This window comes from Fringilla coelebs (genome assembly GCF_963513975.1).
Source record: "Fringilla coelebs genome assembly, chromosome: 2".
In the NCBI taxonomy this organism is placed as follows: Eukaryota; Metazoa; Chordata; class Aves; order Passeriformes; family Fringillidae; genus Fringilla; species Fringilla coelebs.
The window spans coordinates 1557261-1627472 of record NC_140029.1 but is presented as its reverse complement, the minus strand read 5'-3'; the positions used below and the strand labels follow the sequence as shown (position 1 = coordinate 1627472).

At 46.6% G+C, this 70212-nt stretch overlaps 3 protein-coding genes across 6 annotated transcripts; 1 reads left to right on the top strand and 2 right to left on the bottom strand.

Moving 5' to 3' along the window:
* Positions 1-42223: 42223 nt before the first annotated feature.
* SETD4 (SET domain containing 4) lies at positions 42224-50718 on the bottom strand. 4 transcript variants are annotated; one of them, XM_084227230.1, is made up of 11 exons: positions 50646-50718; positions 49673-49775; positions 49137-49232; positions 48327-48364; positions 48017-48105; positions 45935-46364; positions 44948-45122; positions 44396-44477; positions 44058-44138; positions 42827-42950; positions 42224-42565 (listed from the first exon to the last, which is right to left on the bottom strand). In XM_084227230.1, exons 2-11 carry the CDS (start codon positions 49740-49742, stop codon positions 42431-42433), a joined length of 1320 nt encoding a protein of 439 aa, XP_084083356.1. In that variant the 5' UTR covers positions 49743-49775; positions 50646-50718; the 3' UTR covers positions 42224-42430. The 4 variants fall into 4 exon arrangements, 3 of the variants coding, with proteins under 3 accessions (XP_084083356.1, XP_084083357.1, XP_084083358.1); XM_084227231.1 differs by having other exon boundaries at positions 49622-49775; positions 50646-50686; XM_084227232.1 differs by lacking the exon at positions 42224-42565 and having other exon boundaries at positions 42837-42950; positions 44028-44138.
* Positions 50719-50734: 16 nt separating this feature from the next.
* On the top strand, positions 50735-57599 carry LOC311166947 (carbonyl reductase [NADPH] 1-like). The gene is made up of 4 exons (XM_084227229.1): positions 50735-50861; positions 52515-52834; positions 55379-55486; positions 56661-57599. The coding sequence occupies exons 2-4, from the start codon at positions 52549-52551 to the stop codon at positions 57095-57097; spliced, it is 831 nt and encodes a 276-aa protein (XP_084083355.1). The 5' UTR covers positions 50735-50861; positions 52515-52548; the 3' UTR covers positions 57098-57599.
* A 7178-nt stretch (positions 57600-64777) lies between these two features.
* On the bottom strand, positions 64778-68199 carry ATP5PO (ATP synthase peripheral stalk subunit OSCP). Its single transcript, XM_084226088.1, has 7 exons — positions 68121-68199; positions 67915-67965; positions 67384-67494; positions 66747-66876; positions 66530-66642; positions 65277-65363; positions 64778-64959 (listed from the first exon to the last, which is right to left on the bottom strand). The coding sequence occupies exons 1-7, from the start codon at positions 68148-68150 to the stop codon at positions 64846-64848; spliced, it is 636 nt and encodes a 211-aa protein (XP_084082214.1). The 5' UTR covers positions 68151-68199; the 3' UTR covers positions 64778-64845.
* Positions 68200-70212: the final 2013 nt, after the last annotated feature.

Sequence of the window (70212 nt, the reverse complement as noted above, 5' to 3'; positions counted from 1 at the left end):
TAATAAATAATAACATAAATAAATATAATATTAGTGGTAATATTTAATATAATAATAGCATAATAACAAAACAATCACAATCACAAACATGTTAAACGCTAGTATAAATATCACAGTAATTTCCCATGTCTTTTAAACCAAAAAATAAGGCTTTTTTACACCTTTAAAATATCTCACAAAAATTTAAGAAAACACGTTATACATAAAAATAGAAACTCAAGCATCGTTACAACAAAAAGCCAATTAAAAATCAATTTAATTTTTAAAGAAAAATCAATTAAATCAAACCAATTTTAAAAATCACCAATAATAAACTAACACCACTCTTCAACTCATTAAAAAAAAAAAAAACAACAAGAATAAATCTCCCCAAACCTTCACACCTAAAGCTTAAAAAACCCTTAAAAAATTACTCAACAAAACCAAAGAGGAGGAGGGAGCCCTGGGGAGCCCAGGGAGGCTGGAGGAGGAGCCCACACCTCGTGCTGCTCACAACTCCTCTCCCATGGAGCCCTTGCACATCTCCAGCAGATTTTCCAAAGAGAGGAAATGTTCTCCAGAAAACATTTCCCACAGTTGTCTGTAATTGCTGCTGCCCTCTGCATAGGAGGAGGTTTTATTTTTACTGTCGCCTGATTGAAGCTGTGCCGAAAATCTCGGCCCCAAATTGCCCAATCAAGCAAAAGCCAGCAAATGGAATCCATGCACAGGAGGCTATTCCTGTTCTGTTATTGTTTGGGTTGTTCCCACATCCCAGAACACACTTTCCCATTAGCAGGGTTGGGAAAACAGCTTTTAGCAGCTACTTGTGGGCCTGCTGCTTTTTTGCTTTGATTTATACAAGTATTATTATTATTATTATTATTATTATTATTATTATTATTATTATCATCATCATCATCATCATCATCAACATCAACATCAACATCAACATCAACATTATCATCATTATCATTATTATCATTATTATCATCATTATCATTATCATCATCATTATTATTATGCTATGTTGTAGTATAGTACATTACATTTTCCAATATAATATAATATAATATAATATAATATAATATAATATAATATAATATAATATAATATAATATAATATAATATAATATAATATAATATAATACAATATGATGTAATATAATTTATATTTTCCTATATAATATAATATTTAATATAATATATTGTTTATTATATATTATATGTAATACATTATATATTATATAACATTATATAGCTATAATGCATTACATTGCATTAACATAGCATAATATTATATTATATTATATTATATTATATTATATTATATTATATTATATTATATTATATTATATTATACTATGTGATTATAATATAATAATAGAATAGAATAGAATAGAATAGAATAGAATAGAATAGAATAGAATAGAATGTAACATAATATGATATTATATAATATGATATAATATGATAGAATAGAATAGAATAGAATAGAATAGAATATGGTAATATATTATATTATATTATATTATATTATATTATATTATATTATATTATATTATATTACACTATTATACAATATAATAAAATGTTATGTTATATTATTAATATATATTTCTCTATGTTCTATCTAGTATAATATAGATATACATTTTTTTTAAGCAGAAAGGTGTTAGAATGGAAAGCAGGTAAATTGACAAGCAAATCTCTGTTTCTATCCCTGCACAACTCAATAAATTTTACAAGCTTTAGATACAAAAGCAAAACATCTGCTCTCATTAAAGATTAATTAATGAAACAGGAAAGAAGAGACAGAGAGAGAAGAACATCCTGATTTTTTGGGGATGTTTCCCTCAAACCTCCTGATGTTGTCCTGGCAAACTCCTGGTGTTTAAAATCCAGCACAGGGATCTGCTGTGCACATCTACTCCTGCTTTCCCTGCTCTTTTTTCCCAAAATAAAACTGGAAGTTGCTCTGATTTTCCAAATGTTCTGCTCTGCTGGGGTACATGAATGAAAATGAAAAACAGAGAATAAATCTGGATTTTATAACTTTATTTTCTTATGCATCTTCCTACATTTTACAGTGGCAAAGAGCTTTCATTCCCAGCACTGCTGCTTCTTCCTTCTCATCCTGATCTCAGTCTCAAATGGAAGCAGGATGGAACTCCTGATTCCCCAGGATCCCAGGGGGAGAAGCATTCTCCTGCCCTCCAGGAAATATCATAATATCAAAATATAAAATCAAATATTAAATATTAAATAAAATATCAAAATTTTGGCCATTTTTTCATAGGGAGGTAGAAATCCCTTCCCTTGCTGAAATAAAAAATTGTGTTGCCACCAAAGTACTTTTTTCATATCCACAAGGAGAGAATTTCCCTGGATTTCGAGGGCCCGGGGAGAGGAGATTTTCCAAGCAACAAAACCGATTTCAGGTTTAAAAACCTGAAATTCATCTACATTTCCTTTATACAGCTGAACTTCCATTCTCATTTAAGGATCATGATCATCACTAAGATCAGGAGGAAAGAAAATGAAGAAGTTAAAAATTAGGCAAAAAGATGATTTGAGGCAGATTTATTCATAGTTTAAAAAAAAAATCTTAGCCTTGCAGCCAGTTCAGATGTTGTTCAGAGAGAATAAATCTCCTGATAACGCCGCAATTTCACTTTTTAAAAGCAGAACTTCTAAATCATAGCACTGTTTTATGAAAACTCTGTGTGTACACAGCAAATTTTCCCCTTTTTTGATACAAAGTGACTGTTTATTCCCTCAATGCCTTATTTATAAAGGCCTCACAAAACAGCCATTCACCCACCAGTGACTCAGATTTTTGGGACTTTCCTGCTCGTCTGGGAATAATGTTTATAATACAAATGTCTGGTTAATGAAAGGGCATTTTCTGTGTGTCACTGACCTTTGTGTGCTGGAAGGAGCAGGGAAACAGCCCCTGGAGCTCCTCCTTTTCTCTTGGAAACTCAGGGTGACAACGGCAGCGTTTCATTAGCAGGTGACACTGACGCGGCCTCTTTTGATCAAGCTTTTTTTTTATTTTTTTATTTTTTTCAACCAACATTTTCCAGCTTAACGCTTTGCTTTCCCTAGAGTTGATATTTTAATTAAATAGAATTGGAAGTTGTGTTTTTGGGAGGATTTCCCTGTTTTTACACTGCCCAGTCCATTGGGGGGGGGTGACAAATGCATGAGAGCGATGTCGTGGTGTGAGCAATGGCACAATGTGAATACTTAAATTAATTACCAAAAAGTGGAATAATTATGTGAATTACTTAGTTTGCCTCAAGCTGAGATGGACAAAGAAGAATTTGCATTCTTCTTGCCTTAGTTAAGGAAAAAACCCTTTTTTTCCCCTCAAGGAATGGTGTTTCCAGTGGGTGGGTGTCTTGGTTTGAAAAGCCAGGTGTCTGTTAAGCAAGGCAGGAACCTCCCTTGAAATGGAAAATGTAAACCCTCTCTCTCCAAATTGTTATAATTTTTTAATTAAGGGGCTCTCAGGCAAAAATATGGGAGTAGGAATAACAGTTCTTTACTGGGGAAAAAATAAAAATAAAATAAAAATGCAGTGATACAAAAATAAAATAAAAATGCAGTGATACTGCAGTGAGTCAGAGCAGTCGCTGTCCCCTGTGTGTCAGGGTGGGGGCACAGCCCCATCCCAGGGGGGCTCAGCCCTCCTGCAGTGCCAGCTGTGGTTCTGCTGCAGCAGGATCCTGCACAAGGGGGGAGTTTTCCTCTGCAGCTGCAGGGCTGCTGGAGATGGGCCTGCTCTCCCTCTGGGAATGCAGGGCAGGAGAAAGCTGCTCCTCTGGGAATGCAGGGCAGGAGAAAGCTGCTCCTCTGGGAATGCAGGGGGCAAAGGCTGCTGTGCTGTTCCAGGGCAGATTGTATCCAGGTAGGAATGTGTGAAATCTCAGATTGTATCCATGTAGGAATGTGTGAAATCTCAGATTGTATCCAGGTAGGAATGCTCGGCTCCTGCCCTGGGCAGAGCATCTCCCCATGGGATGATGTGTAAGAGCTGAAATGAGGGATGTGGGACCCAGGTTGCTCTCCAAAATGCAGTTTATTGTGTCCAAAATGCAGTTTATTGTGTCCAAAATGGAGTTTATTGTGTACAAAATGCAGTTTATTGTGTACAAAATGCAGTTTATTGTGTACAAAATGCAGTTTATTCCATCCACGAGGTCACAGCAGCCCAGGGTGGTGGGTGACAGAGCTGTGCCCACAGCTGTCAGCTCCAGCTGCAGGCAGCCCTGCAGACCCTTTGGTTTGGTTACAGTGCATTCTAGACTTTTCTTTGCTGAGCATCTTCATGCAGCAGAACCAATCTATGCCTTGACTATTGTCCACAGCCCATCATAACTCCTGTCAGTGTCACATTCATGGGGCTGCTCTCCAGTCACTCACAGTCAGTACAGCACAGTTTAAGCCAGAAGTTGTTTTTCAGTTTTCTTGCAGTGGAACATTCTGAGACCTTTTTTCTCCTTGCCACATTTGCTGCCTTGTTTGCCTGTGCTCTCTTCCTGCTTGGTAAAAACATCTTCTTGTTTGGGGTGGGTTTATCCTTTGCTCTAAGCCATAAAACCCCTTCTAACTCACACACCCTTTGCCTCCTTGGTTACCCAGTCAGACTGGCCCAGCAATTCTTTTCTTCTGGATCAAAACTTGCTTCCATCTCTATTCCTTCATCAGACTCCACATTCAAAAATCTTTCTGCTAAGCACACATATCTGTGAGACTTCCTTGTCAAACTTTCATCCTTCCCAACAGTAACAGTGATGGAATTTGATCAGCCCTGCAGGGACACTCACTGGCCATGGACAGCAGAGATCTCCTGCAGGGAGGATGGGTTGTGGAAGGGATAAAGAAAAAACTGCCCAGTGAACAGCAGAGAACTGCCCACCTCTGAGAGGTGGGAATGGAACACACAGCCCCATTTCCAACCCAAGACAGTGAGAAAGGTCTGATCCATGGATTCCCCATCCTTGAGGTGTCCAAGGAGCACTGGACGTGGCTCTGGGCTGGGTGGGGATCAGTCACAAGTTGGACTCGATGACCTTGGAGGGCTTTTCCAACCTCTGGGTGGATTCTGGGTTCCCATGATCTGGAGGTGGTTCCTGCACATCCCATTTGTCTCTCTGAGCCCCAGGAATTCCTGTGTCCCCACTGCTGGGACAGGGACCCTTCGAGCTCCCTCCACGCTGCGCTGGGATGTTTGTGGTGACTGCAAATCCTCCTTTCTTTTGTGTCCCATTCTTCTCTCCCTGCTTCTTGTGCCAGAAGAGAAAACAGCCTCAGTAATTCCCTTTCCAGGACTTCATTGGCTTTTCCACTCAGTGATGCAAATTTTCCTCTTCTCTTCAATATCTTGGCATTTACCCCCTCTTAAAACCTTATCTCCTCTGACCCCTTGTTGCTGCTGGAATAAGAGCCTAGAAAAAAAGGTGACAAAAACACTGAAACCAACATCAGATATTTCTGAAAGGCAAAATTTTGCAAATCATTTTCCCCACTTGAAGCTTCTCTTAGCATTTCAATTCCCAGAAGGACAAAAGAGTGTTGAGGATGTTTCCTGGTGTCAACAACCACAGTTGGACCAATCTGAACCTCCCCTGGTACAGTTTGAGGCCATTTCCTCTCATCCTTTCCCTTGGGAAATGGGACCTGACCTCCCCTCACTGCTCCCTCCTGGGAGGTTAAAAAGAATCCAATTTTTAACTTCTTTTGCCTCTCACACCTGGCTACGAGTCCTCCTGTCAATGCCCTACATTTCTCAGGTTTGCTTTTTTTCATTTTTCACACATCCTCTGTTGGTGTTACTCAAAGTTGGGCACAGAAGAAGAGAAACCAAGTGGCTAAAGGGTGCAAAGAGTAAAACAGAGCCCTGAAAAACATCTGCCAAACACAGATATCAAATAAACTGAAAAAGGGAAAGGACTTCTGCTCTCTGTTTCACTTCTCATGTACACTACATTTAAAATTCAACACAGGCTAAAAAGGCTTTTTTAGGTAGAACCACAGAGTGGTTTGGGTTGGGAGGGACCTTAAAACCATCTCATTCTCACCCCTGCCAGGGCAGGGACACCTTCCCCTGTGCCAGGCTGCTCCAAGCCCGTGTCCATCCTGGCCTGGGACACTGCCAGGGTTCCCAAGCTTCTCTAGGAATTCTATTCCAGGGCTCCCCACCCTCCTAGGGAACAATTCCTTCCCAATATCCCACCTATACCTGCCCTCTGGCAGTTTAAAACCATTCCCCATCTCTCACACTCTCTGACCCTATAAAAAGTTCCTCTCCCTCCTTTTTATGACCCCATTTAGGCCCTGAAGGGGCTCTGAGGTCTCCCCAGAGCCTCCTCTTCTCCAGGTGAGCACCCCCAGCTCTCCCAGCCTGGCTCCAAGGAGAATAAACACCCACCAACCCCACTGGAGTGCTCTGGGAGCAGGAACCCCATGGGAAAAGTTTTTTAAAAAAACATTTATTTTTTTTCCTGGCTGATCTGCTGCTGGTGGCTGAACAATGTGCACTTAAATCTGCCAGGGCTCGCTGTGTTTCCATCAGTTTGTGTCCCATTGTCCATTCTCCAGTGTCATTCAGCCTTATAACATCTGAACAAAACCAGGGCAGCAGGAGTGACACGCTGGGGCTGCTGGTGATTAACTGCCCCAGGCCTTGTCACCCCAGGGAAAGCAGAGATTGAGCTCAGGGAATTTCTTTAATTAATTTTAACCTCCCTGGCTTCAGATCTGCATCTCCAAGTGCCGTGGTTTGGAAGGGCAGAGCTGGGAGCCAAGGGTTGGTGTGGAGATATAAATTTATATATTTGTATGTGAGCACAGCATTGACTGGAAACTTCTTGGAGCCTTTTCTTATTTCTCAAGGGAGTTTCTGCCACAGGCATTGACCTTCTTCATGCCTCCAGCTCTCTGGGGATGAGATTCCAGCCAGGAAATAGCCAGAGAAGCACCTCAGCACTACATGGCAGCCTCAAAATAATGCTTGGATGGCTCTGACTGGGATGGCAAAAGAGAATTTCAGAATTCCTGAGGCTGGCAAAGCCCTCCCAGCCCATGGAATCCCAGATGTGCCTAATGGCCACCTTGTCCCCAGCACATTTACCTCACTCCTGGCGCTCAGTCACCTCCTCAAATCCTCTGTACAGCTCAAGGAAGCACACCAGGCTTCAAAAAGGGGTCACATTCTGTTTACTGGACACCTCTGGGCATCCTCATGGGACTTGGGAATGAGGGGTCTTATTTCCAAACAGGATGGTCCAAGGAAGGAGAAGCAGCTCACAGAATTCTGGAATTATTGAGGTGGCAAAGCCCTTCCAGCCCAGGCAGTGCCAGCTGTGCCCCATGGGCACCTTGTCCCCAGCCCAGAGCACTCAGTGCCACCTCCAGGGGACACCTGCAGGGATGGGGACTCCAAATCTCCCTGGGCAGCTCCTTCCAATGTTAAACAACCTTTTCCATGGGGAAATTCCTTCTGAATTCCTCCCTTTTCCCTGCCATACTCATTAATGACAATCCAGCCTTTAGGCATCTACACCAAGAACAGAATTTGCCCCGTGACATTTTGGAGGCCAATAATGTTCAGCAACCTCCCTGAAGATGAAAACCAAATGAAGTGATCATGCCCCAGTGAACCTTGCAGCTTCTTCAAAAATAAACTTTCACACCTGCAATTTTTGCCCTAAAACCATGAGCTGGAACATCAGAAGGGGCTGCCCAGGGAGATTTGGAGTCCCCATCCCTGCAGGTGTGCCCTGGAGGTGGCACTGAGTGCTCTGGGCTGGGGACAAGGTGGGCATGGGGCACAGCTGGCACTGCCTGGGCTGGGAGGGCTTTGCCAGCCTCAATAATTCCAGAATTTTATGAGCTGCTTCTCCTTCCTTGGACCATCCTGTTTGGAAACAAGAGCCCCTCATTCCCAGGTCCCAGAGGTGTCCAGCAAACAGAATTTGACCCCTTTTTAAAGCCTGGTGCACTTCCTTGAGCTGTACAGAGGATTTGAGGAGGTGACTGAGCACCAGGAGTGAGGTAAATGTACAACACCCCCCCCCAGCAGCTGGGTAACGAAGGGTAATGTTCACTAATTTGTTAATTATGGAAGTTTTGCAGCTCAATGCTTCATATTGACCAAATTGCCAGTTTGGCTCTGCACAATTACTGTCTGCCTTGATAAATATCCCTTTAATTGGCCAAGCTTGCGTGAGATGAACTTTTAAATCACAGCATTTCCACACAATGCAGTGTGAAATTTCTTTCCTCCCTTTTTTATTTTATTTCCCCTAGAAATGAGTCACAAAGAACTGTGTTTAAGATATATTGCTATCTCCTTTTTTAAGTGGAGTCAGAATGGCTGCACCAAAGCCCAAATGTTGCCAGCATTTGGTGCCAACACTTTGATCCATCCACATGAACTGGATATAGACATAAGAGCTTACTAAACAAACTGGACAGAGTCCCAGTGGGAACACTCAAAAATGTATTAATCAAAGTCAAGCGGCAGAGCAAATTGAACCAGTTCATTAATTATGAAAATTCTCTCACCAAGTGACATGTTGTTAACTGTGTGAGGACTTAACACGTTTCAATCCATGGGCTTCCCTCCCTAGGTGCAAAATTTAGTTAGAAATTGGAGTTTTCTTTTTTTTTTTTTTTGTTTCCTTCCCCTTCTGTGTGTTTCTAAGCAGGAAAAAGGGGAGAGCCAGCAGCATGGACATAGCACTCACTGCAGGAAGAGGCTTTGCAAAGGTCAGTGCTGAAAGGAGTCGAGGAAAAATGGGATGGTCAAGAATTTTGAGAAGAAAACTCTTGAAGGAAAGGTTGGAAAAGACATTTGGGGTCATCCAGTGCTGCCAGCACCACCCCAAACCCTGTCCCCAAGGGCCACATCCAGATTCCTCCTGAACACTCCCAGACTCCAAAGCTCCCTGGGCAGCTCATCCCAAGGTGGGACCACCCTTGCAGGGAAAAATAACTTTTAATCTCTAATCTGAACCTAATTAGAGGATTTATCTGGTCACCTGTCACCTCTTAAATAAAGACCAGAAACCCACAGGTGCCCACAATGCCCATCCACATTGATTTTCCTTGCTCCCAGCAATGGAACATTTGCTTCCAGATTAAAACCTGAGGAAAAAAGGTATTTTTAAGGTGTCTTTTGCTGAATAGGGTCCCAGACCAAATGACAAGAGACAGCCTGAGATTCCCAGCAGGGATGCAAAGCTGATTTATTTACAGTCCCTTTAGAAAAGGGGAGCAAGGTGAGTGGGAATTATCAAGTGTTGGGAAGAAATATTTGGTTTGGGATGCTGGGCTCACCTATGGATGCTGTAAACATCACCTCTATAATATTAAAATTTTCTCATCTCCTGCTTTTTAGCACTTCTGTAAATCACAGACTCTAGGAAAAAAAAATGTGGTTTCAGAACATTATGCTTTTCAGAGTGATTTAAATAAACACATTTCTAGTGCAGAAAAGAAGAGAAAACCTCAATTCCAGCCCTCCAGAAGTTGGACATGAGGCAGCCATTTGGGATTCCTCTGGAATCAATAAGGACAGACAGATTCCAGGGGATTCATCCTCCCAGTCTCACTCACCTCTCCTGGAATGGGATCAATCCTGAACTGCTGCCCTAGGTTAAGGCCTGAACTGTTGGAGCCCTGGCTGCTGAGAATTCCAGCCTGTCTGTGCTGCCAGGCACTGACCCCCAGAGAACACTGCAGTGACCTGAGGGCCTGGAGAAGCTTCCAGAATGGAATGACAGAACTGGGATTGTGGGGGTGCAGTTTGGATAGAAGTGTGTGATATCACAGGGTGGGAAACTCAGAGTTGGAGGGTTTAGAATGCAGGAATAGACAGAAAGCAAGGTGGAGGCTTTAGGGTGGAGGCTGCTCCTTCTCCTTCTCCTTCTCCTTCTCCTTCTCCTTCTCCTTCTCCTTCTCCTTCTCCTTCTCCTTCTCCTTCTCCTTCTCCTTCTCCTCCTTCTTCTCCTTCTTCTCCTTCTCCTCCTTCTTCTCCTTCTCCTTCTCCTTCTCCTTCTCCTTCTCCTCCTTCTCCCTTCTCCTTCTCCTTCTTCTCCTTCTTCTCCTTCTTCTCCTTCTTCTCCTTCTTCTCCTTCTTCTCCTTCTTCTCCTTCTCCTTCTCCTTCTTGTCCTTCTTCTCCTTCTTGTCCTTCTTGTCCTTCTTGTCCTTCTTCTCCTTCTTCTCCTTCTTCTTCTCCTTCTCCTTCTCCTTCTCCTTCTCCTTCTCCTTCTCCTTCTCCTTCTCCTTCTCCTTCTCCTTCTCCTTCTCCTTCTCCTTCTCCTTCTCCTCCTTCTCCATGGGTTTGGGTGGTTTTGTGTCACTGGATAAAAAAGTCCCCATTGTGGGCACGGGTGGTTGGGTATTGGGTTAGAAGTGAAAATAATTGAGGTGTCATTTCTTAATTGGACAGTTTGTCCTTCAAAGGCCTTGTGGAGAGAAATACATCACCATTTTTTACCTTGTTGCAGTGAAGTGCTGCAGATCTCAGGGTTTGTGAGACTGTAACAGAGACAAGGATTAATAAACATCTGGGTCCAAACAAAAAATTCCATCTCAAGATTTAATCCCAACCTTAGCAGAAAAGAAGCAAAGAATCCATTACTGAAGCTCAAGGCAACCAGAGATTTTCAGGAGGATTTTCACCCCCAGTGAATATTCACATGATGTAAAATATCCCTGAGTTTGACCCAAAGCATTTAACAAAATTTAAGCAAAGTGAGCATTCAAACTCTGCTCCTATAATTTAAAACTACTTCCATAAATTCTTTACTCCACACTGATAAATTTTTAAAAATTATTCTGAAATTTTCCTGAATTTTTTTTTTCTCCTTCTCCATATTGAAATTAAATTTAAGGCTGAGAGTTCAACATTTGGGGTGATATTAAATTCCCTTTTGCACAGTGCTGTTGATTAATTATTATCCACTAAAACCCTCCACGGATTCCGAGGTGTGCCACTCATCTACAAAGTGAGGATATGGGAAATGTTCCAAGGAAAAGGCACATCCTGGAGTTTAATCCAAGCTGTTTGTCACCTGAAAATTCAATGTTAGGGGAGTTACCAAACAGGAGGCTGAGCTTTGCTCAAACATTCACTGAGATCCTGAGCTTTGACTGAGACTTAGGGATTTTTTTCTAGGAATAACTGAATTTTATCCCTACAGGTGTCTGGTCAGGGAAAGGTGATCATCTTTTTGCTTTTTCTAAGGAATAATCAGATGAAAGATGATTTTTTTTAATCACTCATTATCCCTAAATCCTCCCAAAACCCACAGCATTCCTGTAAAATCCCCCTTTTTCTTAATAGCAGCAATCAGGACTTTAAGAGACTGCTCAGTAAATCTAATTAATATTTATATTATGTTATGTTATGTTATGTTATGTTATGTTATGTTATGTTATGTTATGTTATGTTATGTTATGTTATGTTATATTATATTATATTATATTATATTATATTATATTATATTATATTATATTATATTATATTATATTATATTATATTATATTAGTTAAACTATGCATTAAAATCTATTATATAATATTTATTGTGTATTATCATCTATAATATAGACTATATTAAAATATATCTCATCATAATAATAGTATATTGCTTTATACAAGGATATTATATACTATTTAATGTATATTATTCTATTTTAATATGAATATATATTTAATATTGATTAATTAATAAAATTAATTATTTTCATGTTCTTTTATCCAGCAGTTCCCATCCTGGGAATATTAAACATGGGGGTTTTGGGAAGCCACTGAGGAGGAATCCCAGGAGAAAAATTGACTCTCCAAGAGCCTGAGGGGAAGAGGAAAATTCCCTTGGTCCCACTGCAGAACCAGGGCAAGGTTGTGCCTAAATCCTTGTTTTTTACAGGGAAAATGGGATTTTCCTAAATATCTGAAGTGCTAAAAAAAAAATAAAAATCCAGTCTGGGGCAAGAGAAAAACCTGCTTTGCTCTGTAGAGTCCATGAGTAGGGGAGGGTTTATCCTGAAATGAAGGAAGTGGGGGCTGGTTTATTCATGGAATTAATAAATTGGGTGAAATCTCTCTTTGTGTGGTTATGGAGAGAAATGTTCTTATCTTACACCCATGAAATCCTCCAAGGCACTGCTAACACAGACATGCAGCATCATCTAGTGACCACAGCAGGATAAGGCAGGAAAAATTTGGGAATGAGCTCCTATGAGCACATTTAAGGCTGAGGATGAGATAAAAAACTGGATTTTATTCCCTTGTTTCATCAAGGTTTTGTTCCTGCTTAAAATTAACCCATTCCTACAAAACAATCCACTAGATGGAAAATCTCTCTCCCTAAAAATGTTAAAAAAAAAAAGTTTCTCAGATCCCACACAACAAAAATGGCCAAAAAAGGAATGTGAAATTCTTGAAAAATTAATAAAAAAACCTGAATTTCACAATTTCACACCCTGGTTTTAAGCAGGTGGAAAATCATTGAGATCTCCATGGTACAGATTGAGAACCATTTGTGTCTTTATTTAAGGGTTCAGGCATTAGTCTAAGACCTATTAAAACCCAGGAAATGAGATTATTTTAATTAATAATTATATTTAACAATTGGTGTCTACCCTGTCTGAGTGCACGAAGTTCTACTGCAGCAGAATTAATTTTTCCTCTTTTTTTTTCACTTTAAAATCTTGCTTTTATTTCATGGCAAAAGCCAACAGAGGCAGAACATTTCCATCTGCTTTTTTTAACCACTCCCATGCCCCAGCTGCTCCCCAGATGATTTTTATCATTGACCCACAGGGCAAAATTCACAATTCCGTGGGTAAACAAATTACAGGCAAAGAGACCAAAGTGGCAAATCTGTGTGTATGTGGACATCAGCAATTTCAGATCTAAACCCCTGGGGGTTCATTTGGAATGTGATCCACAAATCTTGGAAAAATTCACCCCAGCCATGATTTGATGGGAGTTGGAAGCAGAGTTGTCATTTTTGGGTCCCACCCCGCGTGCAGAGCTCGCAGCTCAGGGAGGAATTCTGCAGGAATTGGAGGGTTTGGGGCTTAGGGGGAGGGTTTGGTGCTGAGACTGGCAGTTTTCTTCATGCTCAGTGATTTTTAGGGGTCTTTCCCAACTTTAGTGGTTCTGTGATTCTCTGAATCAGCCGGGTTTGGACAGGGATCACCTTCCAGGGATGGCTCTGGAAGGAACCTGGACACCGGGAGTGAGTCCTGAGGGGATGGAATTAAAACCACAAGGGGAGGGCAGAGGGAATCAGAGCAGGAATAATAAAACCTGGATTTGGGTTGGGAGGGATCTTTAAGCTCATCCCATCCCATGGCAGGGACACCTCCCACTGCTCCAGCCCCAGTGTCCAGCCTGGCGCACTGCCAGGGATTCCCACAGCTGCTCTGGGAATTCCATCCCAGCCTCTCCCCACCTTCCCAGGGAACAATTTCTTCCTAATATCTGATCTGAACCTGCAAAATGTTCAGTGTGAAGCCATTCCCTGTGTGCTGTCCCTGCATCCCCTGGAAATTGTCTCTCTCCAGCTTTCCTGGGGCTCCTCCAGGCCCTGCAAGGCCACCCTGAGCTCAGCCCAAAGCTTCTCCTGTGCAGGTGAGCAATGCCAGCTGTGCCAGCCTTTCCTGCCAGCAGAGCTGCTCCAGCCCTCTGCTCATCCTGGTTCCAAAGCCCCTCCATCCCCCAAGGGTTCCATGCCAATCATCCTCCCTGATTTCCCCCAATGATGCTCCAGGAGTCTCAACAGGTGAATGTTTAATCCCATCATTTCCTATTTCATGGGGAATTTTCCCTCCCAGCCCCATGGAACAACTCACTGAATCATTACTGATCTCTTTGATTCTGGGGGACTGAAAGCTCCCATGAAAATTCATCTGATTATGTAAAAAAATTAATTTAAATGAATGATGTTTTGGGGATCCAGATTCCCCCAATCTCCAGAAATTCCTAAACATGGGAAAGGAGCTGTTTTGAGGCATTTCTGATATGATTTTATTTTGCCTGAAGATCACTCAAACCCAAAGGCTGATCTCTCTTCCAGAAGAGAAAAACTCCAATTTTGGGAGAGTGGAAAGATTCCCCTGAGTAGCTGAACTATAAAAAAGTAGACTCAGGGGGGAAAAAATAAATTAATAATTCAGGTAAAAGGAATATCTGTTACCTGTGAATCTATTATTATAACCTCTCTGTTAATCCATCTCTTTAAATAACATATCTGTCATATAAAAGTCATAATCCTCCACCCCAAAAAGCAGAAAAATGAGTTAATTATTGTGATTTTCGAGGGCAGGAAGGTGAAACATCTCAAATTTTCCCAGCCAGATGCTCTCCTGACAACATGAGGACGCTCCCCACCCTTGCAAGCGCCGTTTTGTGTCCACATGTGCCAATTTGGGTTCTTTGAAAGCCTTCAGAAGTCAGCTTTGGCACACATGAGCGCGGCTGATGCCTTTGATTGAGGATATTGCTATTGCTGCACACGCTTGGGGAGGATTTTCCTGCAGCACAGCCCTCCCCTGCTGGATTTTACACGTGTTTGTTCTCCTGAAAGGCTTTTAGCCCTCAGGTAAGGATTAGGCAACGATTTGGCTGCTTTAAAAGACAGGAAAAAATAGATTCTGCTGTCATCCTCAGCAGCCAGAGCCCTCCTTGGTGTTTTGCCACTCCGGGGTGCTGCTTCTTCCAGAGGATGAAAAATGGAGTAATTTTGGTAAACTGAGGCAAGGAATCTCAGATTATGAGGAGCTGGAAGGGATCTGTTGGAATCTGAAGTGCAGGGAACTCTCAGAACTCTGGGCCTGGGAGGCAAAGCTTAGAGTTAAACCCAGGATTTGATCTGGGACCTTGGGAAAGGCTCCCAAACTGAGGGGCTGGAAGGGAGAGTGTGGATTTGTGGTTTAAAGCAGGCACTAAGGAAAGGGAAGTTTAGAGTTTCAGAGTTTAAGATACAGAAAAAACAGAGGTAAATGGAGGAGAACATAAAAATGAAGGTTTACAGAGGTAAACAAGGAGTTTAGAATGCAGCACTGAGGGCTTGTGTGTCAGAACATGAGAGGCTAAGAAAGCTCACACTGTAACATGGCTCCAGAAGACAAAATATTTAATGATTGGGTCAAAAACATAAATATCCTTGTTGACAGTGTTTTATTGGTTAATAAATCCTTAAAATGTCTTGTACCTAAGAGTCTTGTGACCTGAACCATGCAGTGAAGATGTGAGCTGAACCCACCCTTCCTGCCTGTGTAGGTGATAAGAAAATAAACTGTATCATCAAAAACACTTCAGAGGTCCCGTCTCAAATTCCTTCCAAAATTCCCCAGAAGTGAATTCTCCCAGGATCCATGAGGATCATCGAGTCCAGCCCTCAGAGAGGGCCCCAAGCCGGGATCAGCCCCACAGCCGGGGCGCTCCTCACCGCAGGCCCGAGCGGGGATTTCCCCCACAGAGCTGAGGGGAAACCTGACAGACAAAATTCAGGTCTGGGGTCCTCAACACGTGGAAATTGTTCCAGAGGAGGCCATCAATGGATCCCGGGGCTGGAGCCAGGCTGGGAGAGCTGGGGGTGCTCAGCTGGAGAGGAGAAGGCTCCAGGCAGAGCTCAGAGCCCCTGGCAGGGCCTGAAGGGGCTCCAGGAGAGCTGCAGAGGGACTGGGGACAAGGATGGAGGGACAGGACACAGGGAATGGCTGCCACTGAAATGGGAGAAACTGAGGTGAGATCTGGGGAGGAAATTCTCTGTTTTGAGGGTGGGCAGGCCCTGGCACAGGGTGCTCAGAGCAGCTGGGGCTGCCCCTGGATCCCTGGCAGTGCCCAAGGCCAGGCTGGACACCGGGGCTGGAGCAGTGGGAGGTGTCCCTGCCATGGGATGGGATGAGCTTAAAGATCCCTCCCAACCCAAATCCAGGTTTTATTATTCCTGCTCTGATTCCCTCTGCCCTCCCCTTGTGGTTTTAATTCCATCCCCTCAGGACTCACTCCCGGTGTCCAGGTTCCTTCCAGAGCCATCCCTGGAAGGTGATCCCTGTCCAAACCCGGCTGGGAACGGCTCCAGTGCCAGAGGGCAGGGCTGGGGGGGATCTTGGCAATGAGGAATTGTTCCCTGGCAGGGTGGGCAGGGCTGGGATGGAATTCCATCCCTGCATCCCTGGCAGTGCCCAAGGCCAGGCTGGACACTGGGGCTGGAGCACCTGGGGCAGTGGGAGGTGTCCCTGTCATGGCACTGGATGATCTTTATTGTCCTTTCCAACTTAAACTTTTCCATGATTTTATGATTCTGGCTTTGACAGCAGCACAAACCCCAGGCCTGGGATCTCTGCCTGAACAGAATCAGGATTTCTGTGGAGGAAACCTTGGCTGGGAAATGGCTCCCAGACAATTTGTACCTCAGGGACAGCAACAAGTGCAGGAGGAAATGTTCTCTGGTTGAAATCCCTGGCATGCCAGCAATTGCTGTTAGAGATTAATCCAGTGATAAGTGGAGTTAATGCCCAGGTTTCACCAGAGGTGTGTAAAGAAGAAATTAAACCTTTTTAGGGAACCAGGTGACTAAAAAAATGAAGCCCCCACTGTTGATCAAAGCATCAGCACAGAGCTAATCGTGAGGAGAAGCCATCTGGTTTAAAAGCATTTGGTTTCAATATGGGGGGAAAAAAAGAGAACTTGGGCTACTGATCAACAGATCTGGCTTTCCTTCTGCTGTTTTATTAGGAATTATAGCAGAGAAAATCAGAAAAGCCAACAAAGAAAGCAGCAAGGAAGCACCAAACAGAAGCTGTGGCAGGGTGATGCAGAGAAAAAGCTGAGAGAGTGAATTTTTAATGCCAGCACTGTCAGAAAAGCCTGGGATCTGTTGCAAAGATGCTTCTCCTGCCTTATCCAAAGACATCAGCCATTGATCCAAGCCTCTGGTTCACACTGGAAACACCTGGGGGGGCTCAAACTTCTGCCCAAATGCTTGAGGCTGAAAAGGAGACAACAGGGGGTTCTCACCCACTTTTGGGAGATGCTCCAGAGCATTATTTTCTTTCAATTATTTCATAATTTAAAGCAATTTTCTATTGCTTTAGGTGTTGTAATAAATAGGTAGAGCTGAGTTAGGTGACAAAGGTGGTCAGGGAGTCACCCCTGGTGCTGTCCCTGGGGCCTGCCAGGCTCTAAATCAGCTCAGCAGAGCCTCAGTCCATGATGTCCCATTTTTCCACCACAGTGGTCACAGTTCAACGTGTCATGAACAAAATCTGCAATGTAAAAAATATTTAATTTCATTTTTTCCTCACCATAAAGCAGGAGGAACCCACTGTGCCCAAGTCACTGGTTCTTCCACGAAGTTCAGCCACTTCTGGATGACACAGCCTTGGCTGGGCTGAGTCCTTTTAGCCTGGAATGGGATAAGGATTTGTCTGGTGATGTTGCCACATTTTATAGCTAATTATGCTGCTAATGATGATCTGCTGGATTGCTGCTGATGAGGAGGGAAAGAAATGTCAAATAATTCACCTTGGAAGGACCAAGGACCTGGGGAAGAAAAGGAAGTTTCAGGGAGTCCTCACTGCAGCCTTGCAGAACCTCAAAGGGGCTGTAAAAATGAGGGAAAGGGGTTTTTATAGAGGCAGAGAGAGACAGAGCAAAGGGTAAAAGTTTTTTAATGTCCTTGTGTTGATTCTTTTGCTTCTTTTCTGCCAGAATCAGGATTAAATGTATGAGAGGGTATTTCTTGTTGGACTCAGATGTTTATTAGTACTTATCTGTTACAGTCTCACAAACCCTGAGCTCTGCAGCACTTCACTGCCACAAACTAAAAATGGAGCCCTGCCTCTCTCTCCAAGGCCTTTGAAGGACAAACTGTCCAATTAAGAAATGACACCTCAATTATTTTCACTTCTAACCCAATACCCAACCACCCGTGCCCACAATGGGGACTTTTTTATCCAATGACACAAAACCACCCAAACCCAGGGAGAAGAAGGAGAAGGAGAAGAAGAAGGAGAAGAAGAAGAAGAAGAAGAAGGAGAAGGAGAAGGAGAAGAAGAAGAAGGAGAAGAAGAAGAAGAAGAAGAAGAAAGAGAAGAAGAGGAAGGAGAAGAGGAAGGAGAAGGAGAAAAAGGAGGAGAAGGAGGAGAAAAAGGAGGAGAAAAAGGAGGAGAAAAATGAGAAAAAGAATGTGAAGAATGTGAAGAAGAAGAAGAAGGTGAAGAAGAAGGAGCAGCCTCCACCCTAAAGCCTCCACCTTGCTTTCTGTCTATTCCTGCATTCTAAACCCTCCAACTCTGAGTTTCCCACCCTGTGATATCACACACTTCTATCCAAACTGCACCCCCACAATCCCAGTTCTGTCATTCCATTCTGGAAGCTTCTCCAGGCCCTCAGGTCACTGCAGTGTTCTCTGGGGGTCAGTGCCTGGCAGCACAGACAGGCTGGAATTCTCAGTGCCCAGGGTTCCAGCAATCTTGGGCGCTGCCAGGGATCCAGGGATGGAATTCCATCCCAGCCCTGCCCACCCTGCCAGGGAACAATTCCTCATTGCCAAGATCCCACCCAGCCCTGCCCTCTGGCACTGGCAGCCATTCCCTGTGTGCTGTCCCTGCATCCCCTGGAAATTGTCTCTCTCCAGCTTTCCTGGGGCTCCTCCAGGCCCTGCAAGGCCACCCTGAGCTCAGCCCAAAGCTTCTCCTGTGCAGGTGAGCAATGCCAGCTGTGCCAGCCTTTCCTGCCAGCAGAGCTGCTCCAGCCCTCTGCTCATCCTGGAGCCTCCTCTGGGCTCTGCAGCAGCTCCAGCTCCTCCAGGGCTGGGATCCAGGTTTGGATGCAGTAGGAAGTGGGAATGCTCTTGTTCACCTCAGTGGAGCTTTGGAAGTGTCTGCAGCTGACAGGAATTCACAGTGGATTAATATCATGCATTGGCACAGCTGAAAATTCCTGTATTTCCACAATTAGCAGCCAACACAACTCCCCTGAAATGTTTTTCTCCAATCAAACCTCTTCTGGGGCATCTCTACTTTTGTAGTTTTTGTGATTTATTTTCCTTCTGGGGCTTTTTTCTGCTCCATGACTCAAACCAATAAACTGCCTCCATGCTGGTGATAAAAGCTTTGGGCTGGAGGAATCCCACTGTCCTGATGGATCAGGGCAGCTCTGCCTCCCAGACAGAACTTATGGGAAAAGATGAAAGAAGCACATTCCCATCCTTTCCTCTTCCCTGAGGAGAAAATATCCCTGGAGCCTTGCAAGAAGTGGGTGTCAACCCTTATGAAAATCTGATTACAATGAGCTGGCAAAGCTACTGTTATTGGTTGCATGAACAGCACAAGACTGACATGTAAACAGAACTGAACATTTTGATTTTTAAACCAGGATTAAAGTCGGTTTTCAGCGATCAGGACTCTTGGCACAGAATGCTCCAAACACCACCTCAGACATTTTTCCTTTCCTTTTATTTCTTAAGGCATCAAAAATGAGATTTCATCATGTGAGCACGGGGTAAACAAAACCTTGAGAGAGCTCTAAGGACCCAGCCTTTGTTCAGTGCTAATCTCCTGAGCTTCTCTCTCTGTCCTGGCTGCCCCTAGGGAGACTGAGGCATTCCTTTTCTGTGCCCTGTTTGTTCCCAACGTTCAGCTCCAAACCCATCTCAAAGGTGAGATTTACTGTACCAAACACCAGCTCAGGGCTGTTTGAGGGACACAATGCAGGCAGCCTTTGTGCACTCTGCCAGTGACACATTGACTCTCATTTGGAGTTCTTCCAGGTGTTTATTTCAGCCATCTGAATCCTAAATGTGCAGATTTCCAAGAGCTGTCACAGTTCAGTTGTTGTTCATTTTTTGTCTTTCTTTTTTTTGGGGGTGCAGGGTCAGAGTTTTAGCTGCTCGTTCAGACACAACGTCATAAAAATCAGACAAGCACAGAATGGATTTGGTTTATACCATGAAGTAAAAGAAGTTATTAAAAAGTCTTTTGTGGAGAACAAATTCATCCATTTTTCATCTTGTATCCAAGAAATAAAAAACCAAAAACATCTCAAAGCTGCAATGGGGGGTGAGGCCCAGCTCAGTGTCTCAGTTGGCAAACACCTGAAAACTGATGCCTCAAAAACTTCCTTTAAAACTAAAACCTGCCCTTTTTTTCATACCAAAAGCCTTGGGAGAGGGGTTACACAAATTCAGATATTGCAGGAGTAGCAGATGACATCTGGCAGAATAAATTAGTTCCTGCTTTTCTTCTGAGTCTCAGTTTTAAGCAGCTGGTCCTGGCCTGGAGGACAAGATCCTAAAATCCAGCGAGTCCATGTATGCAAAAATAAAGTTGTCAGCCTCTAAAGTGATGTGAAGAGGATGTGGGGCGAGAGGAATCTCGGAGGGAGGTTTGATTTTTATTTTTCTATTAAAAGCACAAAGCATTTTTGCCATAACTCTGTTGTTTCTCACCGTGCTCGTGCGTCCGCGCTCCGAGTTTTTCCTCCCGGAATGATAAATTGCAAATAATTTTTTACTCCCGAGATATTTCCAAAGGGAAAAAAAAAAAACCTTGACATTTAAAATCTGCATGCTTAGCAGGTCATTAATTACCTCATTTAAGAGCTGACAGGTCTCATGTCAGGCTCGACACTGTTTTTCAAGCTGTCACACCCACACTCTGCCTAAAAGCTGTGGAGTACAAGCGTCATCATTTATAATGCAAAAAGGGATCATTGATTATGCCCTGATTATTCATCATAATGCTTTCTTTCATGTCTACTTAATCATTGTGGTTTCTTGGAATATGCAAACCTTTCAGGCAAATCTTGCTGCAGAGCAATCCAAACAGAGCTCGGAGCTGACACCAGCTGGGCAAATAGGGCAAAAATAGGGAACAATGCAGGGTACAAACCCCAGCTCTGCTGGAGGGAGGGGGTTTGGGGTGGGGTCAGGCAGGAAGGACCTGTGGGATCTGCAGGGCTGAGTTCCAGGGCTGGAGAAATTCCCAGCTCAGGGTCCGTGTTTGCTGTGATGTCTTTGGGAGGATTGTGGCAAACCCGGCCCTCTCCACACAGGGGATCAGCCAGCAAGAGTGAAAGCAGCAGGAAAAGAGAATTCACACAACTCACAGAATTCACAAAAATCCTTTTCATTGAGGCTGGCAATGCCAGCTGTGCCCCACGGCCACCTTGTCCCCAGCCCAGAGCACTCAGTGCCACCTCCAGGGCACACCTGCAGGGATGGGCACTGCAGAGCTCCCTGGGCAGTTCCAAGGCCTGAGCCCCCTTTCCATGGGCAAATTCCTGCTGCTGTCCCAGCTGAGCCTGCCCTGGCCCAGCCTGAGGCCGTTCCCTCTGCTCCTGTCCCTGTTCCCTGGCAGCAGAGCCCGACCCCCCCGGCTGTCCCCTCCTGGCAGGGACTTGTGCAGAGCCACAAGGGCCCCCTGAGCCTCCTCTTCTCTCTTCCCTCCTCTTTTTCTCTTATCTTTTGTTATCTCCAGACATAACAGTGAAGTCAGATAATGATTTCCACCAAAAAATTCCCTCCATCACTGCTAAGATATAATTTCTAGGAAAAGCTGATGGGGCAGCAAAATCTATCTGTATCTGACCTCCAAAGAAAAGGATTTTATTCCACTAAGGAGTTCAGGGGGGTCAACACCTTCCTGGAACTCTGTGGATGTTCTGGTTCTTGGGGCTGTTGTTGCTGCCAGACTGGTTTGTTGAGGCACTGTGTTCCCCACTCGTGCTGCACACCAAGGACGTGGGACTGGCAGTGCCACCAGCAGTGTCACCAGTGTCACTTTGGGCTCTCACTGATCCCAGAGCACCAAACCCTGGAGCAAAGCAGAAGCTGCCTCTAAAATGAGATCCACTGTGCTTGGAGCTCCACCTCTGCTCCTGTGAATGTGTTGTCAGGAGAAAGCTCAAACCTGAAAATATGGATCAGTGAGAGGAGCAGAGCCAGAGGGCCCAAGTGCTTTGGGGAAGAGCTTGAGGAGCCTGGATTTCTCCATCTAAAACAGGCTGTGAGGGCATCTCCAAACTCTGGCTCCAGCAGTGCCTCAGCCAGCAGAGGTGCAATTCACAGAATCACAGAATGAAATGAATTGGAAAAGAACTCTGAGGTCATCGAGTCCAACCTAAGAGCTGACCTAACACCTCCTCATCCACTGAACTCAGTGTCACATCCAGGCTGCTTTTAACATGTCCAGGGACAGTGACTCCAGCACCTCCCTGGGCAGACAATTCCATTGCCCAAGGAATTATCCAAAGAATTCCCAGAATTCCCAGAATCCCTGGGTTGGGAGAGACCTCCAAGGCCATCGAGTCCAGCCCAGCCCCACCAGCTCAGCTGAGCCCTGGCCCCCAGTGCCACATCCAGGCTTTGTTAAACACACCCAGGGATGGGCACTCCACCACCTCCCTGGGCAGCCATTCCAGAACTTTCTCACCCTTGCTGGAAAACCTTTTCCCTGCTCTCCAGCCTGTATTTCCCTTGATAATTCCCTTGGAATTATCCCCAGGGGAGCTCTGTTTCTCCTATTAAAACCTCCTTGCTTTTCACCCCTGTGAGCAGGAGCCGGGGCTGTTTGGCAGATGGATAACAAAGTCCTTGCAAAGGCAGAGCATCATTTTGGGGGATCCTGTGGATTTTGGGATCACTGTGTGGCACAAGTTGGAGCATGAGATGCCCAAAGCATGGGTGGCACCTTCCCTGTGACATGAGAGGCAAAGAGGGAGAGGGAACTTGGAGTTTTGATCCTACAGGACACCTTGTCACCTCAGGCAGGTCCAAAAATGCAGCACCTCCGAGGGTTGTAAAAGATGTTTATGATTTTAAAATGTTCTGAAACATCTGCTGTACCTTTACTAAAATAATGGCATATTTCAAACCATCTTCTTTTTCCTAAAGAGGCCACAGCATCAGGGGTGTTCAGAGTAGATTAGATTAGATTAGATTAGATTAGATTAGATTAGATTAGATAAAATAAGAAAAAAATCCCTGGCAGAGTGGTCAGGCCTTGGGCTGAGCTGCCCAGGGAGGTTTGGAGTCCCTGGAATTGCCCCAGAGCAGCCTGGATGTGGCCTTGGGGACAGGGTTTGGGGTGATGCTGGTGGCATCTTGCAAAATTTATATTCCTTCCCTGAATAAAACCTACTTATGGAAAGAAATATCCATCTAGATTACATTTATTTCTCTGTGGATAATTCTACAGTCCTCAGAGTAGAGTTTTCCAGTTTTCCAAAGAAAAACTGAGATATACAAATACTAAAAGGCTGCAGAAAATCCATGAAGAAAACTCAGGGAGCTGAAAAGACAGTGCCCAGTTTGCTGTCTTGATTGTGCAGGCTGAGCTGGATCAGAGGCTGGACAGAGTCCCAGAACAAAGCAGGGATTTATCCAAAGGATCTCCTGCATGGACCCACCTGGGGCAGCACCAGAGCCCAGCCAGGGCTGCACCCAAGATGACCCAAAATGGCCCCAAAATGCCCGGCCGGGCAGGGGGTCTCTCCCTGGGATCAGCTCTGCTCCATTTGCACCTTGCAGTTCATTGTCCCATCCCAGCTTCAGCCCCTGCAGCCCCACCCTGCTTGTTTTTCTCTCTGCAGCCCACGGGGTTTGTGCTCCTGGCTGAGATTTGGCTCATTTGTCCTTGGTGCCCAGCTGGAGCAGGAATTGTTTTGTCTCCCTGCTCTGTGCACAGAGCTCACCATCCCATAATATGAACCCAGACCCACACACTAAAGCAGCTCAGAACCTGAAAAAGAGAAAAACTCAAACCTGAGGCAGCAGCCTGACCAACTAAACTCTTTCCTCCTTTGGAAAATGCAGCCTTGGGGACAAAGGGAAGCTGCTGAGGAGTCTCCAAAAACCTGCAGGCTGAGAAAACCCCCACCTTCAAACCCTGGAGTTCCTGAAGCAGTGTCAACGCTGAGATTAAAACTGAGAAAGGCGTAGAAGTTCATAATGGCAGAAAAAGTAAGGCTGATAACATTATCTGTGAGGTTAATTAATGCAGAATCATTCTGGGAAGCCTTTTCCTTTTGTTCCAGAGCGGGTTGTTTGCCAAGCAAACGCCAGGAGATGTGTGAACCACCTACAGCAAATGTTCCTACAATGAAATTCTCAGCAGTGAGTGGGGATGTTTGTTCAGGTTTGATTTCCACCACCTGTGCTGGGTTTACCAAGCGGGCTGGGAGCCCTCCCTATCTTTTGTGTTTCCAGCTTTTGTTGCCCAACAACCACAGCTCCTTCCCAAGTGTGGGAATGGGAATGGGCCTGGCTGGTTTCTCCCTCTGCCTGAAGCTCAGGGAAAAGCAAAGGGAGCCTGGAAAGGAGAATCCCTGCCTTTGAACTCTGGGAGTGCTGTGGTTTGAGAGCCACTGTGGAACAGGGGATCCCACGATTCTGGAATCACCAAGGTGGGAAGAGCCCCCAGGATCACCCAGTGCCACCCCAGCCCCTCCAGCATCACCCCAATCCTGTCCCCAAGGCCACACCCAGCTCTAAAGCTCACCTGAGCTTCCTCTCCCCCCTTGGCCTTTGTAGGAACCTGACCTTTGGCTGGGAGGGACCATCCTGGAGACTCCTCACAGCCCTCAAGGTGCTGAGTCTGGCAGCAGAGGAATTGTAAACTGGAGCAGCCTCAATATTCCTTAGGTGGGTGTGCAGGAGCCTCTGCTTGGATTGCAGGGAATCCCCAGGGTGGGAAGAGCCCCCCAGGATCACCCAGTGCCACCCAGCCCCACCAGCATCACCCCAAACCCTGTCCCTGTCCCCAAGGCCACATCCAGGCTGCTCTGGGACAATTCCAGGCACTCCAAACCTCCCTGGGCAGCTCAGCCCAAGGCCTGACCACTCTGCCAGGGACATTTTCTGTCCCAGTCTCCAACCTGAGCCTGCCCTGGTGCCATTTGAGGCCATTTCCTCTCCTCCTTTCCCTTGGGACACTGAAGCAGAGCCTGACCCCCCCTCACTGCCCCTCCTGGCAGGAGTTCCTACCCATATTTTGTTTCTATTCCCTCAGAGGGGCAGTGCACCCCTTTTTTATTGTCATGTTAAACCTGGTATTTACCAGAGCACTTTCAAAACAAACACACCCTCCCTCCTTTGTCAGCCCAATTCTCTGTACCTGCTGGGACATAAAACAGGATAAAAAATTGGCTGGAGCAGATCCTGGCATAAATCAGTGCTGGGGTTGAGGTGAGAGCTGCTGCTGTGCTGCTCAAGTTTTCATTGAGCTTCTGGTCTTTATTTAAGAAGTAACAGGTAACCAGATAATCTTCTAAAGGTTCAGAATAGAGATTAGAAACAAAATGTCCCTGGCAGAGTGGTCAGGCCTTGGCAGGAGCTGCCCAGGGAGGTTTGGAGTGCCTGGAATTGTCCCAGAGCAGCCTGGATGTGGCCTTGGGGACAGGGACAGGGATTGGGGTGATGCTGGAGGGGCTGGATGATCCTGGAGGACTCTTCCCCCTTGATGTCTCTGTAATTCTGTGTGATTCTCCCAGGATAATCTCCCTTGTAAACACAAATTAATCCTCATCCTGGTGGGTCCGAGATCCACCTCCCCAATCCAGGTCAGCTCCTGCTGCCCAAACACAAACCTTGCTGCCCCTTTGGGGTCTCCTCATGGGTTTGTTGCTGTCAGCTCAACAGCAGGACTGCAGGTGTGGTGCTGAGCCCACTCCCTGCCCCTCCTGCTGTTCCCCCCAGCCCTGGGATGCAGAGCTCCCACAGCTGCCCTGGGAAGGAGGATGCTCCAGCCAGGCTGGCAGCTGCTCCATCTGCAGAGCTGATAGCAGAGGACACGTGTGATCCTCCACTGCAGAAAACCTCCACATGTCATCAAAGGTCTCATCATCAAGGAGGTTTTTACTCTTCAGAGTGGAAGCCTGCAGTTGTCTTCAAATATTCAGGAGGCGTGGTGCCCACATTCCTGCAGAAGGAGTGGAAACAGATGGAAACCTCAGCACAGGAAGAGGAGCTCAGGCCAGAGTGGCTTTTCCTCATCCTGACACATGTTCAGCGTGGTGCTCTGCAGGCTTAAAACTCTGGGTGGGCCACAGGAGTGGCTGCTGCTACTTCAAAAGTTGGTCAGGGCTTTTATTTCTTTCAGCTTAGGCTGAAGTTCAGGTTTTACAGTCCCAAGGTCAGAGCTGCTGCCAGTAAGAGCCAGAAAAGCACAGCACCTTCTCACAGACAGGACAGAAAAGGGCAACAGAGTCCAGGGAGGTGCTGAAAACAGAGAATTACCCTCTGTTTTTCCAACAGAGGGTGGAAAAACCCTCCAAGAGTTATCAGGGTTAGAAGAGCCCTTCAGGATCACCCAGTGCCACCCAGCCCCACCAGCATCACCCCAAACCCTGTCCCTGTCCCCAAGGCCACATCCAGGCTGCTCTGGGACAATTCCAGGCACTCCAAACCTCCCTGGGCAGCTCCTGCCAAGGCCTGACCACTCTGCCAGGGGCATTTTCTGTCCCAGTCTCCAACCTGAGCCTGCCCTGGTGCCATTTGAGGCCATTTCCTCTCCTCCCTTTCCTTGGGACAGGCAGCAGAGCCCGACCCCCCCGGCTGTCCCCTCCTGGCAGGGAGTTGTGCAGAGCCACAAGGGCCCCCTGAGCCTCCTTTGCTCCAGGCTCAGCCCCTGCCCAGCTCCCTCAGGAATTCTCCAGCCCCTTCCCAGCTCCCTCAGGAATTCTCCAGCCCCTTCCCAGCTCCCTCAGGAATTCTCCAGCCCCTTCCCAGCTCCTTCAGGAATTCTCCAGCCCCTTCCCAGCTCCTTCAGGAATTCTCCAGCCCCTTCCCAGCTCCGTTCCCTGCCCTGGACACGCTCCAGCCCCTCCAGGGCTCTCCTGCAGGAGCAGAACTGGACCCAGCACAGAGGGACCCCAGCACAGAGGGACAATCCCTGCCCTGCTCCTGCTGCACACACAATTCCTCACCCAGCCCAGCTGGACTAACCCTGCAGTGCTCAATGCCAGGTGAACATCCAGAGTGCCCAAATCCTCCAGGATTCACACTAAAACCTTTCACAGAATGAAGATGTCCTGGAAAAGCAAAAGCCCCTGAGGTGGCTGGTTTGTGATTCATGCAGAGCTCCAGGTGTGTGCAACATGGAAATGCAATGGAATCATGGAATGATTTAGTTGGAAAAACCCTCCAAGACCATCAAGTCAACCATTCCCCAGCATTGCCAGGCCACCACTAACCCATGTCCCCAAGTGCCACATCTGCAGGGCTTTAAATCCCTCCATGAGAGGAAGAGTGGATTTGTCTTTCCAAACCAGCTGTGGGTCTGCTGGGAGATAAAACCAGCTCTGGGAGATAAAAGAAACAATGGGAAGGATTCCACTGAGTGATGAATGAAAAAGATTTGCTTTTACTAATGAACTTTAGGGTTGCTGATGAATGAAATTAGACATTGAGAGATGAAAGAAACAAGGGGGAAGGAAAACCCCTAAATTCCATAAGAATTAACAATGAAAAGGGAGGGTTGTACATTAGAGAGGAATCTCTGGTATCAGGTGTTTTGGGAAGTCTGAACCTCTCAGGTACGTCAGAAATGGGGAAAGAGAGAAGGGAAATGCAACTGGGAAATTGGGATATAAAGGAAGCTGTGTCCTCCAAAAATTGAAGAGATCCCAGGGGAATGCCCCATGGCCTCTCCCTTTATTGGAATGAAGTCAAAGGACTCCTCTGTCTCCTCTTTGGACATAAACCCCTGGTGTTTGTGCATTAATATTCCCAACACCCAGGAATGGTGATTCCACCATTTCCCTGGGCTGGATAACCCTTCCTCACCTGGCCCTGAACCCTGCCCAGGTTGGGCAGTGTGAGGCTCAAGGCACCATCTCCTGCAAATCCATGAATCCATGAATATCCAAATATTGGGCAGGACCAGCATCCCCAAGCACTGCTGCAGCGTGCTCTGTATATATTTCATCTAATATCCAGGTAAATTTGCAGAAAAGTCTCAACACACATCCCTTGTCTTATTCCCTTGATACAATCCTCTATAAATCACTCAGAAGAGTAATAAAAATTATCCTTACAGGGGAAAAGCTGTAAAACTCCTGTCTTTAAGACATTTCTTTGGCTCTGTAGCCATGTTGGGGGAATTTCCCATGATATCACCTTTGGTTTGGGTTCTCCAAGGCGCCCAAGGCAATCGGGCGCTTGAAATGTTGATTTTCTTTGGGCACCCTTTTGAAAACTCCAGCTGGGTTGTTTTTTTTTTCCAAGCAGATATATCCCCCTGGGAAAACCTTCCAGCGTGGATTTGCAGCTCCTTCCCACCTCTCAGTGAGAGCCAAGGAGTTGTTTTAATTCCCCTGCAGGGGTGTATCAGCACTGAGGTTTTCGTGGTGAGCTGGGAGAGGAGTTAACAGCTCTATCAAACCTCAGTCGTTTTATCCCAGCAAGGCTGTGGTTTGCTCTTCAAACAAACCCAAAGATAAGGAAATATCTGCTGTGACCCTTCTTGCATCACGGGTATTTGGTGAGAGCAAACATCGCTGTGCAATGGGTGATTCACAGCTCGCTGCTGCGCCACCAAAGGGTTCCAAGGGCTCTCATTCCTCCCCAAAGGGCACTGGAGGCTGCCCACGGAGGTGGTGGTGATGCCTCAGCTTTGAGCTTTTCTATTCTTCACATTCTGTGCTGCTCTAGTGTGTGGGTCTGGGTTCATATTATGGGATGGTGAGCTCTGTGCACAGAGCAGGGAGACAAAACAATTCCTGCTCCAGCTGGGGACAGTGGTATTTTCTGGGTCCCCATTGTTGGGAGGAATGATGGATCTGACTCCATGTTCTCAGAAGGATAATTTATTATTTTATGACACTATATTATATTAAAGAATGCTTTACTAAACTGTACTAAAGAACACAGAAAGGATAAAGGCAGAAGGCTAAAGGATAATAATGAAAACTCCTGACTCTCTCCAGAGTCCTGACACAGCTTGGCCCTGACTGGGCAATGAGTGAAAACAACTCCCAGCAGAATGCAGTGGAACAATCACCTGTGGGTGAACAATCTCCAAACACATTCCACATGAGCACAGCACAGGAGAAGCAAAGGAGATAAGAATTGTTTTCCTTTTCTCTGAGGCTTCTCAGCTTCCCAGGAGAGAAATCCTGGGTGAAGGGATTGTTCAGGGAATGTGACAGTGACAGGGCACCAAGGACAAATGTGCCAAATCTCAGGCCAGGAGCACAAACCCCGTGGGCTGGAGAGAGAAAAACAAGCAGGGTGGGACTGCAGGGGCTAAAGCTGGGATGGGACAATGAACTGCAAGGTGCAAATGGAGCAGAGCTGATCCCAGGGAGAGACCCCGTGCCCGGCCGGGCATTTTGGGGCCATTTTGGGTCATCTTGGGTGCAGCCCTGGCTGGGCTCTGGTGCTGCCCCAGGTGGGTCCATGCAGGAGATCCTTTGGATAAATCCCTGCTTTATTCTGGGACTCTGCCCAGCCCCTGCTCTGGCTCAGCCCCACAGGGCATCGCTGGAGTCGCTGTCTCTGGGAGTGTTCCAGAGGTGTCTGGGTGTGCCCTTGGGGACAGGGTTTGGGGTGATGACGATGATGGTGACACTGGATGGTGCTGAAGGGCTCTCCCATTGATTTTGGGATCTGCTTTCCCTACAGCCATGTGAAAAATGCCTATTTTATGATTGGCTTCTCGCAAATGTTAAAATGAATATTCTGTGTGTTATGTTAGAAAGTTATGATATATTAATTCTCTTAAGGAGTGTGTTCAATATAGCTTTAGGTTATAACAAAATGTTAAAATAGAAACTCTGCTATGTAAGATACTTGTTTTAAAGAAAGGACTCGCAGCGAACTAGCAGCCACAGGACACCTGAATCTCTCAGAGAAAGAGAATTTATTGCCCCATTATCAGAAGAAATGAACTTCTTCCCACCTTGAAGGCGCCGTCAGGACTCAGAGGAAGGAGCTGGCAGTGCCCAGCCAGAATCCTGGGTGTGAATGGAATTGATGCACCAGGGATGAGGGGTGTGAATATGCAACAGGCTGGTGTTTTAAGGGTTAATCCTCTGTTAACGTGGGGCCTTTTGGGGGTTATTTTGCCCAGAAAAGGTACCCGCACTGTCCATAACTCTTTGTTTCTGTTGTCTCATATTGTCCTGATCCAAATTATCCAAATTATTATTACTCTAATTATATTGCTATTTTTATAACTATTTTATTACTATTAAACATTTAAAATTTTAAAAACAAGTGATTGGCATTTTTCACAAGCCATAAGAGCATCCAGAGGATCCTGTACTGGCTTTGCTCCAATTCTCACAGTGAATTCCTCTTGAAAAACCTGGGAAAAATCAGCTTTTCTGATCCTATTCCCTGCTTAGCTCCCTCTCTGGCTCCCCAGTTACAATCCCATATTTGATGCTTTGGCTTTGCCTTTAAACAACACCAGGATGACACAAAGAGGAGAATTTTATTGCAGAGAAATTGCAAAAGGATCCTGGGAAGAGCAGGAAAAGGCACAAACCCCCATTCACGTCATGAATCACACAAGTCCAAACCCAAAAACAATTGCAATATTTCTCAACTCCCTCCAGACCTGACATTTAAAGCTCACATACATTTCCTGCAAGCCTTACAAGAGCTTCTTGAAAATATTCTTGGCTGCAGATAAGTGGTGAAGCACCAAATCCAAGCCGTGCACACCAATAATTTTAACCCAAATATTCATTAGCCTTTACTCTTTAAAAAAAATTAAATTAAGGAATAAAAAAATCTGGGTAAGATGCACACTGAGCCACATCTGGAGGATTATAAGGGAGAAATAAAACACCACTTGGTTTTGAGATGGATGATCAGGACCTTAAGGTCCTGAAATGCCACTAAAATCCACTAAACAGGTCATGTTTTTCTTTTAAACCCTATTGGATTGAAAATTATGTGCAGCTGAAGGAGCAGGACACAGTGCCAGTCCTTTTCCCTTAAAAGCTCATCACAGCTAAGTCAAACTTCCAGACCCAGAAAGGATTTACCCAAGAAAGTCTCCTTAAGACTGAAATAATAAAAGTGTTGAGCAGTTGTTAAGCCTGGCCTTAAGTCACAAAGTCAGAGAGCTCAGAGCAGACCCAGGGATTTGTACAGGGTACAAATTTGAGGGTGGGGAGGCCCTGGCACAGGATTCCCAGAGAAATTGTGGATATTCCCTCCCTGGAAGAGTCCTAGGCCAGGCTGGATGGGGCTTGGAGCAACCTGGGACTGTGGAAGGTGTCCCTGCCCGTGGCAATGAGATGATTTTAATGTCCCTTCCAACCCAAACCATTTGTCATAGATACATATTATAATATTGGCTTTTCACAAATATTAAAGTGGATTTTGTATGTGTGGTGTTAAAGTAACTTTGCTATAAAGATATGGTTATTATTTCTGTTGTTCATCAAGCTCAGTGAAATAGCTGATATCAGTGTGCTGTGTAAAAATGCCTGCTGGGGTGGGATAACACCCAACGAGCACAGGATGAGCACACCTGGATCTGCCAGCTATCAGCACTCACCCTCTGGAGGCAGAGAGGGCCAGGGCCCAAAAACTGGAGGTGATGATAAAAAAAGGACTAAAACCACACCCAAGTAATGCACATGCTCTAAAAAAGTGGACCCAAGAAGAAGATATGCTAAACAGTTCTTGGAACATGTAAAGTAGTTTGGGGAAAAGTTTACTGTGCATAAGGGTCTATGAATATGCAAAGGGCTGATGGAATGAAAAGGTATCTAAGGGGTATCCCCAAGGATAACAGGGTGCTCTTGGCTGAGTAATCACCTTTGCTCTGTGCTCCTTGTCTCCTGTTGTCCTTTATTGAACTCTTTACATTTTCACAAGAGAGAGAACGTGTTTTTGACACCTTTGCTCTGTGGTCCTTCTCTCCCATTGTTCTTTATTAAACTTTTACATTTTCACAGGAGAGTGATCCTGTTTTTCACACACTGATGACTCTCTCCATTCAGGAAGTGGAACTCCCCCCAGTGCCCACTTTGTGGCTGCCAGACATGTCCCACACCTTTGGTGGGGACAGAACTCGAAGAGATCGAGCGGCAGAAGCATCAGGGCAGAGGAAACCATCATCTGGCAGCTCCCCAGAGCAGAGAGAGAAACAGCAATTCCTTATGGGAACAGACAGAATCCATCCCAGTGTCCAGCCAGGACTGAGACTCCAGGGAAAAGCCAAAATCAGAGAACAAAGTGATGCTCTTGTCCCAGTTTGCATCCAGGCCGTTGGCGCTGTCCCTGCCCCGACCCTTCTGGAAAACGTTTCTCCTTTTGGCCTCCAGGACATCTTGAGGCAATAAAGCTCCATGAACCAATTCCACACTGCTGGGAAAAGCTCTTTCCTTTTGTTTTTGGGCTTTATAATCCCACCAGGCACCCCCTACTGCTTGTGTTTTGGGAAAGAAGATTTCAGCTTTCCCTCTCTGCCTTCTCCGTGCTATTCAGGATTTTATAGGCACCCATCGTGACCCTTTCCTACCCCATCTGTCCATTTTCCAAAACTTAAGGAAATTTCTATCTTTAATCTTCATTTCTGCAGGGATCACTTCAATCTCTGCTCTTTTCTTTAATTCTGCTCGATTCCAGAAATGATGCCCAAAGCAGTGTCTGTTATATTTACTGTATTATATTAGTATTATATATATTAATAATATAATTAATATATTACATTGTATATATTCTATTCTATTCTATCAATTATATTATATTATATTATATCATATTCCTATATTATGTTATATCATATTATATTATTCATCTATTCTATTCTATATTATGTAAGATAATCATGTCATATTATATTATATTATATTATATTATATTATATTATATATATTATATTATATTATATTATATTATATTATATTATATTATATTATATTATATTAGTATTCTATTCTTTCATATTCTATTCTATTCTGTTCTATTTTAAATAATAATTTATTTCTATTATATCACTTATATATTCTAACATTTTCCATTCTATTCTATTCTATTCTGTTCTATTCTTCCTGTCTATAAGGATGTACATCCATGAGTTATAAAGGGCACAAAAAATGCTCTCTGTACATTAATTTTTGGCTCTTGCTGAGCACTGAACCAGCATTTTCACCCACCACAACCCAACTGTCCCAAGGTGACCCCAACACCCTGCAGGCAGCCAAATCCCCAAATTAAATTTACCAGTGAAGTCAAAGTGGCTCAGGTGAAGAATATATCTGTAATGGGGTAAATGCATTCCTGAAGAAAAAGCTGGAATATGGCATCTGGGATGGACCAGGACAGGCTGGACCCATGGGATGAGGCCACCACAACCCCTGGAGCTGCTGGGCAGAGGGGCTGGAGAGCTGGAAAAGGCCCTGGGGGTGCTGCTGGCAGGGGCTGGACACGAGCCCAGGGATGCCCAGGGGGGCAGGAGGGCACTGGCAGCTGGGCTGGGTGAGGAATTGTGTGTGCAGCAGGAGCAGGGCAGGGATTGTCCCTCTGTGCTGGGGTCCCTCTGGGCTGGGTCCAGTTCTGCTCCTGCAGGAGAGCCCTGGAGGGGCTGGAGCGTGTCCAGGGCAGGGAACGGAGCTGGGAAGGGGCTGGAGAATTCCTGAGGGAGCTGGGAAGGGGCTGGAGAATTCCTGAGGGAGCTGGGAAGGGGCTGAGCCTGGAGCAAAGGAGGCTCAGGGGGCCCTTGTGGCTCTGCACAAGTCCCTGCCAGGAGGGGACAGCCGGGGGGGTCGGGCTCTGCTGCCAGGGAACAGGGACAGGAGCAGAGGGAACGGCCTCAGGCTGGGCCAGGGCAGGCTCAGCTGGGCCAGCAGCAGGAATTTGCCCATGGAAAGGGGGCTCAGGCCTTGGAACTGCCCAGGGAGCTCTGCAGTGCCCATCACTGCAGGTGTGCCCGGAGGTGGCACTGAGTGCTCTGGGCTGGGGACAAGGTGGCCATGGGGCACAGCTGGCACTCTGTGACTTTGGAAATCTTTCCCAACATCAGAGATTCTGGAGTTCTCTGATCTGCTGGATGCTCCAACATCTCCATGGGTGTCTGGGCTTCTCTTGCCTTTTCTCTGACCACACAGCCCTGCACAGTGAGAATTAAGTGACACTCTGTGGGGTCTGGCATTCCACTCTCTCCTTCTGGTGGAAACATTCCTTTAATAAAATCCTGATCATTTCTCACCCACATCACCGAGTCCTCAGCTCCTCATGTCAGCAGAAGGGAGAAAAATGCAGGGCTCTTTGTGCATTTAATATTCTGCTGATTGGTGACAAAAATAAAGCAAAACATCCCTGAATACTCTTAATAAGATTTACAAGAAGACAACAGTAACTGCTGGAGGATAATCACTAAACAAAAAACTTTTGACTTGTCAGAGTTTGCCTTTAATTTTCCTCACAATTTCACATGGTTTTGTTCAATAACTGTTGGTTTTGTGCTGTTGGCTTAGGAGTTTCTGATGTGGAATTAATTTGGGAACTGTGAAAAAGTAACAATCAACAGTCATGGCAGATGTGGCCCAACAGCCACAAAAAATAAGAAAAATACTCATGTTGTTGAATTCTGCACTGTGTGTTATTGCACCAAGTTATTTCATAGGCAGCAGAATTAATAAATCCCCTTTCCCAAGGGGTCTGAACCTGCCAGATCCACTGAGATGGGGTTTGGTGTCTCCTGCCCTGTCCCAAGGGAAAGGAGGAGAGGAAATGGCCCCAAATGGCACCAGGGCAGGCTCAGGTTGGAGACTGGGACAGAAAATGTCCCTGGCAGAGTGGTCAGGCCTTGGCAGGAGCTGCCCAGGGAGGTTTGGAGTCCCTGGAATTGTCCCAGAGCAGCCTGGATGTGGCCTTGGGGACAGGGACAGGGTTTGGGGTGATGCTGGTGGGGCTGGGTGGCACTGGGTGATCCTGGGGGGCTCTTCCCACCCTGGGGATTCCCTGCAATCAAAGCAGAGGCTCCTGCACACCCACCTAAGGAATATTGAGGCTGCTCCAACTTACAATTCCTCTGCTGCCAGACTCAGCACCTTGAGGGCTGTGAGGAGTCTCCAGGATGGTCCTTCCCAGCCAAAGGTCAGGTTCCTACAAAGGCCAAGGGGTGAGAGGAAGCTCAGGTGAGCTCTAGAGCTGGGTGTGGCCTTGGGGACAGGATTGGGGTGATGCTGGTGGGGCTGGGGTGGCACTGGGTGATCCTGAAGGTTCCTTCCACTTTGATGATTCTGTGCCATTCCCAAGAGTCTGGAGAGGAGAAGGCTCCAGGGAGAGCTCAGAGCCCCTGGCAGGGCCTGGAGGGGCTCCAGGAGAGCTGCAGAGGGACTGGGGACAAGGATGGAGGGACAGGAGCCAGGGAATGGCTGCCAGTGCCAGAGGGCAGGGCTGGGTGGGATCTTGGCAATGAGGAATTGTTCCCTGGCAGGGTGGGCAGGGCTGGGATGGAATTCCATCCCTGGATCCCTGGCAGTGCCCAAGGCCAGGCTGGACACTGGGGCTGGAGCAGCCTGGGGCAGTGGGAGGTGTCCCTGCCATGGCACTGGATGATCTTAAAGCTTCCTCACAGCCCAAACCATTCCATGATTCCACAATTCCATGCCAGCTCTGCAGTCATGATCCCCAGGGTTAATGTAACATTTTGTCCTCTCTCTGAGTGACCCAAAACCTCAGGGGCAGAGGTGACCAGGGCAGTGCCACCTTTGTACAACTGCAGTAGGGAAAAGCTGATTTATGGCACGGGAAGCTCAGAGCAGGACATCACTTAGGAAGGAGCCACCAGAAGAAATCCACATTTAAATAGCTGAAATGCAACAGCCACAGCTATCACTGAGACAATCTGCCACTTGCCAAGGAGAAAACCACAAGAAATGGCTAATAAAAACCGACCTCTGCGGAGCACAAAAAGAAAATGTACATTACTGTTATGTTGTGGTTAATTCCCAGACAATACTGCAAAATGAGGGTGAAGTGCTACTTCCTGTCACTGAAAGGCAGAGAAACCCAAACAGGGAGAATTCCTCAGGCTGAGGAATGCAGACATACATCATGTCTGCAGGAATCATAAAAAGATCAAATGCAATATTTTCTTTCGGCGCAGACAACAGCTTTGAGATTTTCCATCCAGACAGCCTCGAAAAGCGCCTCCAGCGTTTGCCAATTACTCCTGACAAAGACCATTTGGTAGTGAGTGATGTTTTAAGTGAAATAAAGCAGTGGAGAAAACTGAACATGATGAAAGGGTTCTTTTCCTCCCCCTGAAGTGACTGGAAGTTCTGTACTCACAGGGCTGGGTTTGTGCTTCCTGCCGGTGACAAATCCCGCGGGATGCGAGCGGGGAGGTGAAGTTTGTTTGACAGTAATAGCAAAGGAACTGCTTTTCATGTTCTGTTAAGCAGCCAGAGAGTTTCTGGCTATAAACAAAGGAGGAGTTGCTGGGACTTCTGTTCCACATCATTCCTCAGAAATTTCAGGGCGTTAATGGAGGGAATGATTCCCCAGCGTTGAAGTGGGCAGAGGGCAAAAGAGGCTGGAGCTTTCTGCCACCAGCACTTGATTTATGAATCAGCTGCAATCAGTAAGAACCAGCACTTTCCATATTTTTTAATTATTAGTGTTTTTAAAATATTATTTATATTTATTTTAATTATTTATTAATCATGGAGAGCCTCAAGACAGGTAAAAATAGCTCAAGCCCTGCAACTGTGTTTAAAGAATGATTTAAATGCCTCACTGTTAGTTCTCTCTTGACTTTTCTCCTGTCAGACAGAGGATTTGGGTCCATTTAGCTGCACATTTCTACCTAAACTGTCAGGAGTGCTCGTGCCCTCTTGGCTGCCTGCTGGGCTCACAAAGCATCCCAACCCTGCTGCTCCTAGAACACCAAATTAGCAGGAATTTGTCTCTTCCTCCCAAGGGGAGCAGCATCTTTTCCGAAGCAACACAGCCCAGCAGCAGCAGCTGCTTTGTGAATTACCCAAGGAAGGCTCCCATTTCCCCCCCTGACATTCAACAGTTGCATTTTTGCTGACTTAGATCCAGATCTTGAACCAGTGGGGAAAGCAGGGGGAAGCTCCAGAGAATGTGGGTGCATTAAGAACATTTTTCACACTGTTTCATCTCACAAGGGTCTGGGGGTTCTTTGTTTCACAATCCTCTGCCCATTTTCTCTAACAAAAGCATTATATTTGGAAATTAGGAATGTTTAACCACTTGCTTTTTTCAGTGTTGTTTCTCTCTTCCTTTTTTTTTTCCTTGCTCTCCACAACTCCCTGACTGATTTTTCCAGGGGAAGGAGTTCCTGCCCGTGGCAGGAGTGGAACTGGATGGTTCTCTAAGGTTCATCCCAACCCAAAAAATTCTGGAATTCTGGGATACACTGAGAGAACAGAAAATGGGAGAGTTCCCACCTGGGATCTGTGTCCATATCCATCTGTGCAAGGAGCAGTGACACCCCCAGCTGGACCAGTACGACAAAAAGGCTCCAGCACTGCCAAAAAATGCCAAAAGGTCCCTCCTGATCCCTCCCCAACATCCTCTGCAGGCCAGAGCAGCCCCACCGAGCATCTCTGTCCTTGCAGAGCTCATCTCATGGGAAGGACACCCAAATTCCCTGAAATTCCATCCCTGGGACACCCAAATTCCCTGAATTTCCATCCCTGGGACACCCAAATTCCCCCAAATTCCATCCCTGTCCTTTCAGGCCTCATCTCGTGGGAAGGACACACAAATTCCCGGAAATTCTGTTGGATTAAGCTCTAATCTGACCCAGAGATGGGGTAACTGAGAAAACATTTTAAAAACTTTTATTTTATTTTCAGTCTCCTGAGAAGGGTGAGACAATGCAGATGTTATAATTCACACCATCATAATCAGAAGCTAATTATTTCCTAATTACAATAGACTATAAATTTGCTGTTTATTGATTGTTGTGTACAGTGAAGTACAGAAAGCACTATTACTGACATTGTTACTAAATTAATTTATGTATATAAAGATTATGTCATGTTATGCTGTTATATTAATTATATTAAAATGATATTATATCATATTACATTATATTATATTATATTAATTATATCAAAACGATATTACATTAATTATATTATATTATATTATATTATATTATATTATATTATATTATATTATATTATATTATATTATATTAATAATATAAATGTAAAGTAAATATATATGCATATATATTAATTTTAAATTTATATACTTATATTAATATTATATTAATTATATTACATTACATTATATTAATTATATTAAAACGATATTACATTAATTATATTATATTACATTATATTATATTACAATATACATATATTATATATATTATATTTTATTATATTATATATATTATAACATGTAATATATATGATATATAATGTATATTATATGCTATATATTATATTATATTATATTATATTATATTATATTATATTATATTATATTATATTATATTATATTATATTATATTATATTATATTATATTATATTATATTATATTATATTATATTATATTATATTATATTATATTATATTATATTATATATATTTATTTTAAGTTTATATACTTAATATAATTCCTCACTCCCAAGATCCCACCCAGCCCTGCCCTCTGGCAGTGGGAGCCATTCCCTGTGTCCTGTCCCTCCAGCCCTTGGAAATTGCCTCTTTCCATGTTTCTTTCAGCTCCTTCAGGTCCTGGAAGGCCACAATGAGGTCACCCTGAACTTTCCCTTCTCCAAATCCCCCCCAGACAGTGGAGATGTTTCAATCTGCTCCACCCAAGGAAATTATTGAGGGGGATTTGTGCCAGAGATCCACCAGGCCCCTAATTCTGAAGGAATAAAGCACAGGAACAGACATTTCTCCCCTGCAATCCCACCAATTAAACCATCAGAGTGGAGTTCATGGAGTCATCAGGGTTGGAAGAGACCTTCAAGATCATCCAGGCAATGATTTGAACTCTGTCTCGAGTGACAGTTCCAAGAGGAATGCCATGAGGAAACTTATGAGAGAAACAAAAACTAAGTTAAATCCCGATAAAACTCAAGATAAAAGACTACAAACCTTCATGTTTCACTTTCAGAGCAGAGAGAAAATTACATTTTGAACTATTTATGTAAATACAGCCTGGGTATATCACTGAAGGCAATGGGGGTTTTTGTTATAAATGTAGTACAGTAAATAGGATTGTAATTGGATGTGGATTTACTGTAATTCCTTATTTCTCTGCAGTGCAGCTGCAACATCTAGTGGCCAGCACAGAGGTTGCACTGCTGTTACATTTTACACCTTTGATTTGGGATTCAGTAGCTGTGGTTTTCCCCAGAACACACTTCAGTGCAGTGCTCTCTGAACCTGAATTCTGGGATTGCAGACATCCACTGGAACATGCAGCGAAATGAGCTGGAAATGGAATTTTATCTTTCCATTTATGGAATGGTTTGGGTTGGGAGGGACATTACAAATTATTTCAGCCCCTGCCAGGTTACTCCAGATCCCATCCAGCCTGGCCTCAGACACTTCCAGGGATCCAGGGGCAGCCACAGCTGCTCTGAGAAACCCGATCTTGTTACTGTTTAAAGAAATCCATAAAGATTTTTTGGGATATTTCCCTGTGTCCCAGAGAATATTAAATCCATCACTTGAATCACTAACTGCAAACAAACATTTCAAATTCTGCCCAAGTGTGGCACTTTTTGGACAATATAATTTTTAAAATCAACTTTTGTTGGGAATGTCATCTTGGCAGTGTTTTCATAGCTTATTTAAAAGCTTTAATTATCAGGCTGTGAAGGTGATACTCCCTTATCTTGTCCCAAACCAGACAGGCCTGAGGGCACTCAGCAGTGATGGATGAGCTCCACACGTTACAGGGGAAAACTCTCAACTGGGAGCCCCCTTCTGCTGCAGATCAAAGGAAATCCTTGTTTTACTGACACAAACTGACACAGCAAAGATTTTGTCTGCAGGTTTCGTGTTTATAATTTTTCAGTGATTCAGTGAATGCACCAAATCAACACCTCTCTTAAAAAATAAAAAAAAAATCAACTGTGCTATTTCTGCCTTTTGCTCTTTACACATGAAATCTGGTGGCTCTTATTCCCTAGACAAACCCAGTTTGTCTTTGAGTGCCTTCCCACTTCAGCTCTCCTTGGATCCCAGAATCACCAGGGTGGGAAGGAACCTTCAGGATCACCCAGTGCCACCCCAGCCCCTCCAGCATCACCCCAATCCTGTCCCCAAGGCCACACCCAGCTCTAGAGCTCACCTGAGCTTCCTCTCAGCCCTTGACCTTTGTAGGAACCTGACCTTTGGCTGGGAGGGACCATCCTGGAGACTCCTCACAGCCCTCAAGGTGCTGAGTCTGGCAGCAGAGGAATTGTAAGTTGGAGCAGCCTCAATATTCCTTAGGTGGGTGTGCAGGAGCCTCTGCTTGGATTGCAGGGAATCCCCAGGGTGGGAAGAGCCCCCCAGGATCATCCAGTGCCACCCAGCCCCACCAGCATCACCCCAAACCCTGTCCCTGTCCCCAAGGCCACATCCAGGCTGCTCTGGGACAATTCCAGGGACTCCAAACCTCCCTGGGCAGCTCAGCCCAAGGCCTGACCACTCTGCCAGGGACATTTTCTGTCCCAGTCTCCAACCTGAGCCTGCCCTGGTGCCATTTGAGGCCATTTCCTCTCCTCCTTTCCCTGCCCCTCCTGGCAGGAGCTGTGCAGAGCAGTGAGGTCCCCCCTGAGCCTCCTTTGCTCCAGGCTGAGCCCCCCAGGATTTGTTTTCCAGCCCTTTCCCAGTTATTTTTGCCCCTCTCTGGCCAAGCTCCAAGCCCTCAATGTCATTTTTTGGGTAACACTGCACAAACTGGGAGAGAATCCAACTCCCTGCCCTGCTCTGGCCCAGGTCTGCAGCACTCCTGGGCAGACACTGAGTTTATTCCCACTGTTGCTCAGATTTGCTGCTTCAATCTAAAAAGGGAATTTAGACCAAGAGGGAAATCAAGCTTTTCTCTTTTCTTTCCCCACAGTAAGATCCCAGCTCAATCCTTTTTCAGGGAACAGAGAGCCAGAGTGAAATGTTATCAGCACATCACTGAGGAGATGCTGTTGCAGCTCAAAGTAGAGCCTGAAAGGGAGATTTTCCCTCTGAAAATTTGATTTATTCTGTAAAACACGTAGAGAGCACTCCCAGGGCTGCTGCCTCCTCAGGCACCTCAGCCTCAGCTCTGTCTTGCACACAGTTTAGGTTGAATCAAAAAAGTTTAAGGTATATTTTTATAGGTACACATAAATTGCTGGGCTCTGCCTTCTTTCCTGCACTTCCAGACCCCCTTCCCTGCTCTCCCTGGAGGGTGTGGAGGAGTTCCAGGAGCAGAGCTCATACCCAAAGCACCTGGAATAAATGTGGAGCCTCCAGCAAAAGCAAATCAACTTCTGTCAAACTCGTACTCACCTCGCCAGACACACTGTACAGGAGCTGCTCTTAAAATAACCATCCTCAGGGAAAAAAAAAATAGAAATAAACCAGCCCAAGAGCCTCATCTCCTTTAACTCTGGCACCATTCTGTGATCAAATGATAAAATTAGAAACACAGCTGGTGTTAGAGAATGAAAAGGGGTTTATTAAAGGAAGGTCAAACAGTCACAAGGGCAGGGCTGAGCCAGTCACAGAAGGACCTGGAGAAAAACTGGAGAGAATTCCCTACAGAACAGCATTCCCAAATCCAGGAAGCTCAGGAGGCACTCAGAGCCAGAAAATCCCAGAATCCTTAAGGCTGGAAAAGAGTTGAAGCTCAAAGTCCAACCATCACCCCATGGTCACCATCAAACCAAGCCCTCAAGTGCCACATCCACGTTTTTGGGCACCCCCAGGGATGGGGGACTCTTCCCTGGGTATCCTGTTCCAATGTTTTACAACCCTTCCCATGAAAAAAAAATCCTGCTATCCAATCTAAACTGATCAGGGTTTAATGGGACTGATCAGAGTGCAAAATATGGTGGCAAGTGACTTAAAAACATAACTTAGGCAAATCTGAAGGTGAATTGGCCTCAAGGATGTAAGAAATGGAGTTCCAGTTCCAGAAAGGATTTTAGAAAAATAAACCAGACAAGTCTAGTAGAAAATGAGGTAATATATTTACAAAAAATAAACATTTATTAAAATCACATCATGGAAAACAATCATAAGAGAATCCCAATTCCAATGAAGTTTCTGCAGCTTCAATCAGGGTCCTGCCCTGAAATGCCCTTTTAAAAAATTCTCTTTTCTCCAAAATTCTCTTTTCTCGAGCTCTCCACTTCAGCAGAACCTTTTGTGTGAAGGTCAGCAAAGAACAAAATTATTCTGATGAATTTTAATTTATTCTTTGCTGCTCAGGTCCATGAAAAGAGCCAGTTACAGCTGTCACAGCTCCAGGGGGCTCAAGTTGTTCCTAAATTCAAGCTGCAAAGAATCTCAGCTGATTTTTGAAGGATCTTGAGGTCCTCTGAGCGCAGCATTTCCACCAAAGCCAGGTGGGTTTTGAGGTTCTCTCTGTCCCTTTTCAACTGGGAAATCTGGAGTTGAGACAAATGGGATGAAATTATTCAAAATTTTGATTACTTAATAGGACATGAAGAGAAAATCTGTGGAAATCTGTAAGGATTTTATTGATTATGTTAAAATAGTGGGGTTTTTTTAATTCCACTAGAGAAACTTCAGCAGTAGAAAGGGGAAAAAGAAGAGGGAGAGGGAAAAATCATCAAAATTCTTACTCAGAAAAATGACAATGTTCTGATAGAGAAAGGAATATGAGCTCCCTTGTTTTTCCAAGTTACCTGGAGAAGGACATGCTGGGTTTCCTCTATTAAAAACTGACAAATTTTTGCTGCTGTACCCAAAGCCTGCTGTTCATTCCTGGCTGAAGAGACATCACCAAGCAGGATCCTCCTCCAGCAGGCACTGGAACCAAAATGTTGAAAGAATACAGAATTATTTGCTGCCCTCCCCAGCTGGATGCCAAACGTGGCTCTGCTGCCCTGGCCCTCACCTGGGCTCATAACCCAGCCCAGGGGTTTATTTTTAGTTCTCAGATCAATTTATTCCACTCAGCAATGAATCTTCAAAGCACAAACAACTCTGAACAAGCCTTTTCTCATGAATTTATTCCCTCATTTCATTTATTTCAAGCAAAGTGCAGGTAATCATTTTCCATCCCTGATATTTGAGGCAGATTTGCCATTTGGAATAAATGTTCCAAGTGCACTGAGAGTCCCTGGAGATGAATTTCAGCAACTTCCTTGAGCCTGGAATTCCAGCCTGTGGAACACAGGACTCAAGGAAATCAAGCCAGGTTAAGAGCATTTAAAATTTCATCAAAGCAACAGGAAAAAGGCCTGAAAGGAACCTGAACCTTGAGGGAATATCTGGGGCTTGAAATAGAAATGGAAAATAATAGAGGAAATCACCAAAGCAGCAAAAGGGGAGGGAGTTTACAGTCAATGGTGTTCTCTGCCTTTCTTCTTTTCACTTCTCACCTGGGGTCAACAAATCAGACACAGGAGATCCAAAAATCGTCCCAGTGTGTCACTCACAGACAGGAGAGAACAAAGAGTGAGGAGAAACAGAAAATATTGAAGGGGCTGGAAAACAAATCCTGGGAGAAGCAGCTGAGGGAGCTGGGAAGGGGCTCAGCCTGGAGCAAAGGAGGCTCAGGGGGGACCTCACTGCTCTGCACAGCTCCTGACAGGAGGGGCAGGGAAAGGAGGAGAGGAAATGGCCCCAAATGGCACCAGGGCAGGCTCAGGTTGGAGACTGGGACAGAAAATGTCCCTGGCAGAGTGGTCAGGCCTTGGGCTGAGCTGCCCAGGGAGGTTTGGAGTGCCTGGAATTGTCCCAGAGCAGCCTGGATGTGGCCTTGGGGACAGGGACAGGGTTTGGGGTGATGCTGGTGGGGCTGGGTGGCACTGGGTGATCCTGGGGGGCTCTTCCCACCCTGGGGATTCCCTGCAATCAAAGCAGAGGCTCCTGCACACCCACCTAATGAATATTGAGGCTGCTCCAACTTACAATTCCTCTGCTGCCAGACTCAGCACCTTGAGGGCTGTGAGGAGTCTCCAGGATGGTCCCTCCCAGCCAAAGGTCAGGTTCCTACAAGGGCCAAGGGGTGAGAGGAAGTTCAGGTGAGCTTTAGAGTGAGTTTTTCTTCCTGAGACACATCAGCCATGGAAGATCTCCAGCTTTGATACTTCTGTTTATAACCTCTCCATCTCTCCCAAGCAGTGAGTTTGCTAAAAAACACACAATTCTATTTTTTTGCTGGATTTTTAGATACTAGAAGCAAAATTTGACTCCCAGAAAAACGGAATAAAAATCTCACCAAGAAACAAAAGACTCCAGATACTTACTCTAGGAAATCATGATCCTTTAGAATGGAAACTTTGGCCTTCCTCTGCTTGTCCAGTGGTGAGAAATATCTGAGGAGAGTATCTGCAGAAAAGCACAGTTTAAATATTTAAATAAATTGCATGTAAGAGAAACCACAATCATCAATTCTGAGAAAAGATTTCAACCACGTTTTTCATGTGGGACTAAGAACAAAACCTGTTCAATTTTGGTGAACTTTCCAGAATTCTCAAAAGCTCTCAGCACTCTCTAGGATTCTAACAGAAATTCTGACTCAAACTGAAGTTATGAAAGGCTCCAAGCAAGTTCAATTTGTGGAGATCTGGATTTCAACCCTCAATGGTGCAATCTAAGACATCCAGCTGGAATGTCTACACAGATGTTAATGATAATTTTTAAAATAAAATGGTAACAAAACCCATTTTTAATTAAGCAAAAATTAAATCATTAAAGTCTATGCAAATAGGTATCAAACCCTTTTCCACTCCTTGAGAATTTAATCTCAGTTCTCTGGTTTTGTGCATTTCAATGCTCAGACAATCCATAAATCCAACCTGCTGAGACATAAACACTGCTGTGAGGGTTGTCCATGGCAACAAATCCATATTCCAGCAGCAGCCTCTGATTATCATGGGGTCCATAGCAGATCAAAACTTCCTGGTATTTTCTGCATTGTGAATTTGTCCAAATTTCATATCTCCTTGTCTGCTCATTAAACCCAGCCTTGACCTTCGGGGAGTGAAAAATACAAGGTTTTTACTCTTGGTAGGGTGAAAAAGGAAACAAACCTTTGAATTTTGAAGGCAAGAGATTTGAAATTCTTGTTCAGTTGTGGGGACATCTTGGAGAGACCCCAGATCTGCAAACACAGATGGTTCCACACAGGGTTGGCCTCTCCTGCGCTGCCCCAGCTCAGTGGTGGCACCCAGAGCCTGACAGAAGGTGGAAATTCTCTCTGTACCCCCTCAGGCTGCTCTGAGGCTTCAGCCAGAGCTGAAGAGACACAGGGACCATGGAATTTGTGTCAGGACAAGGAATTTGTCTTGCTTTTAGGAGCAGATCAGGGGGGTGTTTACAAGAGCTGGTTTGGATGCAAATCTCCCCCAGCCACTCTCCCTGGGCTCTTGCTGCACAAACTGAAATATTTGAATGATAAAATTACTGAATGTTTGGGTTGGAGGGACCTTGAACATCTCACTCCAGCCCTGCCATGGCAGGGACACCTCCCACTGTCCCAGGCTGCTCCAGCCTGGCCTTGGGCACTGCCAGGGATCCAGGGCAGTCCCAGCTGCTCTGGGAATTCCATCCCAGCCCTGCCCACCCTGCCAGGACAGGATTTTTTCCCAGCCCTGCCCTCTGGCAGTTTGAAACCATTCCCTGTGTCCTGGCACTCCAGTTCCTGAGGAGCTGGGATATTTCTCTCCCTTTGAGATCTCTCCCTGCCCTCCCCACACTCCTCATCCATCACAAATGCAGATGGCATTGACAGAGTGCGTTTTATAAAAATAAAGAAATGTACTGATCTATTTTGAGCTTCTTACCTGAACATTTGGGCTGTGGTTTAGCAAATCTAAATATGGTGCCAATGCATAAACATCTGGCTCCAGGGAGAAACACTCCCTGTGGGGATGTTTCATGTAGATTGTCCTGGTATTTACAGTGCACCAAGCCCACTCCAAAGCTCTGAAATTAAAAATAGTTCCTGTGCTCTCAGCAAATAAAGGCTGCAGGGAAGAGAAGAAAGCTTTGGAAGATCTGAACAGCTCTTGGATCATCAATTTTTGCTCCTGAGCCTTCTGTTTTAGGGGTTTTGGGAGAAGATTTATGACATCAGGTTCCAGGCAAGCAGGGCAGGTGTAAGTCTTGGGCAGAACATCCAGGTAGGGCTTCCATGGAGATTTCTCCCCAGCGTGTTTCTCTGCTATCAAAAACGTGCACAGCGCCAGCAGAGGAGACACAGGGGGCTTCCATCTATTGCAAAATAAAAATAAAATTAAAATTAAATTAAAATAGAAATTATAAAAATAGAAATTTAAAAAAATATATAAAAGGTCAAATAAAAATAAAATTTTTTAAAAGGTAAAATTAAAATTACATAAAATAAAAATTTAAATTAAATAGAAATAGAAATAAAAATATAAAGAAGGGAAAATAAAAACAAATTAAAATAAAATAAAAATAAATAAAAATTAAAATTAAATATAAATTAAAATAAACAAAATAAAAATGAACAAAAGTAAAAATAGAAATAAAAATAGAAATAAAAATAGAAATAAAAATAGAAATAAAAATAGAAATAAAAATAGAAATAAAAATAGAAATAGAAGAGGTAAAAATAGAAATAATAAAATAAAAATAAAAAGTAAAATAAAAATAAAAGCAAAATATACATAAAAATAAAAAACAAAAATAAAAGTAAAATAAAAATAAAAATAGAGATAAAATAATAATAAAAATACCAATGCAGCAGACCCACAGAGGTGGGATGGGAAATGGACACAGCAGAGTTTTACCTCTCTCAGAGCTCTCTGGAAGTTATAAATAGCTTCTATTTTAAACTTCTTTGTAGTTCATCTCCAAGTCCTTTGGCTGATTTCCAGGGGGCAATAAAAGCTGGATTTAATAACCATTTCAGGTTCACCCCTTGGGCTGCCTTTTTTCAGGATACACAAGTATTCAATGCCCAGCACGGGGCTTTGTTACAAATTTCCTAAATTTCCAATTTGTTCCTAATTTTCTAAAAGGCCCTGGCTTTGCAGCCCAGTTTCATCTTCCTTCTCCTATTGAAGCTGACTCCCAAATTCCCAAAAAAACCCTTTCCTAATTGGCATTTAGGGCCAAGCAGGATCTGAGGCTCTGAGCTCCAGCTGCAGCCTGTGCCCTCTCTCCAGCTCTGCCAAGCTAAAAGAGGATGTTCAGTATTTATCAAATGTTCAGTAATTATCAAATGTTCAGTATTTATCAAATGTTTTCTGGTGTTGTCAGGTCCCCAGGATGAGGTGAGAGATTAGAATTTGACTCCATGTTCTCAGAAGTCTGAATATTATATTATATTATATTATATTATATTATATTATATTATATTATATTATATTATATTATATTATATTATATTATATTATATTATATTATATTATATTATATTATATTATATTATATTATATTATATTATATTATATTATATATCCTAAAACTATACTACAGAAAGAGAAAGGATACATCAGAAGGTTTAACAAGAATGAATAATAAAAACTTGTGACTGACTCAGACAGCTGATGGTGATTGGTCATTAATTAGAAACAATTCCCATGGAACCAATCCAAGATGCACCTGTTGGTAAACAATCTCCAGACCACATTCCCAAGCAATCACATAATTATTGTTTTCATTCTTTTCTGAGGCCTCTCAGTTTCCAGGAGAAAATCCTGGGCAAAGAGGATTTTTCAGAAAATATCATGGTGACAATGTTCAGCATTAAAATTTTCTCTATCTGAGCATTCCACATCCCTGAAAGGCTGGCAGCACTCAGGATATTCAGTTTAAAGCTCCACTACCCCTTCAGAGAATTCATTACTGCTGAAAAAAATCCCTCTAAAGGCCACCAAGTGTCACTTGTCACTTACTTCTCAATGTGTCCTCCCAAGCAGCTGCTGAGGACAGTGCCCGTGGTGAGCAAACACTTCTCAGGCAATGAAATAATCACTTCTCCTGCCTTTGAGTGAGGAGGGAAAAAATTACACACAAAAAACAGGAAAAATCAAGTGTAAAGACTCATTTAATTACTGTGGGGACTGGTGGTTTCACAACATGACTGCAACAGTCCAAAAGTCAGAAATTAGATTCACAGTGGATTCCTGAGCTTTGCTTGTTGCAAAAATCATTAAATGTCAAAGACCCCTGAAGGGCTCCTGCATTAGAATGAACATCACTCACCTGAAGAGCTTTTGTTGTCATCAATCCTCTGCCTGTCCCTGAAGAAGGAACAAAGAGCAGGAGTAAATAAATGTAGATGTGGAAAATCAGTGATCTGTGATCAGGTCAGCAAGGAAAAGCTCTACAAGAACAGGCACCACGTGTAACAAAACACAAATTCAATTCCAGACTGTTCCACAAAGATCTCATTTCTTTTTCTCCAATTCTCTTTATTTTTCAGGATCTTTTACCTGCATATCCTGCAGCATTTGCTGTCTAATTCTAGCAATTGTTCAGCTTTTTTTTTTTTCTCCCACTTACAGCAATTATTCACCTTCTTTTTCTCCATTTTTTCCTCACACACATCTTTCATCACCAGCTGCAGCTTTTGCTTTCAGAGTTTTAACTAAACTTTAGCATTTCTAGTCACAATATTTTTCTCTGCTCCATTCTGTTCTTTCTGCTCTGCCTATAACACTACAAAATGTTTAAAATATAACCTACAGAAAGAGAAAAAATATAAATCTTTACTGTAAACATTACTAAGTGAACCTCAGCTCTCTGCTGAACTTGCTTGGGGATAAAAAGATAAACAAGTTATAACAAGGTTAAATTCCAAAAACTGTTTTATTAACACTTCAAATTTTGGCTTTTTCAGGCCTCCATATCTATTTTTTTATGTTAAATTGACATTACAAGAATCCTTGAAGAGTATCAGTAACTGTTTTTTTCCTGATGCCAGGCAGGATCATAATTCAAAATGAAAGCAGGAATCTAAAATTCTTAGAAGATTCAGAAATTTGCACCATCAATAAATAATTAAAGCATTACCCCAGAACTCTGCTGGCCTTAAATTACTGTCTTCAAATCCTCTCTCTTTTAGCCACTTCTTAAGTTTAATGTATTCCAGCTTGTGACTGCAGTTGACTAAAAATAGAAAAAATAAATTAATGCTATTAAAAAGCATTCTGTTGGACAATGAAGGAAATATAAACATTTTACTGTACAGTCAGAGAAACTGTATTTTGGACATTTTAAAGCATAAGAGAATGGCAAGAAAGAATTGAACTAAATAAGTTTGGGGTCTCTTGGCACTGGGAGGTCTCAGAAATGTGTGAGTTATTCAGCATATCCAAGGAACTTTAGAAAAATATGATATTTGCCATTAGGCAGAAAAGAGAGCTCAGAAAATTCACTGTGCTCTCCTTGGGACTGCAAACTAACACTCAGATATTTGCATATAAAAAAAGGTAACATTTATGAATGCAATTTTATAAGCACAAAGGCTTTTGAAAATATAAATAATAAAATGACACCTTGAGGAACAATTGGTTATTTTCTTATTTAACTTCTGGGCATGATGATACCTCCATCCACAAAACTCTTCAAGCGCTTTCTTTTTCTCTTTCGACCTGTCCGACCTCTGCTTTTCTTCATATTAAGCAACAGATTTTGCCTTTTTTAGACAACCTGAATTTAAAATAAAATTTAAAATAACTGATTTAGAAACATTTAGAGTCAAATTTATTCCTGTGAGGGTGGGCAGGCCCTGGCACAGGGTGCCCAGAGCAGCTGGGGCTGCCCCTGGATCCCTGGCAGTGCCCAAGGCCAGGCTGGACACTGGGGCTGGGGCAGCCTGGGCCAGTGGGAGGTGTCCCTGCCCATGGGGATGGGATGGGATGATATTTCATAGACTTATGGAATATCCTGAGTTGGGAAAGATCCACAAGGATGATCCAGTGCTACCCCTGCCCTGCCCAGAGCCCACCAAGCCCAGCCTGGGCATCCCTGGCAGCGCTGGCCAAAGGCTCCTGGAGCTCTGGCAGCCTGGGGGCCGTGCCCATTGCCTGGGCAGCCTGGGCAGTGCCAGCACCCTCTGGGGAAGAACTTTCCTGATCTTTTTCCTTTTGCCAAAACTGCCCCGAACTGAACCTCAAAGCGCAGCTTTTCCCTGCCAGGACGGAGGGCCTCGGGGAGCCGGGATCACCCACAGGCGCCCGGGCTCCTCCAGAGGCCGGCCCTCCATCCCATCCCCTCCCTTTGGGTTAAAAGCACTTCAGAGATCATCGAGTCCAAATGCCATCCCCTATCATCCCATCCCACCCCAGAACTGGCAATCCTGTGCTAACCAGACCCCCCTTCCCCGCTCGGCACAAAGGCCCGGGACGGGAGGGACAGAAACGGCCCCGGCAGCGCGGAGGGAGCGGAACTTCCCGAGGGCCCGCCCGTGCTCCGCGCAGTGCGCCCGGGAGCCCCAACCGCATCCTCCCCTGTCGACCCAGACTGTGATTCCCAAGTCTCTCCCGGGGCTGGAATTGCTGCCCGGTGTCACAAACCCACCTGCAAAAGGGACACAAGGACCGACATTCCCTCGCTGTCCCTCTCCGCGAGTCCCCACCCGCTCTCCCGCCCCTGAGGCGGGGCTGCCCCGCCATCTTAGGGGCGTCCCCATCTCCCTTCCGTGCGGCTTGCGGGTCTCTGTGCCTTGGGCATAACGCGTTCTGTCCCTGCTGCGGGGAGCTGAGAGACGAGGGAGAGGCGCCCGCGGTGCTGGAGGTGGGTGATGGGGTGCTGGGTGTCCCCCCGGACCCTTCATCCCCGCGTCCCCCCTGAGGGTGTCCGGGTTCATGGCGGGTTCCCTCCCCGTGAGGGGGACGACAGAAGGGGGAGAGAGGGAGACTTGTGAGGGGAGAATGGCGTTCCTCACCCTGGGGCGTCACTCTGGCCGTTCTTGGAGTGATGTTCATTCGCTGGATGCCTGCTTGGGGATACAAGTAAATTTGGAAGAAAGAGATGGTAATGATGCCAAAAGGGGGCAAAGCCAGCGTTTAAACTTGTTTTTATGGGGGAAATGCAGCTTCTTTAAATGCAGTGTATCGATTAGAAAAGCAGCAAGCAGGTTTTCCGAGGCTGTGTTACACAACCGGCCATTGTAGTCGGCCTGTGCTCTGCTGTTTTCCCCGAAAAGGCTGTAATTGCTCCTCCTGCCTGCCACTGGAAGATAAAGATACCCCATCCTTTTTTTATATTGCTTGGAACCTTAAAGATCATCCAGTTCCAACCCTTGCCGTGGACAGGAATATCTTGTACTAAACCAGGTTGCTCAGGTTTTGAGCCTGAAGTTTTCAGCAAAACTTGAGCTGACCCAATTGAATATTCCCAAAAGATGGAAAGTCTTTCTGTGAGGTGTAAGTGCAGAAGAGCTTACTCCTACAAAAAGTTAATTCAGTACTAAAAATTAGTCACTGGCATTTTTTAGTTGAAACGTTTCCTTTGTCTTTTTACCCATCACTGGGTGGCCTTGCTCAGAACACTTAACTCCAGATTTCTCCGTGAATACCTCGTGTTGCCTTAGGAATTTACACGGCTTGCACAGGAATGTAGTTTCACATGATCCAAGGTGGAATTTTAAATAATTTTTTTAAGGAAAAATACTTGCCTAGGGAGGCTCCACACTGCTGGAAATGTTCAAGGCCAGGTTGATGGAGCTTGGAGCGACCTGGGATAGTGGAAGGCGTCCATGGCAATGAGACAATCTTTAAGGTTGTGGGGGTTTTAGTTGTGGGTTTCTCTGGGTTTGGATTGAAGGCACTTGAGACAGTAGTTCATGTTCAGATTTAAGTGTTAATTATTTCTTATCAGTAAAACAGTCTCACTGCTGTGAGTTTGGCACCTTTTCATTAGAAGGCACAAAGTGGCCAACAATGTCTTGTTAAAAACAAGGACTTTCAAGACTGAACTATCCAATGAAGAACTGACACCTGGATTATTTTCCCTTTTACCCCAATAACTGATCCCACAGAGCTGCAATGGGGACTTTTCTGCCCAGTTACAAAATGCCACCCAAACCCATGGAGAAGGAGGAAGAAGAAGGTGAAGAAGAAACCCAGGACCACACCCTATGCCCTCCACCTTGCTTCCATCCACAACAGACTAAAAACCCCAAACCCTCAATTTCTCACCCAGTGGCACACCCACACTGCTCTCTATAATCTGTTTCACACTTTTGTGGGTTCCAGTCTGTCTTGAAGTCAGAGAAGCTTTCTCCATGGATGAGGGTCAGAGTCAGGGCACCCCAGAGCAGACAGAGGAATATTCCTGGTGCTCTGGGTTTCCACAGTCCCTTCCAACCCAACCCATCCCACGATTCCAATTCCTTTCCAAGCAGCTGTTTTGTCTGTCTGACTGACATCTCTTTGCTGTTGGCAGTTCCCGTGACCTTGGCCCGCGTTCCGAGGGGACAATGTCCAACGTGCAGGTGGCTGTGGTGACGGGCTCCAACAAGGGCATTGGCCTGGCCATCGTGCGGGCGCTGTGCCGGCAGTTCCCGGGGGACGTGTACCTGACGTGCCGGGATCCCGGCCGCGGCCAGGCTGCCCTGGCCCAGCTCCAGCAGGAGGGGCTGCGCCCGCTCTTCCACCAGCTGGACATCGATGACCTGCAGAGCATCCGAGCGCTCCGGGACTTCCTCAAGGACAAGTATGGAGGGCTCAACGTGCTGGTGAACAACGCTGGCATCGCCTTCAAAGGTAGGAAGTGCTCCTGTGCTCTGTGAAGAGGGCAGTGGGTGCATCCAACACTTCTGTGCCAGTGCCGTGCTGCTTTTTTGCTTGGGCAAACTTGCTATCTTAAGTAAGATGTGAGAACAGTGTGCCAGGGGAGGGTCAGATTCGATACCAGGAGGAATTTCTCCATGGGAAGGGGGCTCAGGCCTTGGGAGGGGCTGTCCAGGGAGGTTTGGAGTGCCCATCCGTGGAGGCGCCCAAGGAAGCCCTGGACCTCCTCAGGGAGAAGTATGGAAGGCTCAACGTGCTGGTGAACAATGCTGGCATCACCTTCAAAGGTAGGAAGTGCTCTGTTGGGGTACTTCTGTGGAGAGGGCAGCGGATGCATCCAACACTTCTGTGCCAGTGCCATGCTGCTTTTTTGCTTGGGCAAACTTCTCATCTTAAGGATAATGTGAGAACAGTGTGCGGGGGGGGGTCAGGTTGGACAGCAGCAGGAATTTCTCCACGGGAAGGGTGGTCAGGCCTTGCAGGGGCTGCCCAGGGAGCTCTGCAGTACCCATCCCTGCAGGTGTGCCCTGGAGGTGGCACTGAGTGCTCTGGGCTGGGGACAAGGTGGCCATGGGGCACAGCTGGGACTCCATGGGCTGGGAGAGCTTTTGCAGCTGTAACAATTCCATGATCCTGTAAACATGCTTCCCTGGAGGGTTGTTTTTGCACCTCATGGAAGTGTTGAGGCACACAGGGCAGCTGGGCTGGGCTGGGTTAATTGCCTCAGTGCCCAGGAGCTCCAGCAGGGCCATGGGAGCCCATCTCCATTGGGAATGGCTCCCTGTGCCTCAGGGAGCTGCTGTGTCTCCTCTTTTCTCCACCCCCATGCTCTGTTCTGTGCACTCTCTGCTCAGGGATTCCAGCTGATGAAAAAGCATCTTTATTGTCCCTGGGTGGGCTTTGCTGTCTCGAACTTTCTCAGGCCATTCAGTCACCTCTAAACCACTCAAATCCTGCTGTGCTGGGCAAGAGTTTAACCCTTTCACCTCCCAGTGGGTAGAGAGGCAGGGAAAGTGAGAAAGACACAGCAGTTTCTGTGGCAGGATGGATTTTTGTTGTGTGTATGAAATCCAGAATCAGAATTTTCTCCAGACAGAGCAAATCACAAGTCTGGCTGATGGTTTGATGGAGGGGATTGTGTCCCTGTGCCCCCCACAGGTGAGAACCCACCTGCAGAGCTGCCCCAGCCCAGGGAGGAGCTGGAGCTGCTGCAGAGCCCAGAGGAGGCTCCAGGATGAGCAGAGGGCTGGAGCAGCTCTGCTGGCAGGAAAGGCTGGCACAGCTGGCATTGCTCACCTGCACAGGAGAAGCTTTGGGCTGAGCTAATTGGGGCATTCCAAGGGGGACCAGCTTCACACTGAGGGATAGAGGAAGCTTCACACTGAAAGAGAGTAGGGAACTTCTCATGGAGTGGGAGTGCAGTGATGATGTTCTGACTCTTTTGCCTGTTACTTTATGGGAAAATTGCTTAAGATCAGCTTCTTGGGAGGCAGCTCTTAATTGAATTGTCTGAGGTTCAGGGTGTGCCCAGTAAAAATTCCAGCAGCAGTTAAAATATCACTTCCAGATGTTTAACCTTGACTTTCCTCGAGCTGAGAACAACTGAGTCAGCAGTAGGTCACACAATTTAGGAACTGTTAAAGTTTAACAGTTAAAACTGTTAAAAGCTGTTTAACTGTCTGTTAAACTGATAAAGGAACTGTTGCTGTGAGTATTGAGCACAGAGGGTGTAACATCTGTGTAAGAACTTGCTGTGATGCTTCTCTCATAGTTTTAATTTTTGCTTCCCAGATTGCTATTTCTACCCAACTTGCTTCTTGCTTTACCAAGTTTTTGCTGCCATCCCAGAATTTATGCTTTCCTTTCTTAGCTGTAGCATTATTTGCTATTGCAGCCTGTCAAAGATTAGATTTGCCATTAAGTTTTGTTATTTTGGTTTTGTGCTGCATTTGTCCAGCAAAGTCCTTAATCCAGCCAAAACTTCCTGTAGCAACTGGTGGTGGAGCTGTGGTTGTTTTCTGGATGAGCCTCTCTGGGGAGAGTTGTCTGATAAAGCTTCTTAAATCAGGGAGTTCAGGCTGTTACCATTCCCTGTTAGGCACGTGAGTGGGGTTTGGGTGTAAGGAAGTTCTCTCCCACAAGGAAGGCAGGATATGGAGCAGGATTTGGGGTTCTGTAGGATTTTAGTTCTCCCCCTGCCATAACCTTGGCCATGGTTCATGATCTGGCTTCCTGTGTGAGGTTTAAATGCAAGTTAGTGATTTGCAAATGAGTGTGGTCATTAAACATGTTTTGTAATTAAAACCACATCAAATAATGACCTGATACAATTTCTCTTTTGAATTATTGTGGATTTGGAGACAATGCACACCTGCCCAGTCTGTGATCATAGGCCTGTTTTCTAATTATTAAAAACAGCAACTAAGATAAACTTCTGAGGTTTGGTAACTTCTATTCAAACAGTGTTACAATTCTAATTTATGTTATTTTCTTTCCCTTCCTACCTCTTATGACCAGTTCAGGACACCACTCCATTTGCAGTCCAAGCTGAGGTTACACTGAAGACAAACTTTTTTGGAACCAGGAATGTTTGCACAGAATTGCTGCCACTTGTGAAGCCTTATGGTAAGTGAAAGATAACAAATGGAAAAAGAGTTTTGTTTGAATTTTGGCCCTTTTCAATGGGAAATCCTCTCCAGTCTCAGGCACTGCACCAGTGCTTCAGATGTGCTGTGATGTTTTTGCTGCTATAAATGAAATGTGGTCTCTCCTAATATTTAAATACAATGAGGTTTTCAAGGAAAAAAGAAGTAAAGTAAGACATGAAAAGACATGAAAAACAGGTTTTTATTTCCTGAGGGAGAAGGAATAAACAGAGTTAGAGAATTCTGGGGAGAGAGGAAACCATGCCAAACTTGCAGTCTAGAACTCTTGTACTACAGTGAAGGATGGCTATTAATAAAGTCATTAACAGCATTAATTTCTGTGGCTTTTAAGATTAAATCCCCAAATTCACCACCAGAATGGCTGTGAAGTAGCAGCAAAGAGGAGAAACAGTGAAACATAATTTTGGAGATGAGTGATTTACTGATTCAGCTGACTTGTTCCTCTTACTGAAGTGCTGGGAGATTAAATCCTGAAATTTTTAAATCTCTAGTTATTATTTTTGCTGTAGTAAGAGTGTACCTGCTGATTGGGAAGTTGTTTCCTGGAGGTTTATCTGAAACTTTTGCAGGTTCACACCTTAAATTACCTCTCATGGTATTTACTAGAAATCAGAACATAGAAATCTGATTTTCCAGGAGCTCTGCTAAACAGCCCACCTAAAATATTTTACAGATACTCACCTGAGAAGTGAATCCAGAACTGGAGAGCAGCCCCACTTCAGTGTGAGCTGAAAATGTCATGGTGTTCACAGGGGTCCCAGGATAAGAATCTTGACTCCATGTTTCAGAAGGCTGATTGATTATTTTATGATATAGATAAATCAAAGTATATACTAAAGCTATACTAAAATAATAGAAGAAAGGATTTCATCAGAAGGCTTGAAAGGAATAGAAAGGAATGGAATGATAACAAAATCTTGTGACTGACCAGAGACAGGTGGTCATTGGTCATGAGGTAAAAACAACTCACATGGACCAAAGATGCACCCGTTGCATTATAATGCAGCAGATAATTATTGTTTTTCTTTTCCTCTGAGGCTTCTCAGGAGAAAAGGTCCTAGCAAAGGATTTTTCACAAAAGATGTCCATGACAGAAAATGTGTGAAAAAAATGTGGTTTTATTCTCTTTTCAGGCCGGGTGGTGAATGTCTCCAGCATGGTGAGCAGCTCAGCCCTGCGAGGCTGCAGCCAGGAGCTGCAGCAGAAATTCCGCAGTGACACCATCACTGAGGAGGAGCTGGTGCAGCTCATGGCCAAATTCGTGGAAGACACCAAGAGAGGTGTCCATGAGAAGGAGGGCTGGCCAAACACTGCCTATGGGGTGTCCAAAATCGGGGTCACTGTCCTGTCCAGGATCCAAGCACGGCTGTTGAACGAGCAGAGGAAAGGCGACCACATCCTCCTCAACGCCTGCTGCCCTGGCTGGGTGAGGACAGACATGGCAGGTCCCAAGGCCACCAAGTCCCCAGATGAGGGGGCTGAGACCCCTGTTTATTTGGCCCTTTTGCCTTCCAGTGCTGATGCTCCTCATGGCCAATTTGTCAGTGACAAAACTGTCAAGCCCTGGTGAGCTCAGGGAGGTGGGCATGGAAAGGGCTGAGCTCGTTTTCCTGATTTCATTCCTAATTCTGTCATTCCCTTTTCCCTCTCCCCTGGGATGGTCTCGTGGAGCTGGGATGAGGAAGCAGGTGCCTTATCTCCCATCACAGTAGAATTTTCCAGGATCCAGAGCTGTTCTGGAGGCTGCACAGGGTTTTCTAAAGAGGATGGGGCTGTTTTAGAGCTGTGATCTGTCTGGGGGGAGACTCAAGACTAAAATCACTGTTGGACAGACATTCCTTACTATCAGAATTAAATGGAATTAGGTGAAAATAAAAATAGCACTGATCCACCATTTATAGCCAAACATAATCAGTTGGTGTTATTAATATATCAATAAATAATTACTGATTTATATCCTGGTACTTAATTATTGTGGTACTAAAAACTTATCAAGTCAGAAAATATATTTTCATTCTCTGCAGCAGAGTTTGTGGCTGGGATTTGTGAAGTGTGCATTGGATACAGAGATAATAAACTGCAGACCTGACACAGCAAAGTGTTCCTCAGTTTCTTTAATAAGAAGTTTCCTTAATAAAATCTGAATTAAGTGCTCTCCACATAGCAGCAACAAGAACTGTAAGTGATATGAAGAGCTCTGCATTTCCTGAAATGTTGCATACTGCCTTTCAAAGTCTCACAGTTGAAAAACTGCCTCTTCTGAGGCTGAAGGAGCTGGAAACAATTGGCCATAAAGCTGTTGTTAGTAATGACAAATCAATAATGGATTTGTTAATTGTTAATCAGGAGTCAGGGAGGCGATGCTGCCTGGCTTTGACATTGGCCTCCCCCAGAACAGCTTGGGTTGGGAAGCCTTGGAGGGGAAGGCATTGGGAATAAATATAGTGGGGGATTATTAATTGCCTATCAGCACAGAACAAAGGGCTGGTTATAAATTGGTTTTTTAAGCATACAGGAGCATTGTTTTTGTGAAGAATTACCTCATCAGTCAAGCCCCAGAGCTCCTGGAAGAGAAGGCCAAAAGTTCTCAGGGCAATTATTCTGTGGGAAGGAAAAAAGCTCAGACACCTTGGGTTTAGGGGAAAAAATTGCAAAAGTGTTGGAGCCCTGGCTGCTGAGAATTCCAGCCTGTCTGTGCTGCCAGGCACTGACCCCCAGAGAACACTGCAGTGACCTGAGGGCCTGGAGAAGCTTCCAGAATGGAATGACAGAACTGGGATTGTGGGGATGCAGTTTGGATAGAAGTGTGTGATATCACAGGGTGGGAAACTCAGAGTTGGAGGGTTTAGTATATAAAAATATATGTACAGAGAGCAAGATGGAGGTTTTAGGGTGGAGGCTGCTCCTTCTTCTTTACCTTCTTCTCCATGGGTTTGGGTGGTTTTGTGTCATTGGACAGAAAAGTCCCCATTGTGGGCTTCAAGTGATTAGTTACTGGGTTAAAAGTGAAAATAATTTAGGTGTCATTTCTTAATTGGACAGTTTAGCCTTAAAAGACCTTGGAGAGAAAGATAGCCATTTTTGTACCTTGTTAGTGAAATACTGCAGAATTCAGAGTTTGTGAGACTGTAACACAGACAAGAAAAAATAAACATTTGAGTCTGAGCATGAGCTGTAATCTCAAATGCCTTCAATCCCCATCCCACAGAAGAAAAAAGAAACCAAGAGCCAGCACAAAAGCTGTGGAAGTTTAGGCTGCTACACTGTAACTCAACCCTGCTGATGAGAAAAAGCAGTTTGTGTGTGTCCTTCCACTTGTGTTACTGGGAACTCAGCAAAACACAGCGTGGCTCTTGGATTTAGTCAAGAGCTTTAAGGGACTTAGTCCTACAGTGGAGAATCCTGCCTAACTCCTCATGCCTCAAGTGCTGCCTGAGTCACTGAGCTTAAAAAGCTGGCTGGCCATCTGTGTGGCATCTCCAAACATTCCAAACACACCCTGGCCGTGTTTTGTGAGAGGACTATGGGGGAGCTTCACAGCTGGCCTGCAAGCAAAGCTGAGTTAATAGAAGAAATAACAGTTGATGATTTTTGAGTGTATCCATAGCAAGGAAGAAGACAAGGCCGTCAGCATGGAAACCGATTAGAAAAGATACATGAAAATCTTTGTAAGCGAGACTGCGTGCGTAAGCAGATGAGTGTATGTGCCTTATTAAATTTCTGTAAAAATGTGCCAATTAATTGACCTTAATTGCTTTGCACCAATGAATATAATAGGTTATTGTGATGTAGTTAATGACTACAGATCACACTTTATTAAGAGTATATAAGCTGGAGAACACACAGATAAAAAACTTCTTCTTCTTGGCCCCTGATCATGTGTGTAAATGTCACATCTGACCTAATGGGGACACTCTTTATTACACAGAAGCATTTAATTGCTTTGTTGCAATATCTCTTAGCTTTACCATAACATCATCTATTTTATTCTAAGCATCAGTTGTCTTCTTACTTCATTGCTTCTACTCAACTATACTTTTATTTCCATGCTTTATTTAGCTATTGGGCCAGAAAGTTTCAAAGCTGTTCTTTGCATCTATATTTGACACAGCAGACTTAATTACCAATTAACACAAATCACAAAAACATTTTTCACTGAAAATGTGTCCGTGCCCTTTCAAATGCACCTGGACAGTGACCTGAGGGGGCTGGGCTTGGCTGCAACAATGTCACCCCTGGGCCCAGTTGTGTGAGATGAGACACTAAACCCACAGGTTTTAGTCTATTTCGGATAAGGAAATGAGGGTTTTAGTCTCCTTGGGATAGAAAATCACTTTGGATTGCTCTACTCTGTTGTACTCTGGGCCTTAAAGGCATAATAAACACTAAACTGGTATCATTAAAATACCAGGTGGGTCAAAAGTCATCAACAGGTAGTTAGCAACATCTCTACGGACAAAAGGTTCACGAAAAGAAAAGCTCTGCTATAAAAAATCTGCGCAGTTCTGTCATTTGTTGTCTTATCTTTTACAACTTGTACATTTCTTTCCTGTGCTCTTCTGTTTTCTGGAAACATTGAAGCAAAACTGAGCAACACCAGGGAAAAACCCACAGCTGCCTCCAAGGCTGCAGAATGGGTGTGGAGCTCCCGGAGGACTCCCAGGCTTCAGCCGGGCACCAAAGCCCCTCTCCTTTCCCGGGCTGCAGGGCAGCACACACGGAGTACAATCAGAGCTCCTCCTGATTTCCCAGGCTTGCCCTGCATCACTGATCCAGAGCCTCCTCCCAGTGCGGTGAGTCAGAGGAGACAGACCAAGTGTGCTTCTGCATCTTCTGGTTTCTCTCCAATTTTCCCCTCTTGGCACAGCTTTGAAGTGCTAAGCTGCAGGTGGGAGCACACCTGATGTCCCCCAGGCCTCTCCTCTGGGCAGGAAAGTTATCCCAAAGCAACGAAAAACGGGCATGTGGCTGGGAGCCACCGGGCATGGTGGAAGGTGTCCCTGCCCACGTGTCACCATGCCATGAGGGCGAGATGGCTCTGCTGCCCTGCTGCCAAGGGCTCTCTCCCAGCACAGCTCTCTCTCGGCCGGGCTCAACGCGCGCCTTCAGTTCGCCTGCAGAGAGCAGCGCCAGCCCTGCCCTGCCCGCCCGGCCGGCAACTCTCCCGCTGGGCTGGGGCTGAGCACTCACTGCTCACTGGGGACTCCGTGCCGCTGCCTGGGAAAGGACATCGGCACCGCTGAGAGACTGGAAATCAAACCTGGGCACTCTGTTCTGGTGCCTTTTGAGAAACTTTATTAGAAAATAAAAACATTCTTCAACAACGGGAACAGTGTTGGGACATTAGAATGTATCCTAATTACAATATTTTGCATATTCATAGACTGTAATGTAAATAGAATTAAAAAACCCTATTTGCTACTTTTACTATTTCATTAAACTTTCTCTTCATTTTTGCAATCTTCAATTCTTCTTATTATTATTGTTCTTCTTACTACACTTCTTTTCCTTACTACTCTTCTTTGCTACTTCTATGTATTTTGAAATTCTTATTCTTATTCCAATACCTATTCTTATTACTCTTCTTCTAATATCTATTTCTAAATTCCTAAGCCTATTCCTATTCTTCTTCTTCCTCTAAGTGTTTCTAAAACCTTTTTCTTATTCTTCTTCTATGTATCCTTAAATAAGCAGTCTCCATCTGGTAATCTTTGTCTTCTTCCTCTTTGTCATCTTCATTCTCTTCATCTTCTTTCTCTTCATCTTCCTCACTGTCTTCATCTTCTTCATCTGCTATGTTGTTTTCATCTTCTTCATTTTCTTCTGTGTCTTTGTCCTCATCATCTTTGACTTCTTTGTCATTGTCTTGGGGTGGTTTGTGCTGAGAGTCGTTCCAGGAGCCTGTGCTTTGTGCCCAAGAAGGCCCGGGGCCAGGTGTGTGTGGGGCGGGGCAGGGGGGAGCTTTGGGCTCTCTGGGTGGGCATTTCCAAGCCTCACTGCCCAGGTGTTGGTGGCCTTCTTCATCTCCCATGTCTTGATCTTCTTCTTCTTTTACTCCATCCTCTCCTCATTTGTTTTACTCCTCGGGCCGTGGCCTCATGCAGGGACAGCGGAACAGCCCCCGCAGCGCCCGCAGCGCCCGCCTGAAGCGGGAGGGACGTTTCCTGGGTACCCCAACACCCGGCAAGGCCTCCTCAGCAGCTCCGCACCGGGCAGCAGCTGCCGGCTGGGCCTGCGTGGGACGGCCCGGGGCACGAGAGGCGCTGGCCAGGGCAGGGGCTGCCAGCTGGGACACCTCCTCTAGGGAAGAGTTTGCCCATCGTGTCAGCAGCGACACCACTTCATCTTCCAGGTTCTCACTTTCGGTGTCCTTCTCCCTTTCGGCGTCCCTCTCACTGCAGGGCTCACTCCCCCAAACCGAGGTCTCCTGGCTGCCTTCAGGTGACAGCTTTGACCCTGCCAGCTCGGACTCTGCCCCTGCCCGCTCCGGCTGCTCCCCGGGGGCCGGGAATCCCGGCAGGGCAGACCCGGTGCCGGGGGTGCTGTGCGGGGCGGGCGCCGCTCCCGCTGCCGCCTCCTCAGCAGCTCCGCACCGGGCAGCAGCTGCCGGCTCGGCCTCCGTGGGACGGCCCGGGGCACGAGAGGGGCTGGCCAGGGCAGGGGCTGCCTCTGCTGCCACCTCTGTGCCCAAGGGGCTGCCACAGCTGGGACCCTCTGGGGGACAAGGCTGCCTCTCCTCCTCCTTCACTGGGCCCACAGTGGCTCGCAAGAACTCCCAAGAGCTGGAGCTCAAGCTGTCATCCTGGGACACCTCTTCGAGGGAAGACACTGTCAGCTGGGACAGGTCTGACTCTGTTTCCTCACTGCAGGTGTCCCAGTCGCTCTCCCAGGCCGAGGTCTCCTGGCCGCCTTCCTGGGACAGCTCTGCCACTGCCCGCTCCGGCTGCTCCCTGGGGGCCGGGAATCCCAGCTGGGCAGACCCGGTGCCGGGAGGGCTGTGGGGGGCAGGCACCGAGCCCTCTTCCCTCTCAGCTCTGCCGGTTCCTGACACTGCTGGATCCTCACTTTCTTCCTGCTGTTCCTGTGGCTGCTGCTCGGATCCCTGGATCTCCAGCAGTACCTGGCTCACGATCACACAGATGATGAGCCAGGCTAACTCCAGCAGAGCCTGGCTCCAGCCTGGGGGACTGACAGGGCCAGGGACTGGGCACTGTGTCCCTGCTGATGGCAGCTCCTTCCTGGGGGCAGGAGGCTCTGCTGCCTCTTCTGCCTCAGGAGCCAGAGGCTCGAGGGGCTCCTTCTCCTCGGCAGCTCCCGCTGGGGCAGCAGCTGCCGCCTCGGCCTCCGTGGGACTCTGTAGGGAAGGAGAGGCGCTGGTTAGGGCAGGCACTGCCTCTGCTGCCACCTCTGTGCCCACGGGGCTGCCACAGCTGGGCCCCCTGGGCGACAAGGCTCAGGCTCCTCCTCACTCACTGGGAGCAAGGATCTGTCCCAGATCTCAGAGCTGATGTCATTTCTCCACTGGGACAGCTCCTGCCTGCTCACATGTTCCTCCCACTGGGGCAGCTTTCGCTCACTGCCATCGTCCCACCAGGGCAGCTCTTGGGCTGCAGCGTCTGCTCCTTGGGACAGCTCCTTGTCACTGCTGGCTCTCCCCTGGGACGATTCCAGCTCTCTCCTGTCTTCCCATGGGCACATGTGGCAGTGCACATCTTGTCCCCATGGTCAGAGGCCTTGGTACCTCTCTGCATCCCTCTGGGAAAGCTCTTGGGCATCGTCCCATTGGGAATCCTCTGGGACACTCACATCCCTCTGCAGGGACTGCTCACGGGATCTCTCATCTTCTCCCCATCCCAACTCCTGCTGCCCACTCACATTTATTTCCCACTGCGATATCTCTTGGGTCCTCACACACTCTTCCCACTCGCACACCTCTTGGTACATCTCACTGAGGACTCTCCCCACTGCTACAGCTCCCGGACTGTGACAGTTTCTTCCTGCTCCTAGAGCTCTTGGTGTGTCCTACCTCTGCACTGGGAAACTTCCCAAACTCTCACACATACCTGGAACTGGTACAGCTCTGGGCTGCTCCTGGATCTCTGCTGGGACATTTCTTGCCCCCTCAGTTCTTCTCTCTGGTACGTCCTTTGCAAACCTTCCCACTGGGAAAGCTGGCGGTCCACTTGGGCAAAGGGCCTCTCCTCCTCCTCAGTCTGTGACAGTGGCAGGTCTGACCTGCCCACTGCCCCCAACCACTGCCCGCTGGGGGCCTCCAGCCAGCTGGGCAAGGGGCTGGCGACCGGAAGCTGGAGTTGCCTTTCTCCTTGTCGCTGTCGTTGCCTGTCGCTGTCGGCCTCTGTGGCTGTGGGCGTCCAGCGCAGACAGACAGACAGACACAGGGAGCTGCTTCCTGCACAGAGAGCGGCTCTCCTGTGACTGGGCACCCCAGGGCTCTGCGCCCCTCAGACACCCTCAGCCAGGGCGGGGGCTCCCTGATGTCACAAGGCTCTCTGGCCACCACCACGTCCCACATCACAAAGGGCCCCCACACCGTGTGCCTGTGTCACAAAGGGCCACCGCCGGCCGCCCGACATCAGTGCAGCAGCCAGGCAGCGGCTGGCAGCAGCCCCGCACTCGTGGCCTTTGGCCCCTGCTGTGCCCAGAGCCCTGAGAGGCTTTGGCCACGCTGCCACAGGACAGCTCCGGCCCCACGGTGCAGAGCCCTGGCTTTGCCGGCTGCGCTGCCCAGGGCACGAGCAATTGGCCGCACGGACGGGCCGGGCACTCGTGGGCAGCGGCTGCAGGAGCCGCGGGAGCCCGGGCAGCAGGGCTGTCCCTCAGGGCTCTGCCGGGCACCGGGGCTCGCTCCCTGCTGCCCTCGGGGCGCTGCCCAGGGCTCCCCGCCCGCCGGGGCCGGGCCCGGGCGCTGAGGGAGCGGCGCCGCCATCGCTGCCGCCCTCAGGGGCTCTGAGGGGAGCGCGGCTCCCGCCTGTCCTCCCTTCCCTCTGTCTGAGCAGTGCTGACTGACCCCCAGTTTTCTGCGGAGCCTGACAGACCCTCCACAGCACTGACCCCATTCATCAGCTCCCTCAGTGCTCTTTCCATGTGCTTCCCAACAACCTTCCCCAGGGTGAGGCACCTTTTCAGGCTGTGCCATGGATATTCAGCCACAGCCACAGAGAGTCAGGGCAGCTTCAGCATCTTCGTCCCTCAGAGCTGTGTTTCCCCAAACAAAACACTGGGCGCCATCTCCATGAAATGGAACAATTTTATTGTTTCCATGAGATGAGTTCCCCTGGGAACCACCAGGACAGCTCTCTAGACAGTCTCTCTCATGATTTTGGTGAGTTTCTGGATCTTGGACCTTGTTGACATGTCCACGTACTTCTCCCCAATATTGACAATCATGCCACCAAGGATTGCTGGGTCAGTCTAAGGGAGGAACAATAAACAGAAAGTTGATTAGCAGCAGTTTGTTACCATAGGACACAAGTTTTACAGTAGCAAAAAAAATAAAAAGCCTTTAAAAAAGCCTTTCGAAGAGCCTTTTTGGAGTTGATTTTGCTGTCATTGCATTATAAAGTGAAGATTTTAGATATCAAAACTTCATCATGTCTATCAAAAAAGCAAAGAATTATGTAACAAATCAACTCGATTCAACAAAATCATTTTGTTTACATAAAAATCAGAGACACAGAAACCCTTAACATGAACTTAGTGACACTTATTTGTAAGTCAAAAATTCAGACCTTAGTCTCCAGTTTCAACACCTCTCCTTTGGTCAAGAACCCATTCAGAGCACTTTTCAGTTCACTGAGGTTAGCATCATCCAAGGGCTAAAAAAAAGAACAGAAGAGCAGAAAAATGAAGGACTTAAAAATACTCAAATGATATAATGACAATAAATTATATAATATTATGATATACTCAAATGATATAAATTATTTAAATTTTCTCCTCAGGTCCCTTTGAAGACACACTTCCACCAGGAAAGCAGCATCCTGAAACAGGGATAACCCAAAGGCAGCACAGGAACAACAACCACTTTGTGCCCTCCTGATTTCATGAAACATTTTCCTGTTTGGAAGAACAGAGGCAGCTCCACTGATGCAGTTCTCAGGCTGGGTGCAGACCAGCCTGACTTTTGTCAACCCCTGGATTCACACACAGGATGGAAAACCATGAGCTGTCAAGCTGCAATGGGATGAAGAGTTTTCATTCTGGACCAGGATCTGCAGGATATCAGCTCTCTTTTTGCAGCAATTTGTTCAGCTTGCCAGAGGTCAGACATGCCCTCACCGCTCTCACAGCAAGTACTTCAACCACAGAGCGCAGCCTTAACTGGGAGAGGTTTGTCTTTCCTCCCTGTGCAAACCCAGAGCACCAGGAATATTTCTCTGTCTGCTCTGGGGTGCCCTGACCCCCAGGGCAGCACTGACTCTGACCCTCACTCATGGAGAAAGCTTCCCAGACTTCAGGATAGACTGGAACCCACAGAAGTGTGAAATGGATTATAGAGAGCAGTGCAGGTGTGTCACTGGGTGAGAAATTGAGGGTTTAGGGTTTTTAGTCTGTTGTGGATGGAAGCAAGGTGGAGGGCACAGGGTGTGGTCCTGGGTTTCTTCTTCCTCCTTCTCCATGGGTTTGGGTGGCATTTTGTAATTGGGCAGAAAAGTCCCCATTGCAGCTCTGTGGGATCAGTTATTGGGGTAAAAGGGAAAATAATCCAGGTGTCAGTTCTTCATTGGATAGTTCAGTCTTTAAAGACCTTGGAACCAGAGACTGTTGGCCATTTTGTGCCTTCTAATGAAAAGCTGCAGAACTCACAGCAGTGAGACTGTTTTACTGATAAGAAATAATAAACACCTGAGTCTGAACATGAAACACCATCTGGAGTGCCTTCAATCCTGACCCAGAGAAACCCACAACTGGGACCCCCACACTCCCACTCCCTGGCTTTGCTCCCACTCCCTGGTGCCTCGCTGCAGAGCCCCCAGCCCACCTGGGCCGTGGTGACCGTGCACACCACCTCCCCTCGGACGGCGCTCATGATCTTGCCGAAGGCAGAGACGATGCCGGGGGTGTAACGCAGGCGGCCGTTCTCAGCCAGCAGATCTGCAAAACATCACGGGCTTAAAGCAGCAGCAGAGGCACATCCCAGCAGCATTCCAACGGATGGCACTGCTGGGGTGTTCTCCTGAAGCCCAGAGGTCACTCACTCATCAGGTTGACAGTGATTGGGGACATCTTCTCTCTTGCCAGGGCGTCATTCACGGCTTTTTGTTTCACGGAGCTCTTGGTGTGAGGGTTCATCACCACACTGGACAGCTTGGGGTCCTTCAGGAGGCTCTGAGGGGATACACAAGGATGGGACAAATGCCAGGGGTTTTCCTGGCATCACAAGGCCAACCTGGAGCAGCCAAAGCAGACAACAGGGGCACTCCTGGAATGAGAACAAAGAGCTCTGGAGCTGGTGGGAAGTGAACTGGCAGCTCCAGCCAGGACACTTATTGTGAGAATCAGGGAACCGTTAGGGTTGGAAAGACTTTAAGATTGGATGGACAAGGACACCTTACATTATCCCAGATTGCTCCAATCTCCATCCAACCTGTCCTTGGACATTTCCAGTGGTGGAGCAGCCACAGTTTCTCTGGGCACCCTGTGCCAGGGCCTGCCCACCCTCCCAAGGAACAATTCCTTCCCAATATCCCATTTAAACACCAGGACCACAAGCAGGCAGTGCAGGTGCCAGCAGGCTGGGATTCTCACAGGTCACAGGAGCTCAGCCTCCTCCCTACTGAGGAGCAGCAGGGAACCCTCCCCACTCCCGGGAGCCCCGGCTGTGGAACACCTTACCCGCACCCGGGTCAGCTCCTTCTCCACCTGCTCCAGCTTCTTCTGCTTGCTGGCTGCCGAGTAGAGGGCGGTGGCATAGCGCCCTTCCAGCCCGTACACCTGGATGGGCGGCTGCGGGAGCACGGGCGGGCGCTGAGCGGGGGACCCGGGGAGAGACCCCCGCTCCTCGCCTTGGCCAGCCGGGAGCCCCCCCTGCACCCTCCCCTCACCGTGACCATCTCGGCCACCCGCCTTGAGCCCCTCACGACCCCCTGCTCTGTCACCCTGACCAGCCCGGACACCCCCCTTGAACCACCCCGGACACCTCCCCTGACCACGGCGGGGACCCCCTTGATCTCCTCACGACCTCCACCTCCTCACCTCGACCAGCTGGGAGACCCCCTCCGGGCCCCTTCAGGACACCTCTGCCCCCTCTTCTTCATCAGCTGGGTGAGCCCCTCCGGGCCCCTTCAGGACACCTCTGCCCCCGCTTCTTCACCAGACTGGAGCCCCCCCTACTCTTTCCCTCCGACAACGCCCCTGCCCCCTCACCTTGACCAGCTTGGTCACCGGTCTCGCCACCGTTGTACTCAGCTGCCGCACCTGGGGGGGAAATAACGGGGAGAATGGCGGGGTCGGCGCAGCCCTCCAGGAGCGGAAGGAAGGGGAAGGTCCGAGACCCCGTGCGGGGCTGGAGGGCGGCAGACGGCGCTGCTCCCCGCCAAAGCCGCCCAGGCCCCGCCGCCCCCCAGTTTCACCTTCAAGACGAGCCCGGTTGCCGCCGCCATCTTTCCCGGCCGCCCCTGGGGTCACGGCGCACTGCGCAGGCGCGGCAGGGCCACGCCTACCCCAGCGCCGTTAGGGCCGTTCCTGCCGCGGGGCACGCTGGGAGTTGTAGTTCCGCGGGACAGCGCGCTCCCTGCCGGGCTATTGGGGGAGCGCAGCCCCCGCAGCCGGCCGGGGTCCCTGTGTGTCCCTGTGTGTCCCTGTGTCCCCAGTGTCCCTGTGGTGTCCCCAGTGTCTCTGTGGTGTCCCTGTGTCACCAGTGTCTCTGTGGGGTCCCTGTGGTGTCCCTGTGTCCATGGAGTGTCTGTGTGGTGTCCCTGTGTCCCCAGTGTCCCTGTGCCACCTGTATCCCTGTGGTGTCCCTGTGTCCCTGTGTGTCCCTGTGTCCCTGTGGTGTCCCTGTGTCCCTGTGCCACCAGTGTCTCTGTGGGTTCCCTGTGGTGTCCCTGTGTCCCCAGTGTCCCTGTGCCACCACTGTCTCTGTGAGGTTCCTGTGCTGTTCGTGTGCCACCAGTGTCCCTGTGGTGTCCCTATGTACCCGGTGTCCCTTTGCCCACAATGTCACTGTCACTGTCCCTGTGCCCACTCTCCCTTTGCCCATGGCGTCCTTGTGCCCTCAGTGTCCCTGATCCCTGGTGTCCTCCATGGACTTCTCCAGCACGGGTACTTCCCACAGGATCGGTTCTTCAGGATCAGCTGCTCTTGTGTGGGTCCCTTTATCCATGGGGTCATTCCTGCAGGACCTGCCCCACTGTGGGTCCTTTATCCATGGGGTCATTCCTGCAGGACCTGCCCCACTGTGGGTCCTTTATCCATGGGGTCATTCCTGCAGGACCTGCCCCACTGTGGGTCCCTTTATCCATGGGGTCATTCCTGCAGGACCTGCCCCAGAGTGGGTCCTTTATCCATGGGGTCATTCCTGCAGGACCTGCCCCAGGGTGGGTCCCTTTATCCATGGGGTCATTCCTGCAGGACCTGCCCCACTGTGGGTCCCTTTCCATGGGGTCATTCCTGCAGGACCTGCCCCAGGGTGGATCCCTTTCCCATGGGATCCCAAGCCCTCCCACCAAACCTGCTCCAGGGGGGCTCCTCTCCCCAAGGGCCTCAGATCCCTGCCAGGAGCTGCTCCAGGGTGGAATTTCCATGAGATCACACCCTTTGTGCATCCCCTGCTCTCATGTGGGCTCCTCCAGGGGCTGCAGGCGGATCTCAGCTCCTCCATGGATCTCCAGGGGCTGCAGGTGGGTTTTATCTCCTCCATGGATCTCCAGGGGCTGCAGGTGGATCTCAGCTCCTCCATGGATCTCCAGGGGCTGCAGGTGGATTTGATCTCCTCCATGGATCTCCAGGGGCTGCAGGTGGATCTCAGCTCCTCCATGGATCTCCAGGGGCTGCAGGTGGCTTTGATCTCCTCCATGGATCTCCAGGCTGCCCCTGCCTCAGCCCCACCTGTCCCTCCATTCATGAGGAGCATCCCACGGGTTCTTCCAGACTCAACACCAGCTGTGCTCTCCTCACAGAAACCTCCAAACCCTGGGATTTATTTCCTCCCCGTGGATGAACTCCATCCCAACACCTCCCAATCCAAAGGATCTTCCAGGTGGGACAGGCAGTTCTGTCCCTCTCTCTGGTGAACTCGAGCAGCTCCCTCAGATCCCTGAATTACCTGGGATGGTTCAACTCATCCTACCCCTAATTCTTCCACCTTTTTTTATTTTTTCCCCACAGAAAATGGATGGATGGATGGATGGATGGATGGATGGATGGATGGATGGATGGATGGATGGATGGATGGATGGATGGATGGAGAGATGGATGGATGGATGGATGGATGGATGGATGGATGGATGGATGGATGGATGGATGATGGATGGATGGATGATGGATGGATGGATGATGGATGGATGGATGGATGGATGGATGATGGATGGATGGATGATGGATGGATGGATGGATGGATGGATGGATGGATGGTTGGATGATGGATGGATGGATGGATGATGGATGGATGGATGGATGGATGATGGATGGATGGATGGATGGATGGATGATGGATGGATGATG

Coding starts and splice junctions, on each gene's coding strand:
- SETD4 (XM_084227230.1), bottom strand. CDS start 49,742: ATGAAGAAAAGCAGAGGTCGGACAGGTCGAAAGAGAAAAAGAAAGCGC. Junction 49,233..49,672: donor GAAGAGTTTTGTGGATGGAG/GTATCATCATGC, acceptor TTCTATTTTTAG/TCAACTGCAGTCACAAGCTG. Junction 48,106..48,326: donor TGACAACAAAAGCTCTTCAG/GTGAGTGATGTT, acceptor CCTCACTCAAAG/GCAGGAGAAGTGATTATTTC.
- LOC311166947 (XM_084227229.1), top strand. CDS start 52,549: ATGTCCAACGTGCAGGTGGCTGTGGTGACGGGCTCCAACAAGGGCATT. Junction 52,835..55,378: donor CGCTGGCATCGCCTTCAAAG/GTAGGAAGTGCT, acceptor TCTTATGACCAG/TTCAGGACACCACTCCATTT. Junction 55,487..56,660: donor GCCACTTGTGAAGCCTTATG/GTAAGTGAAAGA, acceptor TTCTCTTTTCAG/GCCGGGTGGTGAATGTCTCC.
- ATP5PO (XM_084226088.1), bottom strand. CDS start 68,150: ATGGCGGCGGCAACCGGGCTCGTCTTGAAG. Junction 67,495..67,914: donor CGGTGACCAAGCTGGTCAAG/GTGAGGGGGCAG, acceptor GTGCTCCCGCAG/CCGCCCATCCAGGTGTACGG. Junction 66,877..67,383: donor AGGAGCTGACCCGGGTGCGG/GTAAGGTGTTCC, acceptor GTATCCCCTCAG/AGCCTCCTGAAGGACCCCAA.